Genomic DNA, 72,089 nt, shown 5'->3' with positions numbered 1-72,089 from the left:
GCACTCACATCACACAGAAAAAGTGAAATGTTAGTGAACACGCATGCCTCAGTAGAGGAACATAAGGCATTTATTACAAACGAATTCCAAATAATTAGTGGAGGAGATCATGAAATGTGCAGAGGGGAAAAAGGGGGCTGAATTTCAAACAGGAGGGGGTCTGAGCCATTAATGGGTAATCTGCACGACTTTTGTTGATCCCCTGGGGCTCCTGTTACAGGTGGTTCATATTTCTAAGCAGTGAAGTATGTGAGATGAATGGAAAATTTCTCCTTAACATTTTCCACTTCCCAACCTTAGCATGAAAAGCCCTATACCAGATCAGGCAGCTGGTTTATTATAACTTCTAATTCAGAAACATATCACCATTCAGTATTCTCACTCTTTGCTACTCACCAGAGATTTTCCTTTCTGCATTTTTCTGGTATAGAATTTCTTTTGGAGAAAGTTTGCAGTTAACTTTTAATATGGACTAGAAGTATTATTTAGTTTCGAAAAGACTGGAGCACTTGAGTCAATGTTCATATATTTATTAGGTCTGAGAAGGGGATTTCATGTTTTAAAAAAATTACATATATTGTACATATGAAATGGCTCTAACCTCCAACAATAGTTGCAGAAAGACAAATTAGAAAAATATGGATTACTTTTCCTATAAATATCATATAAGTTTAAAAAGGAGGTAGACTGACAAATGTGCAAATACACGGAGAAAAAAACTAAAAACAAAGCAAAACACAAGTGCTGTATTGCCTGACCCTGAACTAAGGAAAGAAAATACTACACTGGCACTTTTATCTTTCATATTTAAAGTATTCTTATATTTATTCCCGTGAGCCCCTGCCACAGTCTCTATTTCTAGTGAAGCTGGTCTTACTTCATTAAAGTACTTCCAGCTCTCTTTCTCTCCCTGTGCCTTCTTCTTACTTCTCCTTTCTAAAGGCATTCCACTCACACTTTGCAACTTGCCCTATACAGCATTCTTGATGTTAATTAATCAAAAGCTATTTCTGTCAGTTTCTAACTATATTTAAATCTACAGCCTTGCCCAGTTCTCTGGAGTTTTTAATGAGGTACAGCCCTGGCTCTAGGCTTGGAATCATCAGAGACCTCAAGGAGGTGAGATGCAAATAGGACTTTAAAGATATGTGGGATATTTTATAAGAAAGGAGAAGGCATTGATACGTCTGTTTCTTATGTTGTTTGTCCTCTCCTCCCCTCTTGTATTGGTAACATCCATTTTGAAACTTTTAAGCTTTTCATTAAAAACCTGGAAAATGCAGTCAGGGCTTTCTTAGTGCTGTTAATACGTGATTGCTGTAGCAATTTGTTTGTAAACTATTACCCCCTCCTCCAATCCCCTTTCCTTCTAATGATTCATACTCCGTTGTTACCAAAAGTCTTTTGCTGATATTCAGATTATATTACATCACTTGTCTACCTTGAAGATTTTATTGGTTCTTGTTTGTCTATAGTATAAAGTCCAAACTCCTTATCATAGGATGTAATTAAGGTTGTTCATGATTTGACCCCACTCTCTCTACAGCCACATTTTCTGCAACTTCTCAGCTCTTTCTCTGCACTCAAGGACCCAAATACTTGGCAGTTCCTCAAATACATCCAGACACAACATGCCTCAGATGTATTGCAGGTTCAGTTCCAGACCACTGCAATAAAGCAAATATCACACTAAAGCTAGTCAAATGAATTTTTTGGTTTCTCAGTGCACATAAAAGTTTCTATACTGTAGTCTATTAAGTTTGCAATAGCATTATGTCTAAAAAGATAGTGTATATACCTTGATTTAAAAAATTACTTTGTTGCTAAAAAATTCTAACCATCATCTGAGCTTTTAGGGAGTTGCAATCAGTGGTTGCAGATCACCATAACAAATATAATAACAATGAAAAAGTTTGAAATATTGCGAGAATTACCAAAATGTGACACAGAGACATAATGTGAGCAATGGTGTTGGAAAAATGGTACCAATGGATTTGCTCCATGCAGGGCCACCACAAACCTTGAATTCATAAAAAACACAATAATATCCGCAAAGCGAAATAAAGCGAAGCACAACAACAGAATGAGGTATGTCTGTATTTCCTATATCTTTATAATAGTAGTTAATGCTGTTCTAAGTACTGTATGTAGATTAAGTCATCCCCGGATCCACATAAGAATGAAAACATATGGTATCTGTCTTTCTCTGTATGACTTATTTCACTTAGCATAACACTCTCCAGTTCCGTCCACGTTGCTACAAAAGGCCATATTTCATTCTTTCTCATTGAAGACCATGGGGGAGGGAAAGGAAAAAAAAAAAGGTTAGAGAGGGAGGGAGCCAAAACATAAGAGACTCTTAAAAACAGAACAAACTGAGGGTTGATGGGGGGTTGGGGGGTGGGGTGGGTGGGTGATGGGTATTGAGGAGGGCACCTGTTGGGATGAGCACTGGGTGTTGTATGGAAACCAGTTTGACAATAAATTTCATATTAAAAAAAAAGATAGCTATTATGAGAGTTCCTAAAAAGTTACAAAAGTTTTCAAAAAACTTTTGAAAAGTTATAAAAGTTACAAAAGTCAATCTTAAATTGATTCAATCTTCAGTATTTTCATATTAAAAAAAAAAGTCATCCCCATATGAGAGAACTGAGGAAGAGTATTGAGTAACTCATAGAAGGTATGTGTTGACACTCAGTATGTGTCAAGGCAGAGTCAGTATTTGAACCCAGGCAGTCTAGTTCCAGAGTTAGTGATTTTCCTCGTCTTTCCATCTATGTTTTCCTGACACAGTTCAATTCATTTCTCAAGGTCTAGCTTTAGTTTCATTGTTTTCTTAGTTCTACTCTGATCCCCAGAGTGGGTTAATTATTATCCTTTGGCCACTACTGCTCTTTAAATATTCCCCAAAAATATAATTATAAGACTATAATGTATATACTTCAATTAATTATTTACATGATTCATCTTAATTTATATCAGATTCCAAATCTTATGTGTTTTTTAACTCAGTGTGCAGCACTATGTTTTACTTGATGAATAAATGAATGAGTAAATGAAAAATTTTTAAAGTTTATTTATATAAGCTATCTCTGCCCCCAACATGGGGTTCAAACTCATGACCCTAAGATCAAGAGCTATATACTCTACTGACTGAGACAGCCAGGTGCCCTGAATATCTTTTAATTTAGTTGATGGTAGGCACATTGCCCTTTGTTTAATTCAGTGCCATTTTACACCTTCTAGAATATCTGGGTGGTGGAATGATGGGTGATTTTAATTATTATTATTGTTGTTGTTGTTGCTTATCTGCAAGTAATCACACCTTTTCTAAATAAAAAGAAAACATGGATTACTTAGATCAATTTTAAAAATTGGGAAATCTAAGATAGTGATAATAAAACCTTGTGCATATAAAACAATATCTCAAATTTAAAAAGATGTTCTATTTCCTTTTTTTTTTAGTTTTTAAAAAAATTTTAATGTTTATTTTTTGAGAAAGAGAGAGAGAGAGAGAGAGAGAGAATGAGAAGGGGAGGGGCAGAGGAAGAGGGAGACACAGAAACTGAAGCATGCTCCGGGCTCCCAGCTGTCAGCACAGAGCCTGATGCGGGACTCAAACCCACAAACTGTGAGATCATGACCTGAGTCGAAGTCAGACACTTAACTGATTGAGCCACCCAAGCGCCCCTCCTTTTTTTTTCCTGAATGATATACCTCAATCAAGGTGTATAAGATACTTAAATTAAGTGCACAATAAAAATACCAAAATATTTCACTCTATTTTTAAAATACGTTGAATATTATGTTATGAAAGAGTTATACCTTTATCTTCTACATTAGGCCATCCATCTAGTCAAGAGCGGACTAGGAGTTCAGCTGAATTTCCCAGGTAATGGCAAGTTGGTGGACTTGACTGAGAAAGGTACTGGCTTTGAATTATGATGCAGTTTCAACAATGGTTCCCTGTTTCATCTTGCCCACTACGGGTGATTGTAGGATAAATAGTTTCTGGCTTAAAATGTATACAGCTTCATAGATCAAAGGCAACCCCTTTGAACTGCATCCAGAAACACCCTGGTAGCCAGTGCAAGCCACAGTGCACAGACGTTAATATGATCCATCTGGCAGAGACCCTTAAGCAGGGAAGCTGCTGCTGCATTTTGTAGTAGCTAAAATGATCCAGCGGCTTTCACAATAGCCCCTGCTCTATCACACTCTTATAATACGCTGGAAATCACAAAAATTATGGGTGAGACATTCTGAATAAAAAGGGAAATTGTAATGTCTATGTAAATTGGTGAAGAAAGTTATTCTGGGTTTTTGTTGTATTGATTTGCAGGTATCACAGGATTTAACATTAAGCAGTGTGATGCATGCTAGACATGTGTTAATGCACCAAAGAATGGCTTACAGTCTAAGAAAGAAACTGCATTTCTTTCTTGAGATTCATTTTTGGCATTTGGTATTAAAGGCAAAAAATATGTACCAAAGGTAGTTGATATCCACCACAGAAATTTAATTGCACAGTTTAAGTATTATGGCATTTCTAAGCTAATACAAAATAAATTATTACTCTTTTAGTAGATACCACCAGCACGCAACGTGGGTGTTCAGAAAGCAATTAAAAATAAAATGTGTCCTATTTTAGGAGGATTCCAGCTCCTCACTACAAAACACACACACACATACACACACACACACGCGCGCACACACACATGCACACACGTGTATACACATTTTGGATTACATAATATATTGTTTTCCTCAAAACCAGTTCCTCACTACAAAATACACACACACACACACACACACACACACACACATATGCGCACACGTGTATACACATTTTGGGTTGTATAATATATTGTTTTCCTCAAAACCGAAGTGTCAAGCTTTTCTAAGTTAAAGCAGGATATTTCTAAATGGGAAAGGCAATATATAAGCAAATACTTTAACAATACATTATTTATTTTTTGTAGAATTTTCTCAGGTAAGATTTTCCCAACTTCTTTCCCCTTCTTTTTACCATGCTGCTAAAGAGGATTAGTAAATTTATCTGGTGGAGAAGAATTTTATACTGTACTATGAATTTTTAAATAAGTGGATATACAAGTCGATGCTCAAAATCAGAGAAGCAAGAAAAACAAAACAAAAAATATTAATGTATTTTTACTAGTTTGCAAAAAGCAGAAAAGAAAATAATGTCTTTAAAGATGTTGTGTGTTTTCTAACTTACCATACTTTAAAATAACCATTAAAGAAGAATGAAGAACTTTAGCACAAAGGCAGTTCTCAGTTGAAGGAGTGAGTGGAACCCATCAGAACTGTCAAACTGCCTCAGAATTTTCCCCAACTGTCCATGCCTTCCCTTTGCTCACCGCCCATTCCTTATTACCTGAAAGGATGTGGACAACAGAGGTGTTCTGGAAACTAGACAAAGGACAGGGGATTCATCATCCAAGAGCAAGAAGAGGAGAGTTGAAGAGTTTCTCACATTGGGTGTGCCCTGGGCACTGAGTACTATACTAGTATCTTCTCTGGTTTTCATCCCAATGCTTCTTTATGTTGTATCTTTTTCTTTACCCCAACCCCAACTTCAGGCCTACGGTAGAATGAGAGAAACTCTTAAGACGTTAACACTGATGCAGCTAAGTTTCCTAGAAGGAAATTGTTCAGTTAAGATCATGTTTACTGGAACAGGAACCTTTCTCTTTTTCTGTTGCTTCTGTCTAGAATGTTATTCCCTTTCCCTTTCTTCTAGTAAATTGCTGTTTATTCTTTAAAGGCTCACCTAAATGCACCTCCTTACTGAAACCTTCCCTTATTTTTTAAAGCTAGTTAACCATTTCCTCCATTGAGTTTGTATTCACAATGTGGAAACTTAACATTCTGATACAGCCGTATAGATGTATACCTGTTCTCCTAAAGTGTGAGTACCTTGAAAGGAGGGTTTCTTATTATTTGTGCGTCTTCAGTACCTGTCTGGGTCAGAGTAGAAACTCATTTGATAACTTGTTGTATTTACCTGTATGGAACAAATGTGCTGACCTTCCCTGCTCATTTGTGTTTATATACAAATTCTCATGGATATTTTACTGTTGTTCACAGTTGAGTAATCTGGAGGAAGAATGAACAAATGCATCATTAACAGTATGGTTCCACTGTGGCGTTCAGTCGATAAACTTGATCTTAGCACTAAGGTCACACTTGTGCCATTTTTTTAACCACATTCATTTCATACATACATATATGGTTCATATGGAGTGTACTTGGCATTGCGCTAAATATTAAGAACATTTCTGATAAGAAGGTTCCAAGGCAGTACCTTAACATTATAGCACAAGTATGATCGAATGACATTCATCCCAGTAAAACTCAGAAACTATTTAATAGAATTTTGCTTTTCAGCCAGCCCTTCATCCAAGAACTCTAGCAACTTTGGCCAAAGTATCAGATACCTCCTCAGCTCTACCTCTGGTTCTCTTGGTCTCACTGTTTTTGGGGTCCTAGGCTACCTGTTTCTCCTCAGCTGATGTTATGGTGACTAGTTCTGTGAGGGCTCCAGTCAACTTGCTTTTTATCTGTGGCTGTCAGGTATGAGGTGCTGTAGACATACTCAGAGCCTGGGCACATGCAGCTTAGAAGTGCGGGGAAATTAATGGCATTGGGGCAATGCACCTTTGGCCAATGAGAGACAAGAAATATTGAAAAAGTCCTGTGAGGTGCTAGTTCATATGCAGACAAGTCTCTCCAAAGACAGTTCTGTAAGGTCAAACAGTAGTGTTAGCACATAATATTTTGTAACTGGCTATTTTTTTCTCTTAGGGAATCCAGGATAAGATACTCAATGAATGTCTCTTAAACATTTATTAGGAACTAGGTAGTATTATAAGTGTTTTAAAGGGTGTAATGTGAATAAGGCACACTCATCTTAAGGACCAGATAATCAATTGGGTAGGAAAGTAGCATAGCTTGACATAGGTACATTCAAAATCATAATAGAAGGCAGTTATAATAGCCTATAGGGTTCCAAGGAGGAAGAAGATTATCAAGGGATTCAACCAGCTACTCCCATATATGTCTCCTAATATGGGAGTCCTACACTTTCATTTCTTTTTTTCCTCTCCTTAGAGCTGTGTATTGCAAGCCAGCTATCTGAAGGTAAAAGGACTTTTTCTTTTCCAAATAACAAAGAAGTTTCCAGAGAGATAGGAAGCCATATTGTCATCTGGAGGAAAACAAAACAAAACAAAACAAAAAAACAGTAAAGTAACAAACACAAATATTGCATATTCTTCATAGATAAGGAGCTGTATAAGCACAGAAGGCGAGTAAAAGAAGATAAGACTTGGTCCTACCCTTGGTTTACTTACAGCCCAACACTCTTACATAGAAATTCATTCGGTAATAGTGTTGTTTTGCTGCAGACTACTTTCCCACCAGGAGTCTGAAGTGTTCTTTTTGAGAAATGTGTTTTATGACATGCTTTCTCCTCCCCTTGTCAGTGAAAATGACAATGCAGGCAAGTTTTTTTCCCCCAGAAAAGCTCTGCGTCAGGTTAACATCACCTTCTCTAAACAGTAAAATGATCATACAGGCTTAGAGATTGAGGAGAAGATTGTAGGGAGGGGGCGATATTGTGATTTTATTCAACCTATCCTGGATTCCACATGAGTGAACTTTAAAGGGAACAGTGAAATCAGAAAGAATTTAAAGCTAAGGCTTTTATTTATCAAATGTGAAAGAGACAAAATGTTCTGTTTAGACCAATGGCTCTTGCTGATAGGTAATCAAAATATCCAATCTAAAACATGAAAAAAACCACCCTCTGGTTCATTGCAGCTGTCTTAATGTAGTAGTTCTCCACCCCTCTGTTCCCTGCCTGGCTGCCAATGTACTCCACTGACTGTGGCACCCCTGGGATCGGAGGGGGTCAAGGATACAGGTGGAAGAGAGAACTCATCTTTCTCGACCATCATATGATTAATTATATGAAATGTTGCTATGGCAGCTCATAACACATCTATTTTGGGGGTTAGACTTGTTCTTAAATATTTAAACATTTTTATTTAGAGCACTGGGAGTTTTATGAATGGGAATGATTAACCACATCTAAGCCCCTGCGTCTGTACCTAGAGGAACCAGAACCAGCTTTTCTGACTGTCACTGATAAAACACTCGTTCTGTGTCTCTTCAGTGGGAACTTGCAAACACTCTGACCCAGGTGGGACACATTGCTCAGAAAGACTTCCCATACCTGGTCCTGCCTGAAGGAGGAATTCACATGACAATGAGTTGGGTGAATGAGAGGATCCATCACCTCCATAATATCCTTGTAGCACTGTACCCTAAGGAATTTATTCTTAACTAGCAGCTAAGGTGTTCAATTTAGACTTGGTCTAGAAAAAGAGGATGATGAAGGTGAGGACGAGAGGAGAAAGAGGAAGTGGGGAGAGAGAGGGAAGCAGGAAAAGGAGGACGATTCTAGAAATCAATGCTATGCAAAGGCCAGCTCAGTACTTCTCAGGGTGACTTTCCCATCTTCTGTATTCTGGTGACTGTCGAGATAAGCATCTTAGAATTATGCTCTGTTAGAAGTCAAGCAAAGGTGCAACCTTGGAGCCTGAAGTGCCTCCAAAATCCTCTGCCATTACCCCCTCATTAGTTGTATAAGGAAAGTCCATTCATTTTCCTGAACCTCAGTTTTCTCAACCCACAAAGTGGGATAACTACAGAATTATTGAGAGGATCAAATGCTATATTACTTATAAAAATGATTCACAATCCAAAAACCATTGACTGCATGTAATTATAATAATAACATATTGGGAAGGATTCACATTGATGACTTTCATGCATTTGGTAAAAGCACTTTGAGGATATATTTCAACTTCCTAGAAAAATGCAATGACATGACATTGTCTTCCTGTGGTGTGTGACCTAAGAGACTTGGAGGCATTGCTCAAAATAAAGAATAATTCTTGCCACGAGATTGGGCCTCCAGGGTAGAAATCTAAAGGTACTTCCAAATTGAAGTTGATAGGTACTGGAAAGAGAAATTAATCCCATTTTAGATTTATAGCCCCATAATAACAATATTATGACTGAAGTACCAAAGTTTTGAAGGTGAAATGTTTATGCTCTTGAAATGCTTAATGATCTTTCCTGAATAAAATGGAAAGGGGAGCAGCTTAGAGAAAAATAACAAAATGTCCAAAAAGGGATGTGTTAAATATCTCTTGCAGGTGCAATGTTCATGATGTTTCCTGTCATTCATTCAAATATTTCTTATGGAGAAATAATCAGAGAATAAGAGATGACAGTGAAGAATAATAAATGACAATGGGATTCCCAGTCACAGCTTCTTTACTTTACCCTGGATCGGGAAGAAGTTGAATCTTTATTAAAGTTTACAGAGAAAGAAAATAGTATAGGAAATTTTTAAAAGGTATAACTGACACTTCTTTCTTTTAAGACTTCTTGAACAAGCCCAAGACTCAGAGATATTCATGCAGTCCCAAAGTGTTACATGTTTTTTTTTTATTCAAATGGTTTTAAAGTGTTATGAATACTCTCATTTCCTATTGATTATACTTTTCTGAAGAGGTCTTGAGAGCATCAGCTAACCTCTTTTCTTGAGAGTTTTCTCTTACCCTCAAAAAAATCAGTCTGACCCACTGAAAGCCACAGCAGTCACCCCCGCTATGGTCAGGAGATCAGGGAGCAGCGGGAACATGGAAGTTGTCTTCTGTCAGTGTGGACTCAGAATAAGGCAAGCTAGTCTTACGTGTCTTTGTATCTTCCCTCGAGTCTTTTCAGAAGCAGCTTTGGTTGATAGTCAATTCAGATATCCAAACTAAAGTATGAAAAAGTCACCCACCTGGTTAATTGCGGCTGTCTTGATGTAGCTAGCATCACCACCCCTCTGTTCCCTACCTTTCTGCCAACACACCCCATTGGCTATTGCACCCTGGGATCTTAAGGATGCAGTTGGAAGAGATAACTCATCTTTTGGGCCCATCTTACTCCACACCTCCCAGAACTAGTAGCCATATCACTCTGGCTGCCCATTCCCTCATGCCCATCCTGTCTTTATCTACCCTGGGCTCTGGACTTACATTGTTCCCCCATCAGCTGTGACCTGGACTGCCTCCCACCCACTCCTGTATTCTCCCCTGTTCAGTAAACTGAAAAGTCAATCATTGCTTTTCAGCAATTTTTGAAAAAAAATTATTGAAAAATTACTGGATAATTTTTTGCACTTGGACAAAGGAAATGTTAAGAGAAAGCTCCTTACTATGTAGGAATAAATCTTGCTTAGAAGAATTGCAGGAAGTTTGAGAGTTAGGAGAGATACTGAGTCCTTGAAGTGACACTTTTGGGTGACCATGGAGGCAGGAAGGGCTACCAGAGCCCGGAATTGGAGACAGATTGTGCATGTTCTGGCCTGTGCCACTTCGTCCAGTTTTAAAGGAGAGCTCTCCCTGGTGTGGGAAGGACTAAAAATGAGGAAGGAAAAAATATCAAATTTAACTTCCTATTTGTAGTCCCAGATCATATATGATGTGAACAGTGGTGGCTGATAAACAGACCTCCTACACAGAAGTCTCAGGCTCAGAAAACAACCCTCCGGTGCATGGGCTCTAGTGGCCATTCTCAAAGATGGTCCCAGACCAGCAACATCAGCATCACCTGCAAAGCTGCGAGATGCAGATTCTTGGGCCTTAGCTCAGACCTCTTGTAGCAGAGACTTTGGGGATGGAGCCCAGCAATCTTGTGTTTTGATAAGGCTTCCAGGTTAGCCTGGGAACCACTGACAAAGAGGTAAAGCCCTGTACTTTGCATAGGAAGATATGGTGAAAATCACAGCTGCACCACAATTTATACCCTGAGTTGTTTTAGAAAGATTTTAAGGTGGCTGTCCTGATTTTGAATTACCTTAGGTTACATTTTGAATCTCTTTATTTAGTTATAAAATAGGCTCATGATATCAGATGCAGAGCTGTGAGGGAATGTGAGGTAATATAGGCAGAAAGACTGACATTGAAAAGCAATATTGAAATGATAAATGTTTCCTTCCTAGCTTCCTTCCTTCCTTTCCCCTCTCTTTTCTTACACTTCTCTCTACCTTCCTTTCTCCATTCTTTGATTCATTCCATCTTCTCTTTTCCCCTTTCTTCCTTACTTCTGTGATTTTGCTATACATGTCTGTTACCTGTAGTTCCTTGGTTTTAAATTAACCCTAAACCCTCCAAGTATTGAATTTATATTCCATTAATGTATTCATGAAAAAAAAATTTAATGTATTCAGTCTTCAAAATATGTTTATTCACAATAACCCTTAGCAAAGAATATTTTTAATTTTTAAAAATATTTTATTTATTCTTGGGGGGGAAGGCGCATGAGTGGGGGTGGGGGAGGGGCAGAGAGAGAGGGAGACACAGAATAGGAAACAGGCTCCAGGCTCTGAGCTGTCATCACAGAGCCCAACACGGGGCTCGAACTCACAAGCCATGAGATTATAACCTGAGCCAAAGTTGGATGCTCAACCGACTGAACTACCCAGGCGTCCCACCAAAGAATTTTAATAAGCTTGAGTGTAAGTGAGTCAGAAATATTTGGATTAAATTGCCCTATTATCTTTTAAACAAAACATGGTTTTTAAATTATGGGGAAAATTCCTTGGAAAAATAAATTTTAGGTTTGGGGGAAAATGTTGGATGTTCCAATTCCAAACACTGCGGAGTTTATATCACTGTGCTTTTTTGATTTCAGAATACAAATAATATAAGAGAATATCCATAAACTGCTTTTTTTGGTTTATGAAATAGGTAATGCCTGTTTGATACCTTAAAATTTAATGTTATGCCTAACCAAAAAAGAAGAGACGGAGCACCAATGATAAATGAATCCCATAAATAACTTATACATATATATGTGTATGTGTGTGTTTATATATAAAACACTACAATTTGACAATTAGTGTCTCACTTCACAAGCCTTTCTTTTCTTTCAGAAAGACACTGTAATATAAGGGAAAGAATATGTAGTTTGGAATTTAATAGGCTCTCATTTGAGTAGCAGCCATGCTTGTGGGCAACTAGCTTGTGGGGAAATTAATTTACCTTAATGATCATCAGTTTTCTCATAAATAATAAGGCTGGTAATATGACTCTATAAAACTATAGTAAAAATTAAATTAAAAGTATGTGAATTCTTGTGGCAGCCACATATTAATTTATAGCTTCCTTTTATAGTGATGCAAGTCACTTCTCCCCCCATGAGTAAATGGAATAAATGTAGGTTCAGATACAATCCCAATATATTTCAGAGCAGTGGAGTCACACATATGAAATACAATTCCTGTATTAATAAATATTTATAGATTAGTTATGATTCCTAGTTAATAACAAAAATGTTCATAGAAAAAGGATAATACTGCTGAGAAAATTGGGACTTCCAATTCTATAAAATGCCAAGAAATTTACCTCTCTGAATAAACAAATTATTTAGTAGAGTACAGACATCACTCATATACATTTCATGAATGAAGCAGTAATGACCCATTGGGATATTGCTTGCTCAGTTAGGTTACATTTTAAATTATTACATATACAGAAAAGAAAGTATTCAGTTTCAAAAATACGTAAAGCAATAAAATCAGTTCTAAGTAATGCCATTAACTTATATTGATGTTGAATGCTTCACTGAACTGAGTTAAGGAGCTGCATCCAGTCATGTGAAAGAGATTTTCATTTTTAATTGTTAATGAGCAGTTGTAATCATGGCAAAGCAAGCTTGCTCCTCGTTTAATTGGCTCAAGTCTTGTTTGAGAAATGAAAGTACGACGTCTCTATTTCTTATCCTTAGCTTGCCATTAAATTCTCAGCCCCTGAGACCTCTTCATCCTGAGTTTCCCGCCTCAACTTCTATACTCTCACCACCAGTTGAAATCCCCTATAGTCTTGAGAGACTCCTTCAAGAAATCCTTTTATCTCCTCACCCCCTTAAGTTGGGCAGAATGTCTCTGATCTTTGAATCCCCATGAATTTCATAAATGATGCTTTACTCTATTTTGTTTTGTAACTCCTTATGCCTGCTGCCCCGCGAGCCCTCTGAGGAATCTTTCTTTGGCGTCACCCGCAGTGTCTAGAACAGAGCCTTGCATAGTACCAGCTACGTGGAAGTGTGCAGGGTTAAACTGCTCCAGCGAAGTTGGGAGGTGTTGTGAGCAATATGACATGGTTGGGATAATTTCTAGAGCAAGAGCCAGATTCAGCTCACATGTTTGACTGAGTAAGCCATTTTGGCTATAAAGATAAAGCCACACATGCAAACAATTTGCTTCATCACAGATCTGTTTCATTTGTTCCATGTATATTTATGCAAAACCTACGCACTTCCTCCTCTATTTTATTTTTTTAATGTTAGGGCCAAATATACATTGGCCTGGGAAGTATATCTTTCATGTGATTTTTTTTTCTGGTATGGACACACTGCTACTGATACGTTACAAAAAAGGCAATTGGTAAGATACAAACCATGAAATATAGCATTTTTAAAATGCTGAAATAGAACAATACCACTGTTAATGTGCACCCTTATTATTTTATTTTTTTTTTCAACGTTTTTTTTTTTTTAATTTTTTTTATTTTTGGGACAGAGAGAGACAGAGCATGAACGGGGGAGGGGCAGAGAGAGAGGGAGACACAGAATCGGAAACAGGCTCCAGGCTCCGAGCCATCAGCCCAGAGCCTGACGCGGGACTCGAACTCACAGACCGCGAGATCGTGACCTGGCTGAAGTCGGACGCTTAACCGACTGCGCCACCCAGGCGCCCCACCCTTATTATTTTAGTTTTTTCATTTCTATACTTATGAGACAGTTCTAGAATGAAATACTTAATATGATAATCTAATATTTCTCACAATACACACATATATGTTACTTCATTATAACACAAAGTTGAAATAGTTTGATGAGTAATGGTCTTCACAGAACAAATGTTGATTTGAATTGATCCCAGTTTATTATCTGAATAACTAAGTTTTCATTGCTTTCAACCAAGAAAGTCTGAATAAAATTCTTATCTAATGGCTATAAATTCCTCAAAAACATCATCAGAGAAATTCTCAAATTTGATGCAAGTATGTAGTTGAGTGATATTACTTAACCACTCATGAATGCAACCAAACAGTAAAGAAAAAAAAAAAAACCTTTCCAGTCAGTGTTTTCATTTTCCTTGGGGGCACCTGGGTGGCTCAGTCGGTTAAGTGTCCGATTTTGGATCAGGTCATGATCTCCCTGTGAGTGGGAGCCCCGCCCATCAGGCTCTATGCTGACAGCTCATGGAGCCTGCTTCGGATTCTGTCTCCCTTGCTCTCTGGCCCTCCAGCACCTGCTCTGTCTCCATCTCTCTCTCTCTCTCTCTGTCTCTCTCTCTCCAAAATAGATAAATATTTAAAAAATGTTTTTAAATTATAGAAGGTGAATAAAAATTATTTTTAAGTATGAATTGCATTTAATAAAATTACCAGACACTCTTTTAAAATATCTTTTTTCTTTCTTTCTTTTCTTTTCTTTTTTTTTTAGTTTTTCTTTTAATATTCCAGTCTCGGTTATCCTGATACTAAAGCATTATGATAATTAATTCCAGGAAGATACTGTGGGGTTTTAGATGAGATGCTCTTTTAAAAAGGTCTAACATAGAGAAAATTCTGAGTAGTAAAGGGGAGGGCTGTGACCTGATTTTTTATGCTACTAAAATATGGTTTGCTGCTGAGAGATTTACGAGAGTGAACAAGAGATCAAAGATTCCTTCTGAATGTTTGAGGTTCAGTAAACACCAAATTATTACTTTCCAAACAAATTTCTATTTTTAAAAAAGCCCTTAAGATTAGAAAGTGAAATTTAATCTATGTTTGAATTATTGTCATTTGTGTCAGCAAAACATTATTTTACAAAGCTAGTTCATGTTCTTGAAGCAATTTGGGTTGCAGTTTGGGGAAAGGAAAAAGGATGAAAGGAGAGACAACACTGAAATTTTTAAAATAATGTTTAATCTCAGTTTAACAAATGAAAACCAAAAAAAAAAAACCCCATAATAAGTTGGTATTATTCTTAATGTCATTCCTTTATTAAAAATGCAAATAATATTAACTACATTTTATACTACCTTATTTCACCAAGTGTAAATTTATCAACTAGGTGAAAACTTTAAACATATGTTCTCCCTTTCTGTAAATTGATGATAAAATGCTAAGTATTTAGAATTATATAAAGGAATTAGTCTTTATGTATTTCTTGAATACTTTGGAATCAGTGATAAAGGCATATTGACTTGGGATAATAAACTTTAATTTTTGGTGTATTTGAGATATATTGATGAATATTTTTTCTTTTCTTAAAAAAAATGTTTATTTATTTTGAGAGAGGGAGAGAGAGAGTGAGCAGGAAAAAGGCAGAGAAATAGGGAGAGAGGATCCCAAGCCAATTCCACACTGTCAGCACAGAGCCCCGTGCGGGTCTCCATCCCACAAACCATGAGATCATGACCTGAGCTGTAAGAGTTAGACACTTAACCCACTAAGCCACCCGGGGTGCCCCTTGATGAATATTTTTTTCATTCCTCATCTTTATTTACCAGGTGAACAGCTATGTCTATGCATTTAACAACTGCAGAGATGTGATATTGGCATATCAACATAGTTATGTTTTTATACTGCCTGCAAAATCAAGAACGTCATTTCACCATCTAATATTTTAAAAACAACTTTACTGAAACTAAACAGTGAATCACTCAGTGAATCAGTAACTTCAGTTAAATTAAGACTACTGGATATCTTGATGTACCTTGCTCTGCTTTATAACTGTTCTTGTTAGATAATGTCAGCCACATATATTATGCCTATTTTAATACACATCTGGATGAGTATTCTTTTTAAAAAAAATTTTTTTTAACGTTTATTTATTTTGGGGACAGAGAGAGACAGAGCATGAACAGGGGAGGGGCAGAGAGAGAGGGAGACACAGAATCGGAAGCAGGCTCCAGGCTCTGAGCCATCAGCCCAGAGCCAGACACAGGGCTCGAACTCAACGGACCGCGAGATCGTGACCTGAGCTGAGGTCGGACACTTAACCCACTGAGCCACCCAGGCGCCCCTGGATGAGTATTTTTCTTACTAAGCAAAGGTTTTGTCTTTTCTTTTCTTTTCTTTTCTTTTCTTTTCTTTTCTTTTCTTTTCTTTTCTTTTCTTTTCTTTTCTTTTCTTTTCCTTTCCTCTCTTCTCTTCTCTTTTCTTTTTTTGGCAGGAAAACTGGACAGTTCTTTTGAAATAGCTGTTCTTCTGAGTTGGCACTACCATTTTGGATTTATGGCACTCAAAGTAAACACATGTGATCTTCATATTTTTACATTTCACTTCTCGAAATGTTACTGGGACTGCTGTCAAATTTGACTCACTCTGTAGGTGCAAATCTTAGAATTATTGATTTTCAAGAACCACAGTGAGAGTCAACTATAGAGCTGGGATTAGAACGATGGAATATCTTGGCTCCAGTCTGGCCCTCAGACCACATTATCTTCCTTGTAAGTTAATGAATTTACAAGAGTTTCATGAAAGTTCAGACTGAAACCAATAAAAGCAAGGAAATGCCAATTATATCAGTGGGTAATGTAGTACATGTGTCATATAACACATACTGTTTCCAGAAGACATTTTGTACATGATGAGCTGCAGGTTTCATCTCAGCCTTTGTTTTAAAACCATGTTCTGAATATAATAATGCATTTGATTTCATACTTAAATATTAGGAATTTAAGAAGTATTTAAAGTTTCCAGATTAGGGTAAGTAGCATGTGAATGATAGTAAAATTATATTTTGCTAATGAAATATTTATATGCAGAATCAGTGGAGAGCCTTTAAACAAAAATGATGCTTTGGCCCATCCTTTTATTAATTCAAAGAGAATCTCTTGTTAAGAAGCTTCCAAGGTGATTTTAAGGTTTGGAAAGCATTTGGTACACCTGATATGTCTTACTAGCTTGTTAAAGACTATTAAATAAGATACATTATTCACACACTTGGGTGACTCCGTTGGTTAAGTGCTTGACTTTTGATTTCAGCTCAGGTCATGGTCTCATGGTCATGAGAGAGAGCCCTGTGTTGGGCTCTGAAGTGAGTGTGGAGCCTCCTTGGAATTCTCTCTCTCTCTCTCTCTCTCTCTCTCTCCCTCTCTCTCTCTCTCTCTCTGTGCCCTTCCCCCACTTGTGCTCTCTTTCTCTCTCTCTCAAAATAAATAAATAAACATTGAAAAAAGATTTATTATTTATATTCAAAGCACTTATTGTAGTGTCCAGCACATAGTAGTTGTTCAGTAAAAGTCCTTTATTGATTTTTATGGTATGTTGTTGAGAATACCTATGTTCTCTCAATGAGAACTGTAACCAAGTTTCTGGCATACAAGACACAATTCCTGTACAAATAAGTAGAATTCAAACAAGCATTGATCCTTAGAGTACTAACCCGACTTCAACCATGCCAGTATACTCAATGCTAGAGGGTCCAAACATTGAAATTACAGATTCGACCTTTGACCTTTAAAAATTCATTATCAGTTGGGCAGACAGTGCATTTTGATTAGAATGAGCTTGAATTAACTCAGAATTTGTGGTAATGAAGGTAACTATTCATGCTGTTTTCACTAGTTTTTTATTTTATTTTATTATATTATTTACTTACTTATTTATTTATTTATTTATTTAGAGAGAGAGCACAAGCAGGGGAGAGGGAGAGGGAGAGAGAGAATATTAAGCAGGCTCCATGCCAAGCACAGACCCTGACACTGGGCTTGATCTCACAAAATGACCTGAGCCAAAGTCAAAAGAGTTGCATGCTTAACTGACTGATCCACCAAGGCATCCCTCACTAGTTTTTTTTAAAACTCTTTAGATAATGATTCTTTTAAGATTTTTAAATTTATTTTAAATTGTTCTAATAATACATTCCCATTACAAGTCAAATAATACTAAAAACAATTATATCCTTTTCCCTATGACCAATCTATTTCCCTCCCCAGATGTGTACCCTTTCAGGCTCTTTCAGACCCTCTTCAATGCATATACATACACATGGGTATAATTTTGCTTTTGCTTAATTTATACATAAATTATAAAATATATGGTATGCTCTGTAACTTGCTTTCTTCATTGTGTCATTGATAGTTCAGATGGAGCTACCTTATTCTTCTTAACTTCTGCATAGTATTCCATATATGCATAAGCTATAGTTTGTTTATTTAATTGCTGTCTGATTGATGACCATTTGTGTTGTTACCATGGATTATAATTCTTAGGAAAAGGTAGCAAGAAGGCTGGTCAAAGTGTTAACATATTTTGCATGTAAAAATAGGAAAAATGGAAAAGTTAAATGAGAACATCAAATTAGGTTAATATTTTTTCTTAAAATAATATAAAGTAACTCTTCTAGTAAGGTTGTATGAGTCCATTATTTTAACTCACATGAAGCTAATAAAAACAGAACTTTGAAAAGTTCTGGGTCAGGGTGGAGTGACTGATGGCACTTGATTTCCCTAGTGGCTTTCAATGAGGAGTTTGCAAATGCATCCCATGTGTTATTTGCCTTTGAGGAAAACTGAAGATGGTCCTCTTTTAATGAACTCTGTAGTGATGAAGAAAAATCTTCACTAAATGACCTACTGTTTATTGTTGCCATTAACCCACTGTAAGTATTAAGTTTGGGGTTGTAAAACATGTAAAAGGGGAAAAATAGATACAGACTACACAATGAAAGAGTGTTACCAAAAGTAAGTTTCAAGAGTATTTTCCATGACACAAAGTCATACTTCAATGTTTTCTTTCAAAAAACAATAGATATATGATTTTTATTTTCTTTGTTTCAAATAGTTGTGTGCCAGGAATTTGTAGCAGTGCCTTGAGCTACAAACTAAACATATTTTGAATTTCTTGACATTTCAAATTATTCATTTTCTCTCTCTCGTCTTCCCTCCCCCTGCTTCACAACCTCCTTTTCTCTGTTGCACTTCGTTTGTTATCATGATAGAAAACATAAGCAGTTTTGGAAGTGTCAGCTCCCAAATTATAATGTGTTCATCTGTTTTTGATCTTCTTGATATCCGTTCTTTGGGTGTATGTCTGACCCTCTCCAGCACCACCTGAATTTGCTGGGATGGTAATTGTAGGAATCCCTCCCCCTTCATTCCCATCCCTCAGCCCACCCTACAGAAGTTGATGTGTTATTCAGGCTACACCATTCACACTTTCAATGTAGAGATCAGTGTCCTTAGGGGAGAGGAATGAAGGAAAGTAATTGGATTGGGGTCTCCCATCATGCGATCGTAGCACTCTAAAGAGATGGTCTCTGAGATCTTGAAACTAGATCCAAAGATTTGGGTTCCTAGGTTTCCCAAAGTTTGTTTATCTTCTGTTAATGTCCTCAGTATCTTTCTGATAAATTTCGTTCTTTACTTAATAGAACCATGTCAGTTTTTTTTTTTTTTTGCACAGAACTCTTAATGATACATGAATTTTGCATTTTATAGACCAGGAACTGAAAGAAGGGTCTTGTTTATTTCTCCACTCTCATCCAAAAATTTTAGCATAAGAACTCAGCTCATCTTAGAGCAGGAAGAGATGACTGGATTTATCAACTGGGACCAAGGAGCGGAGTTACACTGCAACCATGTTGAAAAGAAAAAAATATACAAAATACTTGTCATCCACACCAAGTCTCCTTGCCTCTACCCTAGACCACCTAAACCTCCTCCTCTTTCACCATATTCCCAACACCACCACATACACATTGTTTCCCAACAAAAACTATTTAGTGTGTACTTCATCCTCTTGTCTTTTCTTCTGATTGGCATATCTACTTCCTACCCATCTATCAAATTTACATCATCTTTGAGTCCTGTATTCCAATGAAGTTGTTCTTCACTCAACAGGCCATTTCATTGTCTCATTTATTTACCCTAACCTGTTAGCATCTTAGCTAACATAGAAGACCAGAGACAAATAAAGATTTAGGAGTAGGATGCAAGTACAAAGTCAAATAAGAAAGGAACACATGGAAAGCAAGAGAAATAGAAATTTAGGATTTCTGACATCCAGTTATACTGTTGTCTTGGTTACATGCTCTGAACTTTTAATTCCATTTGAGTCCATGCAAAGCTCTTTTGGCCCCAGTCATTCATTTCTTGGCTGTGGATGGATGGAGTGTCATTCTAAGTCCTATATTCTTCTTCTCCTTGCAGGGCAGCTGCTGAAGACTACTGCCTTTACATGAACCCCAACTATTCTCCAGCTCATCTCAGGGCCCTTGAGTGTATATCAAAGGGGCCTTACTCTGCCCTCAAAGAAAGATAAGTTTTCTATTCTTCTCTTTATGGAAGAGAGATGGGGAGAGAACAGTGTTACAGTGCATACTTTACCAACTTTCAGGGAGACGAATATATTGGTTGGTAAGAAATTATGTCCGGTTTTTAATTCATTTCAACCTCATGTAATATTCCCCTCATTTTCTACTGCTTTCCTTATCTCTAGTTAAATGAGAGTGAGTCTAAGTTTCCATTAGCCTTGGTGTAGATTCTGAAAGCAAAACATGAGAAGGAGTCACCATCTTTCTGGGGGCTATCAGGAAAATTGAATACTCAGTTGTGTACTCAGATGCTGAAGAAGCTGTTCCAGCTGAGGTTGGCTCATGTTTGCTCTTGTTGTGCTGCTATAGGTATTGGGGGCTGGGTGTTGGACTCTGCAATTCAGTGGGTTAGTTTTCTCTGGGCCCTGAGGCTACCTGATCTCACCCCATCCTCAGTCCTTGCTTCTCTTGACTAATCCAAGTTGAAGATTACAAAGTTGATCTTGTTTGCCTATCTCTTTTGTGATGCATAATGGCTTACATATGTTAAAGTAGAATATTTATGAATATAAAGCCACCTGGTTTCTCTAAAAATACTAGGAAGAATGCCTCATTTCCACCCCTGATTAGAATGCATAGCATGGCCTTTTTTTGTTTGGGTTTTGTTTAGCCATAGTTCTGCTATAGTGACAAATTTTATGGGGTATTGTGTACCAGGCTAATGTTACATCTATCTCAAATAACCAATACTAAGAATATAAAGAAAAAGCAAGTAAAACTAAAACTTCTTAAAAGAGGAGAAATCCTCCAAGGAAAGGAAAATGAGATGTAAAATATTAATTCAGCACACAGATGCATCTAAAACCTCTCTCAGGAAAGTGGAAAACAGCAAACATCTGGGAGATTTCAGCTGTTGAAATAAAATTACAACCATTGGTTACAGAGACTTTTCTTGCCCCTTGCTTGTAAACAGCCAAATAAGTCCATGGAACAACATATAAATAGGAGAAATCATCAAATCCCAAACTAAATATCCCATGTCAGGATAAAAGACTAACTTTTGGGCAGAAAGTCAGAAAAGTACTGAAAAAACTCGTAAGTTTCCAAAGTTTGAGCTTTAGAATACAACTCATAAATCAGCCCCCACCTACTTCACTGATCTCATACCCTACCCCCCTCCCACGTGGGCCCCCCTGCTGCTGCATGAATTCACTAGCACTTCCCATTTGATGCTCCTTCTCCTGGTGGACTCTTTGTCCAAATACATACGTGACTTTCTCCCTGACTTTCTTCAGATGTCAGCTAAAATACCACTTCCTCACCTTAACCTGAAGTATTTCTCCTTATGACATTTACAATTTCCTAAGTTACTATACGTGTTTAGCTTCCCTTTCTAGAATGTTGGCCCCTGGAGGTTAAGGGCTCTGTTTTGTTCATTGTTAAATTCCCAGAACTTGCGACGGTGCCTGGCACATAGAAAACACACAGAAAGGTTTTTGAATGATAGAGTGAAAAGTCTAAAAGAAAGAATGAGAAAGACAGAGTGAGAGGTGCAAGATGCAACACCCAGATTTCTCTTTCAGCCTTGAGCCTGTCCAGGATCCCCTCAGCTGCAGACAGCCCCCTTGCCAAGGTCATGCCCTTTTGTGTGTGATCCACAGACAATGGCTGACTGAGGCAGATGTATAAAGTCATGGCTGTTTCAATACAACACGGGAAAACTGATGAGCCATTTCAGTTCCAAAGCTCACATGAGGAGTTGGCTGGGGCTCCCGGGGCCCACATCACAGCTGCGTTTCTCTCTTGGGCAATCCTATGTCTCCCCTCCATCTCCACAGGTATCAATTCCAAAGACACTCCCTGAAAAAAAACCCAAACACAAAGTCTACTTCCTGGAAAACCCAAAGTCCTACAAGATGGAAAAATGGGGAATATCTCTTCTTTACAAGCAACTGCTGTATTTCACAAAACTTCATTTCTACCCAAAAATAAATTTCTTGATTTGGCAGATATTTGTGGAGAAACTAGCATGTGCTTAGCACTGTTTTGTGATGATATAGCAAAGAAAACATGGACAAGTTTTATGAGTTCCATGATCCTTGTATTTTAGTATTATAGTAAGTAAACAAAGGAAAAGATAATTTGCTGTATTGATAAGAGATGTGAGGAAAGTAAAGTAGATTCTGGGCTAAGAGTGGTAAGTGAGGAGCTGCTTGTAACTGGTTCCAGGAGGAGCTCTGGGGCAAACGCTTGAGGCTGAGATTGGATGGTGAGAGGAGTTAGGCATGCCTAAGGCTTGGGGAGGATCACTCATACGTATTCATCATGTGAGGACAATATGCCAGGCACTAATAAAGGTACCAGGGTGACAAAGATTGATCTGGCACAGTCCTGCCTCTGAGAAAGTCATGCTCTAATTCATAGTCATAAATAATTCTAATGTTTTCAGGTAAGGGAATCTGGGTATTTATTGCTCTCTTGATTCGACTAATTATTAAGTCATCATTACCTGATAACAGCTTTATTGAGTACTTACGCGCCAAGTCTTCTTGTAAACAGTTTTCACATGCAGAAGCCTTATTAGGCCGTTATGTTGTTGTTTCTATTATTATTATTATTATTATTATTATTAGATGATTAAAACCAAGGCATAGAGTAAATAATTTCCCCAAATCATAGTTATCAGGCAGGAGAGGCAGAAACAAAACCCCAATAATCTGATGTCAAATCTAACACTCTTGACTTTTTGTGTTGTATTGAAATTGTCCCTTAGTGTGTTAGTAGATATTCCTTCCTATATGGAGTTCAGAATAGGTATATGTAAAAAAATAATAATAATAAAGTAGATGTTTTCATTCTGAGCAACAAGTATTTTTCTATGCCAATATTCAGTTCAACTGTTTTGCAAATGGAAAGTAGTATAGTCCTCATTAAAATAATGTATAACTCAATGATACCATGTGTTTTTTACATTGTTTCTATTAACAATCTCAGAAATTTGAAACCATCATAATCAGTTATTTCTGAAGGCACGAAAGAGATTTTCCTAGATTTTATTCCATCTCTAAAACTTGAGGATGGAGCAAAAAATTGAGCAGTATTTGCCAAGATAAAAACCAAAGTACAAGAAAACATAAAATGCACCATTTTTAAATTTAAAAGTAGAGTACACAACACATAGTGAAATATATGTACAAATGTTCACTTAATCCACAGGGAAGTGAAATGTTCTCATGGTCATGGTTCATGGTTCTCCAGTGTCAGAGTGACTGGTATAATTTTCCATTGGATGAGATACTGTATCATTTGCAATTTAAAGAGCGGTTTTTACATTTTCATCCTCACTCATCACTGATTGAATCACATGGCAACTGGACACTAAAGTTTCAGTCTCATTAACAAACATTTGTTTGCTTCCCTATGCCTGCCTGAAATCTATTGCTAGAGGAAAGACGCATCAAGCTATGGCAGCCTGCATCTGATGTTTTTAAAAGTAGGGGTAATAAAAACAGCAAATTTGGTGATTATATGCCAAGAGCATTTCTGTTATACAACAACAACTTACAAAGTGCATATTATTTTAGAGATGATGAGACTGGGGCTTGGAGAGGTGAAGTACATTGCCTTGGGTCGCACAGCTATTAAATTACAGAGGATTCAAACCCAAACTGCTTTAAATCTTGCACTCATAAATACTATCTTAAATTGAGGTAACACTAAGTGCATATGTGAATACTCATTAGCAGCTATTATATTTTTAAACTATTATTTCTGCCTTTTGGCTTAATGGACAATCTCTGTCAAGAATAAATCTAGTAGGGTTTGCCCAGTTATAATAATACATCAGAGTTCTAGCAATTTATCTTCCTATCACCACTCAAGTGGGATTTTATTTTTTATTATTTTTTTTTATTTTTCAATATATGAAATTTATTGTCAAATTGGTTTCCATACAACACCCAGTGCTCATCCCAAAAGGTGCCCTCCTCAATACCCATCCCCCACCCTCCCCTCCCTCCCACCCCCCATCAACCCTCAGTTTGTTCTCAGTTTTTAAGAGTCTCTTATGCTTTGGCTCTCTCCCACTCTAACCTCTTTTTTTTTTTTTCCTTCCCCTCCCCCATGGGTTTCTGTTAAGTTTCTCAGGATCCACATAAGAGTGAAACCATATGGTATCTGTCTTTCTCTGTATGGCTTATTTCATTTAGCATCACACTCTCCAGTTCCATCCACGTTGCTACAAAGGGCCATATTTCGTTCTTTCTCATTGCCATGTAGTACTCCATTGTGTATATAAACCACAATTTCTTTATCCATTCATCAGGCTCTTTCCATAATTTGGCTATTGTTGAGAGTGCTGCTATAAACATTGGGGTACAAGTGCCCCTATGCATCAGTACTCCTGTATCCCTTGGGTAAATTCCTAGCAGTGCTATTGCTGGGTCATAGGGTAGGTCTATTTTTAATTTTCTGAGGAATCTCCACACTGCTTTCCAGAGTGGCTGCACCAATTTGCATTCCCACCAACAGTGCAAGAGGGTTCCCGTTTCTCCACATCCTCTCCAGCATCTATAGTCTCCTGATTTGTTCATTTTGGCCACTCTGACTGGCGTGAGGTGATATCTGAGTGTGGTTTTGATTTGTATTTCCCTGATAAGGAGCGCCGTTGAGCATCTTTTCATGTGCCTGTTGGCCATCCGGATGTCTTCTTTAGAGAAGGGTCTGTTCATGTTTTCTGCCCATTTCTTCTCTGGATTATTTGTTTTTCAGGTGTGGAGTTTGGTGAGCTCTTTATAGATTTTGGATACTAGCCCTTTGTCCGATATGTCATTTGCAAATATCTTTTCCCATTCCGTTGGGTGCCTTTTAGTTTTGTTGGTTGTTTCCTATGCTGTGCAGAAGCGTTTTATCTTCATAAGGTCCCACTAATTCACTTTTGCTTTTAATTCCCTTGCCTTTGGGGATGTGTCGAGTAAGAAATTGCTACGGCTGAGGTTAGAGAGGTCTTTTCCTGCTTTCTCCTCTAGGGTTTTGATGGTTTCCTGTCTCCCATTCAGGTCCTTTATCCATTTTGAGTTTATTTTTGTGAATGGTGTGAGAAAGTGGTCTAGTTTCAGCCTTCTGCATGTTGCTGTCCAGTTCTCCCAGCACCATTTGTTAAAGAGACTGTCTTTTTTCCATTGGATGTTCTTTCCTGCTTTGTCAAAGATTAGTTGGCCATAGGTTTTGGGTCTAGTTCTGGGGTTTCTATTCTATTCCATTGGTCTATGTGTCTGTCAAGTGGGATTTTAAATTCTAAGAACTGGGCCATTCTTTCTATCTGGGTCTTTTAGAAATCACCCCATACTGGGTTTATGTTTCATGATTTAATTAGTAATTGGCTTAACTGCCTATGCACTTCTATTTTAATTTTATGTCATTTTTGGTACACATCTTTTAATCATGATTATATCCTTGACATATTATTCTGCAAGTCCAAATATTTTAGCTACCTTATTCTAAAACAACTTTATTTAGATATAATTCATATATCATATAAACCACTGGCTTTTAGTATATAATTTACTGGCTTTCAAAGTACACAAGTCACTGGCTCTTAGTATATTCAGAGTCATGCATCCATTACCACAATCAACTTTAGAACGTTTTCTTTACCCCAAAAAGTAATCTGTACTCCTTAATAGTCATTCCCTAACCTCCCCACACCCTCAGTCCAAGGCAACCATGAATCTGCTTTTTGTTTGCATGTATTTGCTTGTCTGCACATTTCATATAAATGTGTTTTTTGGTGACTGCCTTCTTTCATTTAGCACTGTGCTTTCAAGGTTCATATGTGTTGTAGCCTATATCAATACTTTATTTTCTTTTATTGCCAAATATTATTCCACCTTATGTATGTATGCGTGTGTGTGTGTGTGTGTGTGTGTGTGTATAGCTAGATCAAATGGTAACTCTATGTATAACTTTTTGAGTAACTACCAGACCATGTTCCAAACTAGATGCACAATTTTACTTTCCCACAAGCAGTATATGAGGTTTTTAATTACTCCACATTCTTGTCAACACTGGTTATTATCTGTCTTTTTGATTATAGCCATCTTCATAGGTGTGAAGTGGTATCTCATTGTGGTTTTGATTTTCATTTCTTTGTTAAAACATAACCTCCTAAGATGATAAAAGTACTTATTAAAAGAAGTTCAAAATGTCGTTGTAAGTGGCAACTAACCATTACAAACTAAAGAAAAAATTGCACAGTGGAAAATGTAGCCATATTTCTACATTTTATTTATTTTTATTTTTAAAATATTGTTTGTTTGTTTAGTTTGAGACAGAGAAAGCATGTGCACACATGCACAATAGGGAAAAGGCAGACAGAGAGAGAAAAAGAGAGAGAGAATCTCAAGCGGGCTCCACACTGTCAGCACAGAGCCCCTTGCAGGGATCAATCCCACAAACCAGGAGATCATGATCTGGGCTGAAATTGGATGTTTAACTGACTGAACCACCCAGGCACCCCCAAAATCGACCGTTTAAAAATTAGAATGGAAAATATTAGAGTAGAAGATTTATATTTGAAATACAGTCAAGCCCAAAGAAATAAATACCACATGGTAAACTGGAGTGATAATGATGATAATTCTCTGAATGAACCACATGCTAATCATTCATTAGTTTGTATAAGACACTTTGCCAGAAAGATTACAAGGGACACTGTCAAATAAATTGTGATAATAATTCCAAGCAAACTTGACCTTGGTCAATGTTTTGAATTTATATTACTCTGGCAAATCAGCAGTATCACTCTATTGTTCATTTATTCCTGTTATGTCTTCCCACTCTGTATAAGATAGTATATGTATAATGTACATGTGGTAAATGTAAGATAAATGTATTGCAAAGCTGAGAACTGGCAAGAACTTTGCCAGGGAGCATTTGAAATAAAAGGTAAGGAACAATCATAAAGGAATGAGCTTTAAGTATTGGTAAAGTGTCCACCAAACAGCACTGGACCCAACAGTAAACTTCCTTTCTTTTTTTTCCCTAAAACCCTAGAGGCTTATAATAGGACACTCATACGCATTAATTGGCTCATCCAGTCTTTGTTTATGCCTGGTATCCTGGTGTTGTCATTAGTATCTTTCATTTTCACTCTCAAAAGGCTCAGAAGAAAGATGCTAAAATATATTTTCACCCTACTTATAAAGGACCTCCTATTGCAATGAGAGATATATGAAGGAGATACAGCCCCTTTCAAGAATTAAGCAGCTCTTCAAACCAGGGCTCTGTTTCAGATGGAACGACTAAAGAACTAAGGAGAGAAAAACTGCTGATGCCCTCTCCTGAATGCTGTCAGATTTTTCCCAGAATGGGCTTCCCTTGCGTGTCTCTGACTCTATTCGAGGTGTGCTTGGAAACACAGGTGCAGCCACCTGATGGGTAGCATGGAGGTGGTACATGGGAGCATAGCCATCCTAACTGGATCACTGACTCCTGTATGTTGAAACTTATTTCCAAGCTCTGCCTATCATAATTGAAAACATTGTTAATATCTACCTACCTCTATCAAGATCTGCTCAAAACTGTGGCTGGACCCGGATATATGGGTAAGTCAGTGGATTGGGCTCTAAAGAACTAGAATGGCTGACGTAGCAGCTGACCTTGTTCTTTCCTCCTCATGACACTAGAAAAGCACTTACTTAGAAGGGGTTTGCTGGTGGGCAGAACACTGATTTTTCTTTTCCCTAATCAGTGGGGATTAGAACTAATGGGTCCAGGGGCACCTGGGTGGCTCAGTCAGTTGAGCTTCTGACTTCGGGTCAGGTCAGGATCTCGCAGTTCACGAGTTCAAGCCTCGCGTCAGACTCTGTGCTGACATCTCAGAGCCTGGAGCCTGTTTTGGATTCTGAGTCTCCCTCTCTCTCTGCCCCTCCCCCACTTGCACTCTGTCTCTTTCTCAAAAAATAAATAAACATAAAAAAAAAAAACCTAATGGATCCATAGGACTGCTTCTTGATCATATTTAGTGGCAAGTTCTTAGTTGTAATTTTGAACACCTTTCAACATTTCGTCTAAAAAGTGAGTCTTCTAAAAGTTGAGGCACAGGAATCAAATGGAGAATTTACATTTTAGAGCTTTGCTGTCTGCTGCTTAGATAATTGGCTAGAGCCCATTATATGTCACAAATTTAGTCACCTGGTATACAAACAGAAAATAATTGTACATATTTTAACTTCACTTTGAGTTTCCTTCATGGGTTGCATTTGCTAATTTCAGGCATGACCCTGAACAATTACAGAGAATTTGTCTAATAAAGAAGTTATTCCATAAGGAAAAACAAGCATATTAAGAATCCCATCTCTCTCAAAATTTTCACCTGTGTGAAGTTAAACAGAGTCCTCCATATATTTGACTTTGGATTTAGTAAAAGTCATCTTTTAGGAGTAATATCAAATAGGAAAAATAGGACTTCTCTTTCTCAGTCAACGTGATTTTAAAACCATGAGTGATTGTGTACCACATGAAATGGATCGTTGGTATTGCTACTCTTTCTGGAATGACATAGGCACACTCTTTGGTGACATTTTTTCACTAATGGGGCAAGATTTTCCAAATATATACTAAGTTTTCACCTGTTATTTTAAGAAAAAGTCGGAGCTTTAATGGTGGAAAAACGCTTCTGCCTGTATATTAGAGAGCTACTGTCTGAATGTGAAAATGGATTTCTTCAGCCCTGGTGTCAAGTCCCAGAAAACGGCAAATGCTCTGCTTTTATGGAAAATTGTATCTTGTATTCTAAATTTTAAATTTTCCTGGCAAACCATTTGTGCTTAAAAACAAAACAACAAGCTAATCAGTGAAATGTCTTACTTTCTCAGAGTGAATATTCTGCATTGGTTGTCGCTGTTGTTTCTATAAATGCATGTATGATCCAATCTCTCTTTGTTTTTCTCTTTTACTCTCCTTTACCCTTTCTCTCTCTCTTTCCCTAAAATTTAGAACCGATCAAATCTAAAGTCAATTTATTAACTCCCAGACTTATAGGAAGCAGTTTATAAATAGCCCACAGATATTGGTTAATCACATAGTAAATGTCTCAGTTTGGGATGCCTGAGGATTGGAAAAGTTCATTGTAGTAGAGAGAATGCAGGAAGAACTGGGAGCATTTTCATACTGGATTATTCTGATTTCACCAGTCACCTGCAAGTGGATAGCATCTAAATGGGTCTAAAACTTCTCACAGTATGTGGTTAAAAAAAAAAAGGCCACAGAGCATAAATGCAACCACATAGATGGCAAATAGAGCATTAAACTTAATTCTGAGGTGAAGAGAAAAATGAAGCAGAAAGAGTCATGCTTTCCAAGTCTTCTGATCAAATAATGGAAAGAGAAGGGGTCATCAAATAAGGTCCTGGAAACAGAAGATGCTGAGTGTGAACTATTTTGAAATCCGATCCAAACCCCAATATACATGTACAGAGAACAAGTATCTGTGTGTTCTGTTGAATGGTAGTGTGGTTTCGGGATTTGCTCCAGTTGCTGCAGTCAGCTTCTCTGGGATCTATCCTGACTTTGTGCCAAGAGGACATCTCTGTGGAGGCTAGCACTATGCCCTCAGCACGGGTTTCTGTCTTCAGTCCCCAAATCACTTTCAGTGCCATGTACATCCTGAGCACAGCACAACACTTATGAAAGCTCTTTTCTCTGGTGTTTTTGTTATGTTATTACCATTGACATCTTAGCGCTGGTGGATTCTGCTTCCTTAGAACACTAGTTTGACTCATGGAAAAGTGTTGGGGGTATGAGTAGCAGAGAAAACAAGCCATGTTCTGAAACCCTATATGCTCTCATGGTCTCAAGTTAAAGTCAAAGTTGGGTTTTCAGTGCTTTTAGTTTTTTTCCAATTTTAGAAGATGGGAGATATCAGGACAAAATTTGAGTATGATGATTGGAAATATTTTCCAAAGTGATTTATTTTACTACTGGTTAACACTAAGGTTCTTATTTTGATGTATATTTTTAATATTCTCATATATTTTGTATGAGCTTGTATTGTCCTAAAATCAACAACAGTAAAATACCTGGGTCCATTGTAATAATCAAAAGTATCAACCTGACAACTTCCTGCCTTAAATAAGAAGATAGAATGCTCGGGATTCCATCCCATAAATATTTGAATCCTTTGCTTGCGTAGGACATAGTGCACTAAAATGCTACAAAGAGTGCAACTATAAACCCATTTGAAAGTAGTATTTAGATGTGATCTAATAGTTGTAGATACACCTTATGTCTTGGGCACAGATACAAACCAACCATGCCTCAGTTCTTAATAATGAAAAAATGAAATAATGAAAAATAATGAAAAAATGAAACAATTAAAAAACTCATTTTCATTGAGTTGACTCTGTTTCATCCTAATTGCCATAAAGCTAAAGATTACATATAAGGGGCGCCTGGGTGGCGCAGTCGGTTAAGCGTCCGACTTCAGCCAGGTCACGATCTCGCGGTCTGTGAGTTCGAGCCCCGCGTCAGGCTCTGGGCTGATGGCTCGGAGCCTGGAGCCTGTTTCCGATTCTGTGTCTCCCTCTCTCTCTGCCCCTCCCCCGTTCATGCTCTGTCTCTCTCTGTCCCAAAAATCAATAAAAAACGTTGAAAAAAAAAAGATTACATATAATATGGATATATTTCTTTTAGTTCTTGATCCAAAGGTTGGCATTGATGGGAGACATCTTAAAGCAAAATGAGTTGATTTTATATATCATACATTTTTGAGAACAAATCAAGCTTCTGTAACAATCCACAAATAGTTTCAACCTTCTGTTAAAAAGAGAAGAACAAAATAACCTTAATTTAGTATTTCTTCTTTCATTTTTTTAACTTAAAACTATATGTTAGCATTTCCTTCTCCTAAAACTTTACATCAGCTATTTCTCAACTTGCCTTGCTATATGGATTTCATACTTTTGTCATTAATCATATTTGTCACATATTTTCCCCAATGGATGGACAACTTTACAGATTGATTTCCACCTCCAAAGTGTTAAATTTCTTTCTATTCCCAGGGTTTAGTTCATGGTGGTGCTCACTGAAAAACACCTGTCAAAATTTTGGGCAAATTGATTGATCTTTTTGGATCTCAACCTTCTCATCTGTAAAACAAAAACAAAAAACAGGAAGATCAAGATAGATGATATATACATTCCTGGTAGCTTTAAATAAGTATAATATAACACGTGACTCATGTAAACACAGATAACAAACATGAGTATTTACTATTCTGAGAAGTAGTCAATTATAGAATTTAGTCAGTAGATGGCACTGTTTATTGTAGTATTAGCATTAAGAAAGCAATCACAGAATGCCAATTACCTTGCCTGATCAGGATGGAGGTAAGAGAGAAGGAGGCTCTGTTCTTACTGAAGAGAAGACATAGATTCCTTAGAGGTTAGAGTGACCTTGAGAAGGAATCCAGCCCATTTTCCTGGCTATTAGACCTATAAAAGGAAAATTCTATTTCAAGTATTTTTCAGAGTGGTGGATATTTTTAACACACTTCGTCTATCCCTTTCAAATTTGAAGCATTTAAGAAATCTTCTATCCAAATAGCGTCTTTTCTTTCATGTCTCTGTATTCAGTCCTGAGTGGAATTAGAAACAATTCTTCCCATTATTTTCCTGTAAAATCCCTCCAGGTCTATAGAGAGTACTTTATGCATGTACTTTTTTTTTTTTTTTTCTTGGAGTCTTCAGTTCTGGGAAACACTATCAAATTTATGAGAAATGACCATTCATATTCTCATACATGAATTCTAATATTAGGATACTATGTCACATTTTAATGTGTGACTATATTAGCTCACACGTACAGTCTGGAATTTATACAGTATTTAATTATTAAATAATGGAAATATGTAAATATTTATAGTATACAACAGATATACATAGCATTTCCATTAACCAGAACCAAATCAAACCTTTTGGATTAATTAATAGAGCGAAAATAAATAATACAATTCATAACTATTAGGTACAGAATGTTGCTATAAACTCTCATCTTTTCATCTCCCATTTTTCTATGTAATTTTCATGAATTTGAAATTTCTAAGTGAAAATAAATTAGAAATTAAAGTGCTATGTAAGTAAATTCTATCAAATAAGTATTCAGAATAGTTTTATTGTAAGTTCAGAGAGTTAACTATCTTGGACCATAAGATCTCATTCCTTTTTCTTTTAGCATTTCAAGGAAATATTAGTGCACTTAAGCTTTTTGTAATTCTGTTTCTCCCTACTATATTTTAAGCCTCTTAAAATCAGAGAATATTTATTTCCCATGAATTCCAAGAGCCTTACACAGTACTTGCTTAATAAAGGTATACAGTTGGTGCTTAATAAATGTTGGTAGAATGAATATTTTCACCCAAGTAAATTCAATGATTCAGGAGAATTATCAACTGCATTCAAAATATAGCTTCAATAACTATCATGTCGACATTTATTTCCCCTGTGATAAGTCTACTTATCATATAATACCAAGACTTTTTGGTAGCTTTCCTTGTGTTGTTAAGAAGTAAAAACAAGTGTAAAGAAAGCTACTTAAAAAATAATCCTATTTAGAAATATATATTAAATAATTATCCTTTCTCACCTTCTGATTATTATGAATATGTACATTATATCATATCATTCTGTACAAATGCTTTTTTTTCAGACAAAGCATCATTATAAGCCTTTCCTTTGTTCTCTTACAATTATAAGCTTATGTACTGTTTTTAAATTATTTTGAAAACATTGAGTATTTGATTATTTTCTTTGATTCATTTTGTTTGGGGATTTTATATTTTTGTACTTTTTTACTGCTTTGAAAGTATTTTTAGACATTAATTAATGTTTATTAATTATAGGATGGTATATGCACTGTAATTTTATTCTATACAATACCTTGGATTATGTCACAAAGGAGCCTTAGTCAGAAAATTAGCTTTTTTGATTAATAACGACATTTACTATTTGAAGAAATTACTTGGTATCGTGTAATATCGTTTGGTGTCCTATGAATACATTAAAATAAATAGACTTAGGCCTTTTGATGAAATATACAGATGGAAATAAATGCATGAAAAGGTGTTAAAAATCATTAGCATTAGGGAAATGCAGTTTAAGACCCTGATGAGATATAACCACACATCTATTTGTACAGTTACAGTAAAAATAGTGACAATACCAAAAGCAGGAGGGGATACAGAGAAACTGGATCTTGCACAATTACTAGTGAGAATGTATAGCCAGTCCGGAGAGCAGCTTAGTTTTCTTAAAAACTAAACATACTCTTATCATACAACCAGCACTGGCAGTTCTGCATATTTGTTCTAATAAAAAGGAATGAACTATTCATAATGCAACAATTTGGATGAATCTTGAGGGCATCATGCTGAGTGAAAAGAAGAAGAAGGAGGAGAAGAAGAAGAAGAAGAAGAAGAAGAAGAAGAAGAAGAAGAAGAAGAAAAAGAAAAAGAAGAAGAAGAAGAAACCCCAATCTCTAAGTATCACATACTGTATGATTCCATTTATATAACATTCTTGAGATGACAAAATTATAGAGGTGGAGAACAAATTAGTGGTTGTCAGAGATTATGGATGGTGGCAGAAGGGTGCTATAAAAGGATAGCAAGAGAAAGAGATCTTTGTGGTGATGGCATAGTTCTGTGTCTTGATGATGGTGGTCATTACACAAATCTACACATGTGATTAAATGTTATAGAACTACACACACATTGTGCTCATGTCAATTTTTCTTGTTTTCATATTATACTACAGTTATGTCAGTTATAACCATTGGGGGAACTGAGTGAAGGGTACATGATACTTCTCTATTCTATCTTTGCAACTTCCTGTTTATAACTTTTCAAAATCAAAAGCTTTAAAAATTCATTTCCCATCTTGTCTTAAATTTCAGAACAGACAATATTTTTCCTTTCTTTACTCAATGTAATTTTTAATTATCTTACACTTTACACTTATTCTCGTGGATCTGTTTCAAACTTGCTAGATTAAGCTATTATCACAATTTCTTCTTCTCTTTAGGTTTTTTTAATTTTTTTTGTTTGTTTTTTTGTTTTTTGAGGGAGAGAGAGAGAGAGAGAGAATGTGAGCAGGGAAGGGGTAGAGAAAAAGGGAGACACAGATTCCGAAGCAGGCTCCAGGCTCTGAGCTGTTAACACAGAGCCCTACATGAGGCCTGAACTGACAATCCATGAGATCATGATCTGAACTGAAGTCAGATGCTTAACTGCCTGAGCCACCAAGGAGCCCCTCTTCTTCTCTTTAAATGGTGGTAAAGATTAAGGTATGTAGGAGAAATTTTGCAAGTTTTCTACTCAACAGCAAGGATGGTTAGTATACAGAATAAGACAAAGTTCACTGGGAAAGACATATACTCACGTAAGAGTGTTCATTTTTAAGATAAAAATTTTAATTTCTTTTTAAAAAATGTTTATTCTTGAGAGAAAGAGAGAAAGAGAGAGCAAGTGGGGGAGGGGCAGAGAGAGGGAGAGAATCTGAAGCAGGCTCCAGGCTCTGAACTGTCAGCACAGAGCCTGATGCAGGGCTCAAACCCATCAACTGTGAGATCATGACCTGAGCCAAAGTTGGATGCTTAAGCGACTGAGCCACCCAGGTGCCCCTAAGATAAACATTTTAAATGTTTATCTACTATTAGCTGAACGAGTGATGACTTCTTCTTCTTCTTCTTCTTCTTCTTCTTCTTCTTCTTCTTCTTCTTTTGGGGGGAGAACTATAGATCACTGCTTTTGGTGATTGTAATGAAAGAAAGCAGTACCAAACCAGAACTTCCTTTCCATTTTATCTTATGTATTTAAATGTGAACAGCAAAAGAAACTATTAGGAATAAATCTTCCATTTATTCTCCAATCAAATGATGTACTATGCAATGAAATGCTTTGCATTTTCATTTGGTGCACAGATGTGTCTGGAAAGAACCTGACTTGAAATTTGGGATGTCTAGCCATGAATTATTTTCTGCCTCGTAAGTGTGACACAGACAGTATGAATTTTAACTACTGAGTCTACTGCTATAAGATCTTTTAAAGCACTACTATGAAGGACTTTGAAATAAAGTGAGAGACTTATCTGGCACTCATAGATACATGGCTTAGGCTTTAAGTTTGGAAAACACTATCAATTATGTCATAAAACCTGTAATAATTTGTAGTTATTCCTTACTATCATCCTTAACTTGTCAAAGTGGTCCTGGAAATCACTCACAAAAACTAAAATAACATTAATACTTCCAGCCCAAATTCTAATACCTGGTTTATTAAACGTTTTTGTTCATGAACATTTGGCCTAAAAATAAGTTTTATATTTTTCTTCAAACATGTATAAAATAACTTCATAAGCTTAGATGTAAAAAAAACAACTATGTCTTACAAGCCTTTTGCAAAACCCATTGATGCTCTTTTCTATATGTCGATGTAATTTTTTTATATTTTCACTCTTATCTTCTAATTGTCAATACATAATTTCAGAAGTACCTTTATATATGAAGAAATATTTCTTCTTCTTGCTTCAGGTCTATTATACACTTTGCATCAGGCCAAAGATGTTTAATTGCATTTGTACATGTCTAGACTTTAGTCTTCATTTCCATCATATTCTGTGTTGTTTTTTTTTAATTTCTTGAATATTTATTTTTGAGAAAGAGACAGAATATGAGTGGGGGAGGGGCAGAGAGAGAGGGAGACACAGAATTTGAAGCAGACTCCAGGCTCTGAGCTGCCCACTCAGAGCCCAATGTGGGGCTCAAAGTCACAAACTGTGAGATCATGACCTGAGCTGAAGTCGGACGATCCACCGACTGAGCCACCCAGGTGCCCCTCATATTCTGTGTTTTTTAATAAGCTTCATGAGGACAAAGCTCAGGAGCACTGTCCTCAGCCCTGAATGTGAAGTGAACTGTGTAGTAGGTGCTGAAGATAATTTTGGTAGTTATAATTTTCTACTTAAGATTTTAATTTATTTCAACTGAATACTTGCAAAGGAATTGAATTTACTTTAATGAACTTCTTTTAAGGGTGCTTTGCTGGCTAAGTTGGTGGATCATGCGACTCTTGATCTCGGGGTTGTGAGTTGGAACCCCACATTGGGGGTAGAGTTAACTTAAAAATATTCTTCCAGAAGTATTAGTCCCATACATTAAAGGAGCAGTATGATAGTGTGCAACAATATTCTACTAGTGACCAAGATGACCTAAGAAGCACAGCCAGGAGACCAGTGTGGCTTAGCTTAACTCACTGTGGTTCAGTCTTCCTCACTGTAACTCCCGGTCACCAGCTCTGTGCACTGCAACAATCTGTGCTCCACTTCCACTCCGCCTTGTAGACTGGGAAAAAAACTGCACTTGGTACTATGGTTCTATAAAATGGGAAGTGTGTTCCTCAACTTTTCAGCACATGTCCCTTTCAGTAGGTATAAAAAATCTCATTCCCTTTTTTGAAGTTAATCAAAATAGCCAGATAAATTAAGTATGATCACACACACACACATACACACAAACTCAAATGTCATTAACTACTGAACATGTTTCAACCTTATCCATCGCCATTACTCATTGATTCTCATATAGATAGATATAGATATAGATATAGATATAGATATAGATATAGAAAAGTTAGAGTCACAGGAAGTTGCAAAGATAGAATAGAGAAGTATCATGTACCCTTCACTCAGTTCCCCCAATGGTTATACCTTACATAACTGTATAATACTGTAGTATAATACAGTTAGGTGTCTGACTTCAGCTCAGGTCATGATCTTGAGGTTTGTGAGTTCAAGCCCCACATCAGGCTCTGTGCTGACAGCTGGTAACCTGTAGCCTGCTTCAGATTCTGTGTCTCCCTCTCTCTGCCCCTTCCCTGCTCATGATCTTTCTCTCTCTCTCTCTCTCTCTCTCTCTCTTTCTCTCTCTCTCAAGAATAAATAATTTTTTTAAAATCTGTTAGAGCTAATAAATTCAGTAAAGCTACAGGATACAAAATCAATACGCAAAAACCTATTGCATTTCTTTACACTGATACCAAACCATAAGAAAAAGAAATTAAGAAAACAATTCATTTATAATTGCTTTAACAAGAATAAAATACCTAGGAATAAGCTTATCTAACAAAGGAGAAGACCTGTGTATTGAAAATTATAAGACATTATTGAAAGAAATTGAGGAATACACAAATAATGGGAAAGATATTGCATGCTCATGGAATAGAAGAATTAATATTGTTAAAATATCTATACTACCAAAGAAATCTACAGATTTAATGCACTCCCTATCAGTATTTCAATGCTATGTTTCACAGAAATAGAACAAATAATCTTAAATTTTTTGTGAAACCACAAAGGATTTGAATAGCCAAAGAAGTCTTACGAAAAAAGAGCAATGCAGGAGGCATCATACTCCCTGATTTCGAACTATATTACAACCCATAATAATAATTTTAAAAAACCCAATAGTAGCATAAAAACAGGCACACAGATCAGTGGAAAAGAATAGAAAGCCCAGGTGTAAACTCATGTATATATGGTCAGTTAATTTATGACAACAGATGCAATAATGTATAATGATGAAAAGACAGTCTTCTCAGTAAATGATGTTGGAAAAATTGGACAGCCACATGTGAAAGAATGAAATTGGACTGTTACCCATTTCAAAAGTTAACTCATGTATTAAAAACATGAATGTAAGACCTGAAACTATAAAAATCCTGGAAGAAAACATAGGTGAAAAGCCCCTTTGACATAGGTCTTGGCAGTGATATTTTTGGATCTGCTGAAAACAAAAGCAATAAAAGTAAAAATAAACAAGTGGGCCTACTTCAAACTAAAAGGCTTCTGGGCAGCAAAGAAAGCCATCAACAAAAATAAAAAGGCAACCTAGTGAATGATAGAAAATAATTGCACATCATAAATCTGATAATGGTTAATATCCAAAATATACAAAGAACTCAGAATAGCAAAAAAGTCAATAATCTGACTTAAAAATGGATAGAAAATCTAAATAGACAGTGTTCCTAAGAAGACATACAGATGGCCAATGGATACATGAAAAGATGCTCAACCTCAGGAATCATCAAGGACGGCCAAATCAAAATCACAATGAAATATCGCATCATACCTATTAGAATGGCTAGTATCAAAAGACAAAAAATGCCAAGTATTGGTGAAGATATGGAGAAAAGAGAAACCTTGTGCACTGTTGGTGGGAATGTAAATTGGTGCAACCACTATGGAAAAAAGTATGGAGTTTTCTCAAAAAATTAAAAATAGAGCTACCATTTATCCAGCAATCCCCCTTCTGGATAATTATGCAAAGAAAACAAAATGTTAATTTGAAAAGATACATGCACCCCATGTTCAATGCAGCATTATTTGCATTAGCCAAGAAATAAAAACAATCTAAGTATCTATCAATGGATGAATGGATAAAGAAGATGTGGTATATATATACGTGTATAATATACGTATATAATGTAATATTATTCAGTCATAAAAAAGAAAGAAATCTTGCCATTTGTGACAACACAGATGGACCTTAAGGGCATTATGCTAAGTGAAATAAGTCTGATAAAGACAAATACTGTAAAAAAAAAAAAGACAAATACTGTATATCTCCTATATGTGGAATCTGGGGGGGGGGAGGGGGGACCAGACTTATAGATAGAGAAAACAGATTGGTGTATGTAAAAGGTGGGGTGGGGGTGGGGAAAATGGGTGAACGATTTTTTTTAGATTAAATAAATTTAAAATAAAAATTTTCAAAAATCCATATAATTTTCTAAGTGTATAACAAGTTCTTTCAAGAATTCAGCGAGATTGCTGTTTCTAAAAGCTCTTAAACTCTGAAATATAAGAAGACTACTTCTCAGCATTGAAACTCTCAGCATGGAAACTCAAAGGCCACCTAGGTACAACATGATGAGTAGATGTGTGATAATCTCTTATGTCAAATCTGAAATACGCTTTTCCCAGCCATATTAAGTCTGTTAGAAAAAAACTTTCAAGTGATCTGGCAACTTAAAGTGAAACATATGCTTTGATATTATGTTATTTTTCTTAGGAGTAAGTAATGCCATGTTGCAAGAAGGTGGGTTTTCATACTGCATTTCTAATTACACTCCTGAAAAAGTTATTCCATACATATTATGCAAGAATCTAACCTCAAAAGAAAAAAAATCCAATTTAAGAAAGCTGGATAACATTTACATGGTTATGCATTTCACCACACCCCATACCTTCTTATTTCCTCCTTCCTCTAATTTAGAGCATGTGCTTTCTTTATTCATTTTTGGCTTAAAATTTTATGACTTAATAATAATTTGATAAATTTACTTAGAAGAAGAAATTTATCTAATGACTCATGTAACGAATGCTTACAAAATAAAAGTGTGCATTTTATACCGTCTAAGTGTTTCCAGAGTTACTTAGTCTTGTCCCAAATGATGCTATAAGCTTTGAAATAAAGCAGAAGGCAGAACTTCTGTGGTTTGTGACCCTTTCCGAACTATAGTTTATAGTCATTGCATGTGAATAAATAACTATACATTATTATAATTTTTTCTTGTAACAAAGTTATGAATGAGCCCAAACACAGAATTGTGAGTCCATTTCTCTATAATACAAGAAAAATAAGAATTTTTAGAGAATAAAGTTGTGTATAATCTGTTCCTCCATTCTATAATCTGTTCCTCCTCTCTCCTCCTCTCCCTTCCTCTCTCTTTCTGTTTCTCTCACTTTGTTTCTTTCTTTCCTGATTCAGCTGTGGCAGGACCAAATCCTGGAGGGGGGTTGGCCATGTATAAAATTTCTCATTGTGTATCTTAGTGTTCCAAGGATTCTTAACTTTTAAAAGTAGGTTAGAAATGCCGCTCGCTATCGTAGGATTTTTGGGAGCTTTGCTTTTGGAGCTCATCAATTCTAAGACACATATATTTTTAACACTAACAAATCTCGAATTGGGATGTATCCTACAATGACGCTACTTAGTATTTTGTCATAGTTTAATTGGTAGGTTTTCTTCCCCCATGCTTTACAACTGACAGCATCCTGAGTTTTGGTGAAATATTGTAGTTGAGATGGAAAATTGATTTGACTCATTAATTCATTTACATTTATGTTTCTAGTAATCTTTTGTAGTCTGCTCTGTATCTTTCCCTGGTCTCAGCCCATTGTACCTCACCCCCGGGGCCACAGTTTTCCTGCCTATAGATTAAAGAAGGTACATCAAATGGTTTACAAGGCCTCTCTCATCTTGAATGTGTTCTGATTTACTTCTTACTGCCTAGTTAATACCTTTGCCTTCCTGAAGCAGAAAATCACTCAAGACTACAGTGGATCTCTCCATTTCCTTAACTGAATAAAAACAAAAGATAGCAATACAGATTGCAGTGGGGGTTGGTGGTAATAATTAAAGAGTAAGCTCTCACTTAAGTGAAAGAAAGTTTTTATCAGGAGGCACCTTATAATTGCTTAAAGTTAGGTCTGATAGGTTTTTTTTTTAATTTGTTTTTAATGTTTATTTATTTTTGAGAGAGAGAGAGAGAAACAACACGAGCAGAGGAAGGGCAGAGAGAGAGGGAGACAGAGTCTGAAGCAGGCTCCAGGCTCTGAGCTGTCAGGCCCCAGGCTCTGAACTCATGAACTGTGAGATCATGACCTGAGCAGAAGTTGGACGCTTAACCAACAGAACCACCCAGGCGCCCTTAGGTCTCATAGTTTTAAAGTCTTTACCTGATCCAGAATTCTGGAAAGACCTGTGGGACTTTGTGAAGAAGGTAAAAGTTATTCCATTCTTTTTCTGATCAGTGAAGAAAATGTCAAAGAGCTGACAGTCTTCTTGTGTTCCTTAGTGTCTTTGAGAGAACCAGACACTTGAGGATGAAGAGGGTAAGGACTAGTGACAATGTAGTTCTACCCCATATTCAGGTAACAGACTGCTCTTTATAGGGACTGTTGCCAATTTGTAGTACTCAAGCCAGAAACCTTGATTTCCCCCCCTCCTTCTTCATGACTCCTCCCATCAAATCAATACAAAATTCTATTGATTCTAATTAATAAATATCTCCCAAAGCTTCCTGCTTTTCTCTATCACCATGGTCACTATCTTTATTCAGACTACATCATCTCTCTCCTGGCTTATTGCAACAACTTTCCAAATAGTTTCCATTTGTCTAGTCTTGCTTTTTTTTGTTCATTGCAAGGAGGCAATCGTATCTGAAACCTTTTAAAGTCTGAAGAGTATCTAAAGTACTTCCTGCTACAGAATGCAAAGCCACGTAGATGCAATTTGATGAGCAGAATCTCTAATGCCCTTTGGTTTTATAAAGTTTAATGATTATTGCCATTAGAAAAAAATCCAGTTCTATTTTTTCTTTTCAAGAGTGCTTCCAACTTTTTTCATATTATGACACATCACAAATCATAATATTTATGTGACTTACAGGGATAAATTGGGGGAGGGGGTTGGGGAGTCTACATTGATCTTGATTTTTTAAAAAAAATACATTTTTAGGTCATATAATTACAGTAAAAAGTAAAATACAGAGTGTTAGGAAAGAAACTAAATAGTTTTGTGTTATACTTTCAAATAAAACACTTTTCAATTTTTTCCAGCTAAGGAATTTGAATTTGCAAACGTGGATATAACTTTTATTTTAGAACTTGTGTTTGAAGTGTCTTCACCAAATTTCTAATCAAAAACTTAAATGACCACCTCTCTGAAATCTTGATAGTGACCAATCTGTAAAGAACTTTGATCTCATAAAAAGTAGCAAATGATAGAAGTGTATTAATCACTCTTTTTATATTTGATGGAAACTCCTTTGTCACCATTAACCAGAATTTGAATAACTTGAACTACTTAAATGGTCCTTAAAAATGCAATCTTTTCTGCATCTAACAGCTCTCATTTTGTCTCTTTCTTTCTTTCTGTTCTTTTTTTTTTTTTTCCAACTTTTGTTTTTTTTTTTTTTTTTTGGGCGGGGGACAGAGAGAGACAGAGCATGAACGGGGAAGGGGCAGAGAGAGAGGGAGACACAGAATCGGAAACAGGCTCCAGGCTCCGAGCCATCAGCCCAGAGCCTGACGCGGGGCTCGAACTCACAGACCGCGAGATCGTGACCTGGCTGAAGTCGGACGCTTAACCGACTGCGCCACCCAGGCGCCCCTCTTTCTGTTCTTTCAATAACCAGTATCATCTCAACATTTTGATGGTAATGCAGAGATTTCAAAATTTCAAAATAGTGATGAAACTTTTCCTCAAGTATAAATGGTATTGCTCTAACAGAATATACTGAGAACAGTTCCCCAGAGAGACAGAACCAACAGGAGAGAGAGAAATAGAGACAGAAACAGAGATAGAGAGAGAGAGATTTTTATTATGACTGGAGGTTTGGTGAGTCTAAAATCTGATAGGGAAGGACAGCAGGCTGGAAACTCAGGAAATAGTTGCAATTCAAGTCCTGTAGAACCAGGAGGACAATCTGATAGATAATTCTTTCTTGCTAGAGAAGATTGACATTTTCTATTCAAGCCTTCAACTGATTGGATGAGGCCCACCCACCTAATGGTGGACAATCTGAATGTAATTCCATCCGAAGATACCCTCACAGAGACATTCAGAATGATATTTGACCAGATATCTTGGCACATAGGCCAAGAAAAGTCAACATTAACTATCACATACACAGTTTTAATAATTCTTAGGATTCAAATTATGATAACTAACTAAATATCTCTAATTAACCATTTACCTTTCCCAAAGGAAAATTTTTCTTTGTGAGTACACATTACTATAATATTTATATGGTCTTTGCAAGTTTTGATTAAAATTAAGTACTCCAAATTTTTTACTTAAGTAACCTTTTTAGAGGAGCCAATAACTTGCATTTCATTTTACTTTTGTTATTGCTCATGAGTATCAAATACAATCCAGGTCTAATCAGTACAGAGTGAAGTAAATAATTCTCTAATGGAGTAAAATATGCACAAAACTGAGGATTACAGTAAGACTTATGGCTAGACCCTGCTTACCAATGTGATTGAAGTTCATAGAGGTTAATTAAGGTACAGCAGTGTAGAGCCAGAGGGACAAACCACGGGGATGAGGAACACAGGCTCTGCAGTCACAATATTGGAACCAAAGCTTTTCTGAAGCTTAAGTTTCTTGCCTCACAAGCCTGATTGTTATAAAGAGTAAAGGAGAAAAAAAAAATAAAACACAGTTCTCACATAGTGGCTGTTGCAGAGTAAGTGTTCAACAAATAGAAGCTACTGTAATTTTTGTTTGTATTTATTTTTTACTTTGTTTATAGTTATGTTATCCTAAAGAAGGAGCTGGGGATTTGAGTTTAGGACTTTTTTTTTTTTTTTTTTTTTTTGCTAAAACTCCTATTCAATAAACTATTTCTCAAACTGTTATTTTGGTAGAACTGGTCAGGGACTAAATACCCAAGGAGAGTAAAAAGGGAAGAAAATGGAAAAAATAAATCCTAAAAAAATGAATTGTCAATCACCTCATAAAAGCTTCTTATCACCAAGATAAGAGCGAGTGGAGACATTTCCCTAGATTGCTATCAAAACACAGCGACAGCATTTGTATTCAGTGTGCCAGAAAATAGAAATCTTCTTTCCCGTTTACTTACTTGTATTCATCTCTAAGATTATGGGGGGGAAATATTAGTGGATCCCTTCTTGAAAGGCTGACATGAATATTTAAGCCCCTATCAGCACCAGCTGCAGTTCAGAATCCCCCACATTCCATCCGCTGATGAAGAAGTCATCAGCAGCACTAAGTGACTCTTTTCTCCTCTCCAACCATTTCTCTTATTGGCCTATTTAGATTTTTTTTTTAATCACAAGTGCTGAGTTTTTTTGAGGGCAAGACCTATCATATTTTGCTCCAATCTGGTTGTGGTTACAGTGGTTCCTGCTCCTGTTGCTGAAATTGCATTTCTGATCATTCAAATTAGGCCTCTGGAAATGGCTCATTCTGACCGCGCTAGTGGTTATTTCATATTTCAATCTGAGAGATATAACTATCTGCTCTCTTCAAAACCAACAACCAAAATAAAATCACATTTATTTCCCTTCTTTTAGGTGTTTCTGGAATATTCTGGGAACCGTAGAGAAATGAAACATGAAATATAAGACAAAGCCCCTTCTCTCGAAGCGCTTTATTCTAAAACACAGTGATAGCATACATATATGCTTAAGGACAAATATGTCCCTACACTCATCAGATATATTTTACTTACAAGATGCGGAGCATTACGGTAGAGACTTTAAACAACAAAAAGCTGTGTTATATATGTTTCCTGTTGTTGAAGCCTTAGAATTGAATAGGGTCACTCATTTAAGAAAATGATACATACTCTGAGTCTTACATTATAGGTTCAATGCCAATCAACAATGACTGTGGGGGAAAAAAATCTCATATGGAAGGAGACAGGGTAAGAAAGGACAAGGCAGAAGCAGGGAGCTCTTAGTCATGTAGCTTTGCTATAACACAGAGTAAGAATTAAAATCATTAGAGATAAGTCTACAAACATAAACTGATAACTACTACAAAAGGTATTGAGTTTGAATATGGGAGAATGTTTAAAGTGTTTTTTTAAAAGAATGATCATAATCAAAGAAATACTCCAGGCACGTTTATAGAAAGATTAATGTATCATTAGTGACAACAAAATATTGGGAGTAGAGATTTGGACTGAGATGCTCTTCAGTCTGTTAAATTGCCTGAGTGTGAATGCTTACAGTCAAACTAGTAAGGTGATATTGAGAATTTAGAAAAGGACATGAGTGTGTTAGATATTTTGAATATAGATCCTCTAAGACCCAGTGACTTTTAAAAGTGAGAACAAAGAAAGTTATCTCTGATATTTTGAGAATGATCAAAATAAATGACCCGGACTATAAAAAGTTGGAGGATTTGCGCAGAAGTTGGGGGTAGTGATATGTGGACAAGAGCAGGGAAAGGAAGAATTGAGATTAATAGCCGGTCATTCAGCAGGTAGGTAGGAACAGAAAAGTAGATCTGAGGAGAGAAGTCAGTAGAAAACAGAAGTTTAAGCCTCATCTATATGGAAGTGATTACTGAAGTCAGGAACACTGATGACATCACTGGGAAAAGAAGTGTCAGAGAACAAAGGGAACTTACATTTGTTGACCACTTTTCATATATCAGATACTGGGGTTGGTGTTTCACAGTATCGCATTTATCTAGTGTAAAAAAACCTTGGAAAATGTCCAAGAAGCGGTGGGGAAGAAAGAAAAAAAATACCATGCAAGGAGAAAGAAGAGTGGGAGGAGAAATGAATAAAGGAAAAAAATCCATAAGCTGTCATACTCTCTAAGCAAAAGGAATGGAGAGAGGTGGAGGTCAAACTATTTTGTCAAATACTGAATGGGAAACAAGGAGAGGGGGACATTGAAGATGAAACCAGAGAAAGGGTTGATTTGTAATGATCACTGAGTTTCATGAGATAAGTGTGGGGGGAAAAAACAAGATATCAAGGCATGAAGATCAAGTTTGTAAAATGTTCAGGGCAGCACATCACAAAGATTAGTGTTTTTTTTTTTTTTTTTTTTTTTGCCCTTAGCACTACAGAAAAAAATACAATTTCCTGTTCTTTATTCCTTGCATCTTCTTCCTTGTGGTCTTTTGCTTAAATTCCTTCCATTCTTGTCTCTGTGAAAGAGATGGCTCTACGTACACTGGAACTTTCAGTATATATTTATAAAGCCCAATTTACAAAACTATTACTAGAAATACACCAGTGAATTATTTTCCTTCCTGATGGCTTTGTGCATTTTCTCACTGTCAGGTACTATTGCTTTGTGTATACTACCTAATTTAATTTCTAAATGACCTTATTGTATTATTGTTATATCGTTATTTTTATTTGTCAGTGAGGCACACAGAGGCACAGATAGATTAGCTAACTTTTCTGATAGAAAGAAACTCTCCAAATAGAAATTAGAGGCATCTTTTATGCATGGATTATATGTCTTTTGCATGTGTGATTTAAATAGATAAATATTTAGCTGCAGACCCATGATCTTAATTGCCATTTTATGCTTGTTTCTATTTGTTTCCAACAAACCTAATGAATACTATTCATATGTGCCCCACATACGGAAGATACAGTGGTCTTCTTTATACTGGGAATGAATACCTTCAAAAGTGAATAAAATTCAAACAGATGAATGAAATAAATTTACAAAAGCAGTATTTTAGGAAACAAAATATAAGTTATTTTAATTCAATATGAGGAAAATTAAGTTAAGACAATTGCTAATTCTTATATCGTAAGCTTTTTGGTATATTTTATTGTAATAATTGAGGTGTTGGGTTTTACATGAGACACTCAAAGGTATTTCAGTTTCTCCTTTTATGTGTTTATTTCAAAGGTTTTGTCATCTCATATTTTTCTTAGTGGGTATATTTTATATTGATATTTTAAACATTACTGAGGTTTTTCTTTCTGAAATTTTGTAATTTATTAGGTTCTAGATTTTTATACCTTTTCTTTATTGCTTCTATTGCAAAACTATTAGAAAACTTGCTAAGTAAAAATAATGCTGTAATAAGGGTGGAGTGAATCTATTTTTTTTCATAAAAATCTTTCCAAGTTGTTCTCTTCATTTTTGTTTTAAAATTCAGCTGCAGAAACTAAATAAACAAATCCCCTCTAGGAATGATAAGAATGTAAACACACTCTTTCTCTCTGTCTCTGTCTCTGTCTCTGTCTCTGTCTCACACACGCACACACACACACACACACACACACACACACACACATCATGTTCATCTCCTTATGAGGCACATTTAGGATATTAGGCAGGTGCATAAAGGTCTTAAAGACAACTATTTATTTTCTCACTCTAGTCTTAGTGAGTAAGGCAAAGCTATCTCTTATTTTGTTTCTAGAATACTCAAGTGTTCCATCAGTTCAATTACAGATGTCACCAATCATCCAGATATTTGATCTAATTATTCAGATGTTTATCAGCTTTATGTGACAAAACTGGCCCAAATTGACTTGAGCTGTTATTTTAATGCATGGCAGTTTAGACTGAGGAAAGTATTAAATGTAGCCCATCCACATGGCCTTAATGGAGAAATAAAAACTGGCACTTATCTGTTCCCATTAAATCCTGTGGTCATGTCTATTCACTTTGGTAAATTGACTCAATAAAATTTGTTAGAGAGGTTCTGCCCCAAGAGTCTAAAGACCTAGTCTGCAGGGATATCTTTGAGTGTTTATTTAGCTATTTAAATTTTTTTGAGTCTAAATTGATAATCACATTTTATATTTGGCTTACTTATCTAAGTTTAAAGCTGAAAATATCACTTTATTTCCTTAAAATAAATTGCTTTCAAAATAAAATTAATACTATTTCTTAGACTACCAAATGTTACCTAATGGTGCATAGAATGATAACGTAAAGAAAGGACAAGTTTTAGAAAGAAACACATATGGTTTTGAATCCTAGCTCTGCTATTATGGATAACTCAATCTTGAATAAGTTAGTTAATTTCCCAAATCTTCAATTTACTCCCCTGTACATGTAAGTGTTATTATAAAGATTAGCTATAATGAATATAAAATGCCTGGCACTTTATAACTTGTAGCTTTCATGATTTTCTTAAGTTCTCAGAGTAAGTACATCTCTTTAAGATGGAATGCATCCTATGTGGAATTTTAACCTTATTAGTGCTTGTGATCCTTCCTCAATCTTAAATGTGCTACTATTTGAGGGCAATATGCACCCATTCATTCAACAAACATTCTTCTGAGACTTACTATATTGCTGGTCCTGTCTCTGCATAGGAATATAGTGAGGAACAAATGGATATAGTCTCTGTACAATTAGGGTTTGAAACTAATTGGGAAGAAGAAATAAACAAGTAAACAATCAGATTTTTTAAAATATATGATTTGGGGGGTGCCTGCATGACTCAGTCGGTTGAGCATCTGACTCTGATTTCAGCTCAGGTCTGACTCTTGATTCGGCTTGGTTGTGGGATAGAGCCCTGTGTTGGTCATTAATGGTGAACATGGAGCCTGCTTAAGATTCTCTCTCTCTTCCCACTCCCCCCTCTAAAAAAGAATAAGATTTTGAAATATACTACTGAAAAAAGTGTAGGTACTGGAAGAAAGTAGAACTGAGTTATATTAGATTATCCAGCAAGTTTCTGAGTAAGTGCCATTGAACCCGATTCCTGAAGGATAGGTATGGTTAATAGGTAAATTATAGAGCAAATGGAAATTCTAGGCAGAGAAAATCAATGTGTAAAATTCTTGTGTCTGGAAAGAGCTTTCTGTGTTGAGAAACCGAAACAAGATTGGTGGCATTGCAAAGTTGGGACAAGGAGTGGCATGATCAGAGGGGAGCCTGGAGTAATGGAAGAGAAAGGCCATCAAAGGCATTTTAGAGTAACTCTTGAACTCTATCTTGAAAGGATTGAAATGAACGGATGCTTTATTTAGCCTCTCCTTCCACATCTTTCACCAAATCCATATGAAAGCTAAAAACCAACTTTATACATGTGTAATGCTCAAAACCAAAAAAAGACTCTCAGGGAACTAGAACATATAAAGAAATCCTGAAAGAAAAAGAATGCAAAATGTGCAAGAGAACTTCTGTCACTGAATATGAGAAGGAGCAAGCCTGCTTCATCACCTCAGTCATAGATATTACGGCCCACAGGCGTGGGCAACCAACAAGTTGGTTAGCTGGAGCACCACAAAGGGGACTATGTAAAGCAAACACCAATAGCCCTACAGAGTAAAGTGGGCAAATTCATAATCACAGTGAGAGACTGAACATCCTTCTCACGGAAACCAACCAAGAAACCACCCACTAATAAGAAGGGGTATGGAGGGGTTGTGTAATGCACTTAACCAGCCTGAGTAGCTGTACAAAGAAGCCTGTACCATGCATGCAAAACTAATATCATTTTCAAGCACACAGACTACAGCCACAAAAATTTATCATGCGTTACACCACAATGAAAATGTCAGCAAATTCCATAAAGGTGATATTATACAGGCTGCATTTACTTATTCATCAACAATTACAAGAAATTCAGCTACTCAAAAAATCTCCATATATGAGGAAATTAAACACATACGTGTGTACAAACACATACACACAACCAAATAACTATGAGGTTAAAGTGCAAATCAATATGGAACTTGCAAACTATTCAGAGCTAAATAAATAAGTGAAGTGTTATATAACAAATCTACTGGAATATGAAGCAAAATTGAGAAGAAAATGTATGAACTTAAGTGTATCTATCTATCTATCTATTTATTTATTTTTATATTTGAGAGATAGAGAAAGAAAGAGACAGACAGACAGAGTGTGAGCAGGGTAGGGGCAGAGAGATGGAGACAGAATCTGAAGCAGGCTATAGGTTACCAGCTGTCAGCACAGAGCCTCAAACTCATGAACTGTGAGATCTGACCTGAGCCGAAGTTGGACGCTTAACTGACTGAGCCACCCATGTGCTCCAAGTGTATCTATTTAAAAAGAGTATTAAAAATAAATAATCTATGCTTTTAAGACAAGTATCCAGGAAAACAGAACAAAATGAACAGAATAGAAAAAAGGATTAATGTAAATGAAAGCATAAACCAACTAACTAGAAAATAAAAAATGAAAAATTGAATAAAAACAAAAAATAGTAGTTTGAAAAGATTAATATGATACTTTAGTAAATATGATCAAGATAAAAAGGTACAGATAATTGTAGACATGAAAAGGGAAACAAGGACAATACATAACAGATTGAAAAATTATAGGAAAAAAATCAACTTCAGAGAAATAAATTTGTAAATCTAGATTAAATAGATAATTAATTTTTAAAAATATGTACACCAAAAACTGTAGAAATTTTTGGAAAGAAATTGAAGAAAACACAAAGAAAAACATTCTATGCTCATGAATTTGAAGAACAAATATTGTTAAAATGTCTATACTACCCAGAGCAATCTACACATTCAATGCACTCCCTGGCAAAACAACTCCAGCATTCTTCACAGAGCTAGAATAAACAATTCCAAAATTTGTATGGAATCAGAAAAAAACCTGAATAGCCAAAGTAATGTTGAAAAAGAAAACCAAAGCTGGAGATATCACAATTCCAGACTTCAAGCTGTAACACAATGCTGTAATTATCAAGACAGTATGGTACTGGCACAAAAACAGACACACTGATCAATGGAACAAAATACAGAACCCAGAAATGGACCCAGAAATGTATGGCCAACCAATCTTTGACAAAGCAGGAAAGAGTATCTAGTGGAAAAAAGACAGTCTCTTCAGCAAATAGTGTTAAGAAACCTGGGCAGAGACATGCAGAAGAATGAAACTGGACCACTTTCTTACACCATACACAAGAATGAATTCAAAATGGAAGAAAGCCATAAATGTGAAATAGGAAGCCATCAAAATCCTAGAGGAGAAAGCAGGCAGGAACCTCTGACCTCAGCTGCAGCAACTTCTTACTTGACATGTCCCCAGAGGCAAGGGAAATAAAAGCAAAAATGAACTATTGGGACCTCATCAAGATAAAAAAACTTCTACACAGCAAAGGAAACAATCAACAAAACTAAAAGGCAACCAACGGAATGGGAGAAGATATTTGCAAATGACATATCAGATAAAGGGTTAGTATCCAAAATCTATAAAGAACTTATCAAACTCAACACCCAAAAAACAAATAATCCAGTGAATAAATGGACAGAAGACACGAATAAACTTTTCCAAGGAAGACATCCAGATGGCTAACAGACACATGAAAAGATGTTCAATGTCACTCAACACCAGAGAAATACAAATCAAAACCACAATGAGATACCACCTCATACCTGTCAGAATGGCTAAAATTAATAACTCAGGAAACAACAGATGTTGGCAAGGATGAGGAGAAAAGGGAATACTTTTGCACTGTTGGTGAGAATGCAAACTGGTGTAGCCACTCTGGAAACAGCATGGAGGTTCCTCAAATAATTGAAAATAGAATTATCCTACGACCCAGCAACTGCACTACTAGGTGTTTATCCAAAGGATACAAAATGCTGATGCAAAGGGGCACATGCACCCCAGTGTTTATAGCAGTGCTATCGACAATAGGCAAATTATGGAAAAAGCCCAAATGTCCACCGTCTGATGAATATATATATGAATATGTATATACACACACATATATACACACATATGTATATCATATACTCGGCAATCAAAAAGAATGATATCTTGCTATTTGCAACAACGTGGATGGAGCTAGAGGATATTATGCTAAGTGACATAAGTCAGGCAGAGAAAGACAGCATCATATGATTTCACTCATATGTGGAATTTAAGAAACAAATGAACCTAGGGGAAGGGAAGGAAAAATAATATAAAAATAGAGAGGGAGGCAAACCATGAGACTCTTAAATACAGAAAACAGACTGAGGGTTGTTGTAGGGGAGGTGGGTGAGGGGATGGGTAAAGGGTGATGGGCATTAAGAAGGACACTTGTTGGGATGAGGACTGGGTGTTATATGTAAGTGATTGATCATTGAGTTCTACTCCTGATTCCAGTACTACATTGTATGTTAACTAACTTGAATGAATAAATAAATTAAAAAATTAAAAAAAAATAAATTTTGAATGTTTGTACTTTTATGGTCTATTATAACTCAAAAAAGTTTATAATTAATAATAATTAAAAACATACTCTCCAGGAAAATTTTTAAAAAGGAGAGGAAAAAAAAATTTTTTTTAATTTAAAAAGGAGAGGAAAGGAGCTAAAATGTTCCAGGCAAGTGAAAGCAACAGAGGCACACATGTACACACACACGTGCACACTCACACACACATGCACAGTGTTTCCTTTCGGGCATGTTTCAGAACTGTACTGTATTCTGTGCCTTGCAAGTAAGTTATCAGGGACAGAGGGTAGGAGTTGAAACCTCTGCCAAGGAAGAGGCAGGAGAAGCAGTAGTTGTTCATAGTGAGCAGGGGGGCTTGACATAGAAAAAATAAGCAGTATAATATTATCTATTAATAATATTTTTCGTCAAAGAAGCCTCTGAATTCTAAGCAGATATATTTTGTACTTTCTGTGCAGGCCCAAATCTCAGAATCTAGGCTATGAGAATGTTTAATTTGAAGACTCTGAGAGTCCAAGGTAAACAAGAATGAACCTTTAATTGCTCCCTCCTGCCCCAGTAGGTGCTCCGAATTAAAAAATAATTCTAATAATAGTTTATGTGATTTTGGGTTCTATACAATCTTTCTTAAAGTATTTATTTTCCTGGTCTGTGCCACTCTAACAACTAATTGTAATGTTTTAGAAAAATGCACACAGTCTTCAAAATCATAGGAACTACCATTAAGAATAGAGTGGAAAAGGACAGGAGACCATCTGGTTTCTTTTCCCAACTCTTAAATAAATGCTCTCTTATGGTGTGTGAATTTTATCTATTTGTTATTTACACTTTTTAAAGGACAAATAAGCTTTTGTTTCTACCATCAGGGCTGGGACGATACATCTAGAGGTGATGTATCACCTGTGACTCTAACTGCCCTTTCCATGGGAGTGGGTTAAGGTCACTTAACGTATTGATGGCCTGGTAATGCCATTATGGGGTCTCGTTTTCGTCCCTTCAATTTTAATTTTTAAATGCTATGTCCTTTTTATAAAGGGTTATTTCAAAAATACAAGACATAGGGGCGCCTGGGTGGCTCAGTAGGTTAGAAGTCCTACTTTGGCTTAGGTCATGATCTCACAGTTTGTGGGTTCGAGCCCCACTCTGGGCTCTGTGCTGATGGCTTGGAGCCTGGAGTCTGCTTTGGATTCTGTGTCTCCCTCTCTCTCTGCTCCTCCCCTGCTTGCTCTCTCTCTCCCTCTCTCAAAATAATAAATAAAAACATTTTAAAATACAAGACATAAATAAAATAGCAGTAAATATGATGAAAAGTCATGTTAGAAACATATACAACTTAGTCTGATCAGCCTGCCTTAACAAGGCATCACAGATTGGGTGGCCTAAACAATACGAATTTATTTTCTCATGGTTCTGGAGGCTACAAAGCAAAGATCAAAGTGTCAGCAAAGCTAGTTTCATCTGAGATCTCTCTTCCTGGCTTGTAGGTAGCAATCTTCTCTGTACCCGTCTGTGACCAAATATTCTCTTCCTATAAGGACACTTGTTAATGTTGGATAAGGGCCCACTTTAATGACCTCAGATTAAGTTAATTACCTCTTTAAAGGCCCTATCTCTAAATAGAATCACTGGGGGTTAGGATTTCCATATGAATATTTTGGACAGGGACTCTATTCAGCCCATAGCAGGAGATTTTAGTGAACTATACATTTAAAGGGGGGGGGGGGGAGAAAAATGTGGCATAAACATAGCTAATAAGACCATTGTGTGAAGGAATGAAAGAAAAATGGTTTGAGAACCCTTTAAAATGCCTACGAACTTGGCCAATTAGTCAAACAGTTGAAATTAATTTCTATCTCCCATACCATAACTTCAGAGTACTTTGTTGTTTCCTGTAGTTGTATTAATTGAGTTAATTGTGTGAGGATCTGTTAGAAAATGCCTTGCACATAATAAGGACTTAGTATTAGTGCTCGATATCCTCATTGTTAGCTCGCATTCATCTGTCTGCCTTTAGTGAAATAAGGTATTCATGTGACCGGCTCCACAATCATGATTTCCTGAAAGGTAGAGATTTGCTTCCTTTTCTGTCAACATATAGTGCTTGACCAATAGAATGTGGTAAACCAATGTTAAACTTCACAGGAAAAATAAAAACAAGAATTTACCATTTCTTAATCTTTTTTTTCCTTAAAAGCCTGGACTATATAAATGTTCTAATACATGCTGAATGACATACAAATAATATTTACTTAAGTAAACAATTTTTTTGAAACAACAGAAGAAAACCCATTTGCTGAGGCATTTTAGAGGCTCATGAGAAAAATAAGAAGGAGCTAATTTTAAACCATAAAGAATTCCAATTTGGTAGTGTTTGTAAAATGCTTTGAAGACACAGAGTAGTGCATGTGCCTTTTTTTTTTTTTTTTTTGAACTTGGCAAAAAGGAAAAGGACATTGAATACATAGAACCAGATGGAGTGTGAAAAACATGAAGAAACAAGTGAAAACTAAATCATGAAAAATACAGTTTTTTGGAAATAATTGACATTTTTGTTGTCATCTGGAATAAACAAAGCTCCAAGTTCACAAAAAGAAGAAAATTATTTTTAAAATGTACAATTTGTAAATGTATTTTTATTTTTTGTTGTCATCTGGAATAAACAAAGCTCTGAGTCCACTAATAGAAAAATATTGTTTTTAAAATGTACAATTGGTAAATGTATTTTTATTTTGAAGATGTTTAATTAGGAAGATATTAATAGTTTTATCATTTTACTTTCTTCCAGAAAATAAAAAGGGGGTGTCTCTGTCTTCACGGGCTAAACAGGAAAGCTCTCCTTGACCTGCATGCCTCATCCTTGCGTGTGAGACTTGTGTTTTGGTGTGGGCTGCAGGTACTGTAGGCACTGTGGGTGGCTTCTTCATCACAGGTTGTTTCTATTGTCTTGTGTTTTGTTTCCTTGCTTCATAGAACTCGATTACAAAACACTTACCTTTATTGGTGCAATTCACTAGTCATTTTTGTGCTGCCATTCCAACAATTCACATTCATATTGCAGTTTTTTAAGTAATTCAAAGTGTGTATTTTGGAAGGAGTCTGGCATGGTTTGAAGAGCTCTGAATTAGGACTTGGCTGGGAATAAGGTTCTGCCTGGCTAGGCATTAGATATAAGACAATGGGCAAATCATTTAATTTCTCTAATCTTCTCTTTTCTTATTTGAAAGGTGAAGGAAATATTTATTCTTGCTAGCCAATGTACTTGTAATGAGGATTGTATGTGAAAATGTATATAAAAATGCTTCTTAAATGAAATGTGGCTTATTTCTATTTGTTTAGCAGGACTCGTAATTGGCTTTTCTCAGATTGCCAACTCCCATCCTATCAAGGGCAAGAGATACCTGTTCTCTGCATATACTGCTCAGAGAAATTTTAGCAAGCAACCTTTATTCTTGATAAGTTTGGCTGCATGATAGGAGTTGGTGTATGATGAGACATAAGCAAAATTCAGAGTTGAAAAAACATTCAAGAATATCTAATTACGTTTCCATTATAATTTTCAAATCAGGAGGCTAAAGCCCAGAGATGGTTAATAATTTCCTTAAGATCGGTGTGCTCTGATATTTAATTTAATGCTTACTATGTCTCATGCATGTTACTGGAAAAAAAAAATCACTAGGTTATGTTTACCTGGAGTGCAGGGCCTTGTCTCAATTTTTTTAGATCAGGGTTCAGCAAATGAAAAATGGACTATGACCTGTTTTTGTAAATAAAGTTTGTTTGGAACATAGCCACACCTATTTCTCTAAGTATTGTCTATGGCTGCTTTCACAAAGCAGACACCATATGGCCTACAAAGCCTAAAATATTTACTGTTTGGACTTACAGAAAAAATTTGTCAAGCTCTGTTTTATGATGACATGATTACTTTTTATAAAAGTTCTTTTAGGGGAGACTGGGTGGCTCAGTCGGTTGAGCGTCCGGCTTCAGCTCAGGTCATGATCTCACGGTCCGTGAGTTCGAGAGTTCGAGCCCCGCGTCGGGTTCTGTGCTGACCGCTCAGAGCCTGGAGCCTGTTTCGGATTCTGTGTCTCCCTCTCTCTCTGACCCTCCCCTGTTCATGCTCTGTCTCTCTCTGTCTCAAAAATAAATAAACATTAAAAACAATTTAAAAAAAAAGTTCTTTTAAGATACCTTAAAGAAAGTGATACTTACTTGTTAGAAGAAACTTAAATTTTAGGAGTGTACAAAGTGAAATATAAGAGAGAAAACTTTTCATTCATTTTGGATTCTTTTTCTCTCACCTTTGGAGCCTAGCACAACCACCTGGCACAGAGTAAGTGGTCATCAATGAATATTTGTCAAGGGAAGGAAGGAAGGAGGGAGATTAGAAGGGAGAGGCAGGAACAGGAAGGCTAGGTGACAGGCAGAAGGTCAAATTGGTTGAATTTAAGGTTAGTTCAGTCATGATGATGAGAAAAAAAAACCTGATTTTTTTCAGACCTTCACCTTGTTCTAAAACTTGATATCCATTTCTGCCACAGTGTATTTTGAAAAAGATAATAGATTTTATCTTCAAGCACTACTTTTTCTTTCATTCTAACATTGGAGACATGCTACGCAAGAAGCAGATTTGGCGAGGGGTGTGGTTCTGGGCTACTACCTATACATAAGAAAATAAATCTCATAAATGCTAATTTGCTTTGGCAAAAGGAAAAGAGTTTGTTTCCCTCTTTTTGAGCAAGAAAATATGAACCTCATGGTTTGCATGTAGAGTGGGGCTTCTGAGACAGAGAAAAAATTTCACATTAAGCAATAGATTTTCCCATAATAAACAAGAGAAAGCAATGGATACTTCTGGAATACTCTCCACCCTTATTTCCTAGAGGATTACAGACCAAGGGTTGCCTTGGCAGGCACTTAACCACACTGTTTTACTGAAAGATTGCTCTCAGGTCACTAAACACAAATTACACATGCTTCTGTCATGCTATTTTAAAAGCAGGTTATTATAAAACAGTGCTGACCTATGAATGCTCAAGAGAAATGTGTCATGAGAAAGTAACCATAGGAAGTTTACCTATTTCCTTCTTATATTCCCATTTCTTCTCGTCACTTTTGCCTGGTGAGGTAATACAATACAGAAACCTTCGGCTTATTGTTTTAAGCAGAGTTCATCTAGTTCGTTTTGGGTTCCTGGGTGGTGAATTGCTCAAAGACCTCCCATGGGTAGCAAACCTTTGCATTGTAATCTCATTACACAACAGTGAAGATCTGTGGAATGAGTTGTTTTTTTGTTTTGTTTTGTTTTGTTTTTTGCCCTCTCACTGCAGTTTGTTTCTACCACATAACAATGTGATACGGAGTGAAGCTGGCACAAGTCTCTGTATGTGATATTAACTTGGAACTGCTTTTTGGTTGTCATCATTGACCATGTCACCACTTTGTCACCTGCCTCCTAGATTTTGTCAGCTCTAGCTGGGTGTCTCAGATCACTTTCATCCCTGTGGAATGTGCCTGCACCATTGGCATGAGGGCCAGTCCACTCAGACCCCCACACAAGGCTATCACCGCTGAATGGGTTGTTTTACTTGTGTTCTCCAGATTTGTGAGATTAATTCAAAGCCCTCCCCTCCGATGGGATTGGGGGGATGGGGAGAACTCCCAAGAACATCAGAGGAGGAAGCACTCTTTCTAGTTATTTGCTTGTGAGATTGATTTTATGAAATAAAATATGTAGTGGCCCCTTTACCCACAGCCTTTTCTCTCTCCAGTATGGTGGCTGAGTTTTCCTCAGCCTGTTTTTTTTTCATTCAACAAAGAAAAAAAATGTTTATTGAGCCCCAGAACTCCAGTTCTCAGCATCTGTTTACACTCATGGAATGACTGAGTATGTGTGAAAAGAAAATGGCAGAAACCAAGAGGATAAGTAAGGAATGGCCCCGTTCCTAAACTCTTTTGAGGATATTTGATTTCTTTTCTCCTTTATTCCCCTCTTCCCTAGTTTCCCCCTGCCTCTTCAACTTTACTCTTTGTGCACAAAAGGTTGCCATTTGGTGTTCAAGTATTAATTTTAATACTTAAATGTTTCAGCCAGTAGTTCTTCAACAGCCCCCATATTGTCTCTGCACTTTAAATATACAATGGACACAGCGTAAACAGTAAGATTCATTTTTATCTACACTCATAATCACAGATTTTTGTATATGCTTTAGAGTAATAACACCCCAAAATGGAAACTTTTAAAATGTTTTATTCATTTCGTTAAAACCATTGGGTCATATCACAAAACATGACTGAACAAAGAAACATGGAGAGGCAATATGGGGAAGAAAGGACTCAGAATTCTGATGGAGGACTGATAAAGAGAATAAAAATGATAATGTTAATATCTTATACATTTCCCTTCTCTATTTAAAAGAATTTTAAATAAGCAGACTAGCCTATAGCATCATTCTTCCAGGCTTCTTGCTCTGTTCCTGTTTAACTGCATTAAAACCTGTCTGTAAGACCCCCACTGGGAGAGGGAAAACATTCCCTTTGCTGGCAGGTGGTCTTTTTGCAAGCACTTTCCAATTGAAAACATATGCTCCTGGGTGTGAGGAGGCTTCTGGTAAGTAGGGGGAGCTCGTGCCAGGGAATGATTGAATTATATAGGCAAATTCAAGATAAACATGTTTAGTCCTCCCTTTTTTTCCAAAATAAAGGTGAAGGCTTTTGATATCATGTAGAAACTCTCTATTGTACTCACCTTCACCTACGAGTTGAAAGTCTTCCTTAACTGTCTTACAACATAATTCAGCACTTAAATCCTCTGTCTTATTAGTCTTAAACTAGTCTTAAACTAAGCAAGACCCCCTTACTTCTCCTTCCTTTTCCAGGTCCTTGCCACAAAAGACCAGTTAGGCTACCAGCAACATGGGATTGGTGTTCTTAGGGATAAGATCCCTTCCTCAGACCTGAGATTTCTTTACAGTTAATTGAAGAGAGGAGAGTTGCCAAAAAAAAAAAAAAATCTTTTGATGAAGAACCAAAAGAAGATCCCTCCTCCATATTCAAAGTGGAAGAAAAAGTCTTTTGGCAAAGATATTTTAAAACGATAAATTTGATTCAGGAAGGGCAATGTGTAAATGACCATTTGATAAGGAGTCAATGAAAAAAGTTCAAGAAAATAACCATAATGAAATATATCTTAATAAAACATCTTTTACTCACTTCAGACATTTATTATGTCCCTTTCCCTGTCTGGCACATTTTGATAAAGGCTCAATATGGCTAAAACTCTGAAAACTTTGTGTTATATTGCCTAGCATGAAGAAAGTAAGCTTGTCTCCTGAAAATTAGAATGTAATTGAATTTTGTAAAGTACGAAGCCCATAACAACGTTTTCCACAATATCTCAAACTTTAAAAATAATTGAGGATTGCACAGAAGCCAGTGAATAACTCCATAATGTGGACAAACATTCCTTACTGCAACCCGAAAGTACTTTATAAATAGTACTGTATTTCAGTGAAAAGAAGAGGTCAAACTAATGCTATTAAGCAACTGGTTATTTAGCTAAGATTTGCTGCATCAATATACAACTGCTTTCCCCATGTCAATGCTTTGTATGAAATTTTTATTACTTCAAAGATCAGAGGTTTCTTTATTGGCTCAGAGAAAGTAGTATCACCCTTTTGTTCTTCCCTGACAAGAGATTTTCAAATATTTGCTACATAAAGTGAATCTAAACATGTTAAAGGAGCAAATCATGCTGCTTAGCTTGAAAATATTGAAAGTGAAGCATATTCCTCTCATTTTCTTTGTAGCAGAAATATCTTGTGCTGTACTTAAAAACCAATGGTTTATGCGTGAACTCGTTTACAATACACGTAGTGTTATGCGTGTACATTAGCATTCCTAGGAGCTGCATGAGTAACCCAGGAAAAGGGGTCAAGAAAATATTGGACTGTCCTTCAGTTATTACAGACTAGTTAGAAACTGGAAAACAAGCTAATTCTGATTTAAAAAAAAAACATAATAATACTTTGTTTTTATATAGCGCTTTTCAGACATGACTTCATTATTTAACAGAACATTCTTCTGAGCGTAGGTAGCAAGAGCTTTCTTCAGTTTATAGAGGCATAAACTTGGGCATAAAAAGATTAATTGATTTCTGCTGGGCAGAGAAAATCCATGCTGAAGGAAAAGAGAGACCAAGTTTCTACAAAGGACTCCAGGGCCTGCTGTTTCTCCAGTAAATAGAAATCACATCATCATTAACCTTTGTAACAAGTTCTTAGAGTCTTTGCCACAACACCAATATGAACCACCTTCATGGCGTTGATTAAAAAGGTTTCCGGGTTTTGTTTATTGTTTTATGCTGACACACTACACTCACATACCATACAGTCATGGATTGAGCAACGGGTTGCTTACATGGTAATAGAGAAAAGATGAAAATCAGTAATGACACTCAAATCTTAATTCAAGAGTGCACAAAGAGTACAACTAAGAATTGTCATTACGTACTCTCAGCAAGTACTACTTAAGGCCAAAAAAATCACATAATTAGAGGAATTTTAGAAGCCCATGATTTTAAGAAAATTCCAAACATAATTATAATACTCTTATTAAAAAATCTCTCTGAAATTGTTTTACTTATGTCATTTTCCCAGTCTGAATGTGCTTTCTCCACTGTCACTAGTCTTTTTTCAGTTCATTCGTTCATTCATTCATTCAAAAAGTATTTACCCAGTGCCTGTATTTTGCCTAGGAACTTTGCTTGCTACTGCAAATCTGAAGGTAACTAAGTTAGGCATGATTCTTAGTCCCGAGGAATTTACAAACTATAATCACAAACATTAATTTCTACAATGACCAGATATCATATAGAAAGAAACTAGTTTTATCAGGGAGAAAAACAGAAGCAGAGATCATAGAAAACATGGGCCCCTGTGAAGAAGAATCTATGACTTTTTCAAGAGCAGCTCAAGTTTTTGGGTTTTGTTGTTGTTGTTTTGCTTTATGAATTGTGAAATTATTTACAATTAAAGCAAAAATTTTTATGAAATGTGTGTGTAAACTGCTGTGTTCTCTCACAGATGTTATAGGAGTTAAGAGCAGGGTTTCTGGCCTCAAATACCTATTCTACCGCTTCTGAGATTTGTAATTATTTTACTTCTCTGTGCTTTACTTTTTTCCACTATGAACCAAGATGAAAGTAGTACGTACCTCATTAGGTTTTGTGAGCATCGAATGAGTTAATTTGTGTATCAAGCTTAGAGCAGAGCGTGGTCCATAGTAATCACTCATTTAATGTTTACTATTATGACAGTCTTGTGGGAAAGATGTGCTGAAACAACTACAGGAAAAGTGTTGTAATTACCCTCATAGAGGAGTTACAGAGGGCTGTGGAAATGCTAAGCAAGAGTATCTGACTTCAGTGTGTGGAGTAGGGTGTGTGTTTGGCAGGAGGCTGTAATATGGAAGTCGGGGTTATCTTCTCTGAGGAAATTATACTGGAACGCAATAGAATTCAGCCTGTCACACTGTAGGTTCTAAAAGCAGTTCAGTCTGGTATACCCCAACTTGCAAGGGAGAGAATAGGGAGAGTAGAGACTGAGAGCATAGGCAGGTGCCAGGTCACAGATGGCCTTTTAAATGTAAAGAGGCTTGAACTTTATGTTGGCAATAATGAGAAATCACTGAAGTACAAGGGCAACACAATCAATTCACACTTTTGTAAGTTCATCTTGGCTGAAACGTGGAGAATATGGAGGTCAATGATTGAGACATGGGTGATCAGTTAGGAGGCTTTTGTGAGAATCCAGGTGAAAACGTTGGCATTAATTAGAGCGGTGTTAGTGGTGATGGAAAGGAGTAGGTGGATATAAAAAATGTTTACCGGGTAAACCTGATGTTTGATCGGTTTCTGGAGCTGAGGGAAAGAATGTCTCCCAGGATTTGGGGTTTGTTTTGTTTCAGTTAGTGATGCTGGTGGCATTATTTGTGATTGGGATTAGCACAAGGTAATAGATTGGGTCTGGGGGAGAAGAAGTGTCAGCTTTTGACATGATGACTTTGAGGTGCATGGGAGATAGAAACATGGGCAGTTGGATGTGTGGCTACGGAGTTCAGCCTTGGTGTATATCCTCTATAAAATCTTTCATTATCACTTCAGTGGGAAGTCATATTTAGATTCCGGATGCCTCTTCAGGTCTAGAAATTTGAGCAGTGATCTTGATTTATCTCACAATGTCTTGATTTATAATTAAAAACAACAATGACCAAAAAAAAAAAAAAACTACCTAGTTTTTCAGTGGCTTATAGTCTAAGAGCTCAAATTTATAAAGTAAATTTAAAAGCAATGATCTTTTCTGAATTTGTAAGATATTTTCCTTAATTCTGCTCCAGGAAGATATTACACTCATTTGCATATACCCGTCATACTTCTTAGCATTCAGCACTTCCTTGGTATTATGAAATCCAACTTCTGTTTTTATAAACAGCAGGTGTTTGACTGGGGAGATGATTCCTATGCTTTTATGTCCAGAGCTCTAATGAGTGTTCTAGGTTTTCAGATATGATAACCTTTCATTCAACAGGCATTATTCTAGGTGCTAGAGATTGAGCAGTGAACAAAACAGATAAACGTATTTTTGCTTGGAGAGATTACAATCAGTGGAGAAAACAGTAAAGAAAGGATAATAAAACATAATAAAACATCCAACGTATATTGGATGGCTATGAGTTATTTGGAGAAAAATTAAAGCTGAGAAGATGGAAAGGAAATGATTGTAGAGAGGTGTTTTCAATTTTCAGTGAGGTAGTTGGGGGGAAGTTTCACTAGAAACACGACATTTAAGAACGAAGAAAATGAGGGATGAAACCAAGCCACTACATGGAGCAAGAATGTGTCCAGAGAGGGTACAGAAAGTACAAAGGTCCTGGGTAGTCATGTCTCCACTCCACAGAGGCCAATGTGACTAGAGTAGAGTAAGCAAGAGGGAAAGCTGTAATAGATGAAACTGGAAAAGGAAGGAGGTGGAGTTTCCAGATTGTTTGAGTCTTTTAGGCCATCACAGGTGAAACTCATGGAAGATTTTAGGCAGAGGATGAAATGTTCTGATTTGTATTTTTTAAAAAAATTTAACATTTATTTATTTTTTGAGAGACAGAGACAGAACACGAGCGGCGGAGGGGCAGAGAGAGAGAGAGAGGGAGTCACAGATTCCAAATTGCACTCCACGGTCTGAGCTGTCCGCACAGAGCCTGGTGCAGGGCTCAAATCCATGAACTGCAAGATCATGACCTGAGCTGGAGTCGGATGCCTAACCGACTGAGCCACCCGGGTGCCCCATGATTTGTATTTTTAAATGATCACTCTGGTTATGTTAAAAAAAATAGGTGGTCAAGGATTGAAATAGAAGAAAGGAAAATTGGAATAATTCAAGATAAAATCAATGGAAGTTATGATGTGATGGTTAATTGTAGGAGGCTTGAAATAGGACTGAAATGTATTGTTCAAGTAAGAGATGTATCTGGATGGTGCTAACCTCTAGTCAAGGCATGAAATAACAGTTGGCGCTTGAACGACATAGGTTTGAATTGCATGAGTCCAGTTACGTGCTGTCTACTTACAGATTTTTTCAATAAATATACATACAGTACTGTAAAAATATTTTCTTTTCCTAAAATTTTCTTAATAACCCTTTCTTTTCTCTAGATTACTTTATTATAAGAGTATAGTATATAATTCATATAATATTCAAATATATGTTAATCAACTGTTTATGTCATTAGTAAGGCTTCTGGTCAACAGTAAGATCTTCATAATTAAGTTTCGGAGAAGTCAAAAGTTATACATAGGTTTATGAGTACCCAGGGAGTCAGTACCCCCTAACCTCCACATTTTCTAAGAGTCAACTGTATACTGAATAATAGTGTTGTTTTGTAACCATGAGTCCAGGTCAAATTTCAGGATGTTTTTTATCAGCTTGTTGGCATCATTTATTTTGTTTATAGACAGCAGTGAGCTTGATGACTGTATTTGGTATCAGTGAGACCTCAAGTGGGCTCTGACACCTAGCAAAAAATATGCCTGCATGACCAGCAAGATATAAAAAGTACCAGTCAAAAATCCATTTTGGGCTCCCTGGTTTCAGTGTGTTCCATGCAGTGCATGTATCCCTGGTTCCTGATCTTTGAGAGAAAACAATAGGACCCTGAAGAGGGAAAGTTGTTGAAGCCTGGGCTCAGCCTCTCTAGACCCTTGCTATGAGACAGCCTTTGTCTAGAATGCATCCTTACGCTAATGCTGTTGCCTTATTACATTCTTTTCCAACAATAAACCTTACAAATATAGGCACTTTCATTTTGACTTCTGAGAGTCTTCTTTAATGGTTGGACCCTGTCTAACTCTTACCATTAGTGCAGGGACTTAGGCAAGGGCGGTAGCAATGGAAGCAGGGAGTCAGTCAGTTGGATCCTGGATAATATTTAAAAGAAGAATTGACATGATTTTCTGATAGATTGGACATGGCATGTGAGAAGTAGAGCAGAGTCAAAGATTACTCTGATATTTTCATCGGAGGCAAATGGTAGGAATGAAGACTGAGGTGGAGCCAAATTCATGTCCTTTTAATAGAAAAAGGAAAGAAATTAATTGAAGTCATTGAACATAGGCAACTCTTCTGGAAAAAAAACTGATATAAACAAAGCAGAGAAAAGAGGACTTTGTTGAAAAAAGAGCAAAATTACAAATATTTAAGATATCTAAGGATATAGGCATAAAAGGGAAATTATTTTGTTTTTAAATGCTTGAAAAGTTTTTCAGAGAAACACTTTCCTTCCTCCATACTAGCTATTTAAATTTTATTTAACACAAAAATCATGGGAGTAAACACCAATGTAACATTTAATTCTCTTGTGGGACTTGCCTTATAAACCATACCATTCTATCTCTAAGATATTTTCATTCCGTAATGATATTTCACTTAATTAAAACAAAAGCATAATAAAATCAAAAGTTGAAATATAGAGAAAATGTAGAATATTGACTCAGTTTCCTATCTGGAATATTATATTTAAGCAAAATATTATTTCCTGTGATTCTGGACTTAATATTAATCTTAGAAGTATGTGGATTTTATATAAGTCCAAGAAAAGATCATTATTTCTAAGCTAAAATGAATTAAACCTGCCACTAATGTTGCTGTTGGCCTTTAATATTTATTCTGCTCTGTATTTACATTTCATCTGGAAGCCTTTTGCAGAGAATCTGGAATGATTATTACTTGGTTACAAAGTGAGAAACTTTGGAAACACCCTTAACATCTATGTAGTAGATGCTGAATAAATGTTTGTTAAGTGGATGAATATATACATGAATAAATATATAAGTAAATGAAGATTCACATGAATGGTTTATGAATATATGAATTTATAGTTGCATATATAAGGCAAAAAATGTTTTATGTTGTGTCAACAGAGAGGAAGTCATGAATCTTTTGTGATTCTCTTCATTTGTTGATAGGAACCATACTGAGGCCTACTTGCAGAATCAAGGTAGTGGAAGAGAGCATCATTGTTGACCTTTAAAGGATAAACTGAGGTCTGGAATACAAAGGCAGAGTGGGGGGCATGGCTCACAGCTAACATAAGTGGTTTCAGTGTTCGATGACTCTGTGTTCAGGGGGGCATCCTATATCCTGAAATGGAGATTGGGTAGAATTGCCTCATTGGAGAAAAGGGTGGAGCTTATTTCTTTCCTTTTCTGTGTGATGAACTCATGACCTCCCTCTCTTTCCTACACACACACACACACACACACACACACACACTACTGCCCAAGGCATCCATGAATTGAAAGATTTATATGAGCTCTCACAAAGGATGTGACTGTTCCCAAGGGTGTTTTCAGACAAGCAGTTTCTCCACCCACTCATCTCCCAAAGTCATTCCTTAACCAGGTAGTTAATTGATGTGTGGGATTGAGACAAATACTATACAGTCATTTCAGAAAGATTAACTTCAGAATTATTTAGTAAAGGAAAAGCAAATAATTCCAAATTCCTATGTCCTTACATGTACGTATAGATAGATAATAAATAGAAAAACAAGAGATGACAGATAGATGATAGCTAGGTGATAGATAGATGATAGAGCAATTATAGACAAGGCTTCCAACACAATTTCTTTTTTACTTTCAAGCTATTTAAAAAATGTCTTTCTACTTCCTCTTTCCCTACTTAACATGTGCTAATTCTCACAGGATTTTTTTTAAAAAATAAAGTGTATATAGTAGTGCAGTTTGGTAGAAATTAATCAAAGAAATAAGTTCTTCTAAAAGCCAAACTGCCATACTATCAAACAGTACAAATGGGGATTTCCATTCAAATAGTTGCAAAATATTCTTTGATACTTCAGACTGTCTACTGATGATGGTAGGCATGTCCCTTCTTTTCTAATGAAAAGAAAATTAAATTTTAAAAGAAGACAGTTTGTTGTTTGTCTTTAGACAATAGACACTAGACACCAGGAAAGTAATGAAATAAATGCAAAGAGGAAAGATGTGTGTCACAATTTCTCAAGTTTTTCCCACAGATCTCTTAGTCCAACCAGATGCTCTGAGCAGTGTGCTCCATGGCAGAACACATTTCTGCAGCGCTCCATATGCTGTCCTCTCTAGGGGATGCACAATACTTATTAAAATAGTAAAGGCACCAAAATCCTGAAATAAAGAAATCTTTTTAGCTTCCCTTACTCCAGTGTTTCCAAAATTTATGAGTCCACAAAGGCTTTTTAAATGTAACACACATCAAGATCCTGCAGAGCTAGCAGTGTGGAATATGGTTGGTGCCTGCCTATACAATGCAAACATACTCAACTTTACAGAGAGCCAGGCCCCAGGGAAATGGAATCACTTAGAGGTAATCAAAGCCTTCATAGAAAAACATAACATTTTGATACTCAGAGCATGGAAAAAAGAAAATATATAGCCTGGGAACCATGCATTGCACCACTTAGGGATAGTGGGGATTAGAAAGAATTAAGAAGAAGCCAAGAGTCTGAGAACAAAAGCCTAATAATTAAATCCACTAGACTGTATTTTTAATTAATTCTTCTGGTGGTATTGGACAAACTTTCTAAGATGAAGAATACTAAGGGCACTGTATTTTTTATTAAACCAGTGTCTTCTGAATTCTGAGATCCATTTGCTTTTGGAAAACCCCACTTCCCCGGGGTTCTGATGGGTCGTGGAAGTTTTCAAATGCTCATAAAAAGACTCATAGGCTTCTTGGACATCAAATTCTCTTACAAAACAGTAATTTGTCAAATAAGTGCCAATGAAACAGATGGATTACATTTTCCTCACAATGCGCACAAATTAAGAAATTAAAGAGAAAAAGTACTTGGTAAGACCAGCTTTGTATTTTGCTGGACCTAAAACATCTAGAAAAATGGTCTGAGATGTTTGGCTAAAGCCCAGTGCCACCAGGCATGTCTGGCTCCAGACACCAGCCTCATTGACTGAAATATTCTATTAAGCAAACAGATGGGTGAGTGGTTTGTCACTGACTTCTCTGAAAAAATGAAACAAAAAATGCAGTATTCCTGGAAGGATAAAATATGTGTGCTTCATACTTTTACAGAGGTAGGTTGAGATCCATCTCAGAAGAGTTCAAAGATAACATAAACTGAGGGAATTAAGTTTTTAAAAAGATTTATTGTATCAGTATGCGATAATTGAGAAAATACCTAAAGAAACAGGTAAACAAGAAAAATTGGGAGTGTAAGTTTTGCGAATAGCTAGAATTTCTGCCACTATGAATATAGTTACTGGGATGCTTTTCAGAACAATATGTAATTTTGTGAAACATCGTTATGTGTATGCTTTTTTTTTAAATAAATAAACTTTAGTTTTTAGAGCAGTTTTAGGTTTACTGCAAAATTGAGTGGAAAATCAAAAGTTCTCATATACTCTCTGTTCCCCCTACACACACACACACACACACACACACACACACACACTACCCCTCACTATCAACATCCCGCATCAGAGTTACAATCAATTAATCTACAATGGACACATCATTATGACCCAAAGTCCATAGTTTACATTAGGGTTCACTTTTTAAATGTTTATTTATTTTGAGAGAGAGAGCAGGGGTGGGGCAGAGAGAGAGAGAGAGAGAGACAGGGAATCCCAAGCAAGCTCTGTGCTATCAGCTCAAACTCACAAGCTGTAAGATCATGACCTGAGCCGAAACTAAGAGTTGGATGCTTAACCTACTGAGGCACCCAGGCATGGGTTCACTTTTTATGTGCTTTTAGTAAGGAGAGACCTTGGTGTTACAGATTATTCACTTGTCAACAAATAATGCTGCCTAAAACATATTATTGGTGCATGTTTGGAGGTAAAGAACCATAGAACTGGGCTTTTGCTTGTTTTGAAAGAAATAATTTATAATCACATATTTAGTTTATTTGGTTTCAAGAAGTAAATTGTAAGAAAATGTTTTTTATACTTAACTCTAATGTTCATCACAAGAAACAGATTAACAAATGACATTTCTTTCTTTCTTTCTTTTTCTTTCTTTCTTTCTTTCTTTTAGCAAATACAGTTTCTATTTTGCAATGTAGAAATAATATTTTTTCCTTGACCTATTTGTTCTTAACACAACTACCTTTGGAAAGATATTTAACAGAAAGTCAGCTTTGCTTATAAAATCATTATATGGCTATGCTTTGCATATAAAGTCATTATAATAGAAAAATGAAACCCATATTCATTTCTAATAAACCTATTTTTGTAAGTGCTTCCTTTTCAATATCATGTTGAAACCTTGAGTGCACCAACCATGTTTCTTCACTTTTACAGGGACTCTGAGATATACTCATGGAACAAATTTGATGTTGAGGTTCTGACTCCAAAGATTGATTTTCTGTTTCTTGAACTACCAGCACCTCTTGATCCATTCACTGAGCAGACTAAAATCCCCAGGGGGGTGTTAGAAACCCCAAGATCAATTTGGATTCTGAGAATGTTCTTGCCTAAGGCCTGATACACACATTTCTGGTATTAACTTTCATCCAAATATATTTCTTTCTTTCAGACATATTCCTGAGGAAGGTGACCAGAGCATGGCCTTACTTTCAACCCAAAGAAACATTATTATATTCAACAATGCCCAGAAATTCTGGATGTAATGACTTTTAAAGAGTTGATTGAGCTAGGAATTCATCTTATCTGGAACCCAAGTTTTCCGTACATGATAGTACTTTGGGTTTTAGTACTAATTTAATTCTCTATATGAGCTTCCCAGTAAGAATAAAGCAAATATTTTAGTATTTTTCACATCAGAGAATATATATTTTAAAAAAAGAACAAAATTAAATTGAATTGCAATCCCCAGCTATCCACTGAAAACTGCTCTGCTGTTTTCTTTTTTATTTTTTTTCCTCTTTTTTCTCTCTCTATTTTTGTTCATACTTTCCCAAATTTTTTTCCCTTATCCTGAAGCAAACTTCATTCTCCAGTTTTGGCTCAGATATCCACATCCTTCTTCCTTTAGTCTGGGGTTCCAGGGATAGAGCACTTAGTCCAGATTTGGCCAGTTAAGTACCTTAATGTCTCCTTCTACCTGTTTATCCACCCACACCCACCCATACCCATCCATCTATAGTGATGAGCTGGGAATTAGTCTGTGACCAAACCTCATTCAAATTGGATTTTCAGTTGCACAAACCAATACATTCTTTTCTGTTTAAGTTGATTTGATTTCTCATTTGAAACAAGAAAAAATAGTCTTGGTACACCCTTTCAGATATTTTATTGATGATACTCATACACACATTTTTTATTCAATGAGTTTTGTGAATTAAATTTTCCAACAGATTAGTAAGAAAGCTTTTGTTTGGTGATTTTAATTCTATAATAAAATTCAGAGACTCAGAATGAACTTTAATTAGCATGGCGTTAAGAAGTCAGGAATAACTTTATAGCTTTCTTAGATTAATTGATTTTTCTAGATTAGTTTTTATAATTAGATTAATTGATTTATCTGCTGTAAAATCCTGTACTTTCAATAGATTTTCTGTTTTGATGTACAACATTGCAATACAAAGAAGATACTTAGCTTTTTATTTTTTAATTATAGTCCTTCTGTGTCCTCTTAATTGCTTCTCATATTTGAGTAGCATTTATTTAGAATATAACTCACCAATCTTAGCCTCAACTTCTTCTTAAAATGATCTCAGATTAATTAGTAGGACAAATGCACATGGATTACAAAAAAATTACACATCCTGTTTTAAATAGCTTTGTCCTGTAAATTCATAATTTCTTCTTGATTTTGTATGAGAGTCATAGCCCCCTACTTTCTGCTTCAACTAGAATGGTGAGCAATAATTTCTAAGCAAGCTACTGTAGGTGTGAAATATGATAATATGCAGAGAGTAGCTTTCTAGAGATTAAGGTTTAAATAAACATGAACTTGAAGAATTTCCAAAATTTCCCCTTATTTCTCTCCTGTAACCCACCTCACCCATGCTGGAGTGAGGGTTAGTTACAGAACCTGGGGGAAAGAGTGAGATAGCATTTTCTGGGCTTTCTTTTAATTTCATGTTACTTCACTGAATATTTATTGTTTGACAACTTTTAATCTTTAATGGGAAAAAAAGTAGTTCCTCTTCACTCCTAAGAAATAAGAATGATTTGATCAAGAGAATCCACATGGGTGTAATGAAAGTAAGCTTAGCAAAAACTGGAGTCTTCTATAATAAGAATCTTATCTTGACTGAAATGTTTTCAAAAATCGCCATTTTAAAATTTACTTTAATATAGAAACAATGTTGACTACTATGTGAGACCACGTGTACAAATGTTAATTGCATGTAAGTAAAATAAAATCAGTAACACAATACATTCTCAGTTGATATCAGTTTTAATATATTTTCTAGAGAGAAACACAACCTTAACCATTTAACATTCACAAATAGTATTTATAATACTTAAGCTTCTTTTTGGCAGACTTTAGGGTTACACAGGAGGCTGATGGGCTTGCCCAAGCATTCTAGAAAACCGAATGAAATTTCCCCAAATCTCTTAGTGATTGAAAACAAAGTTTTACTAATGGGAAAGGGACTGCCTCAAATGCATCGTCCATTTCCCTCATAAGACTTTTCCCAGAATTTCAAACATGCGTGGAGTGGAAGTCTAAAGAGCTAAGCTCAAACCTCTAATGAAAACAATTCAATCTCCTTCTGTCTTAGAAGGCTGAATAAACAGAGACTGCATAAGGGTCTCAATTAAAATCTGGGAAGGACTGTTCCTAAAGAGCACTGACAAACCCCAAGGTAGATTGAGGCTTAGTAAAACTAAAAATCAGCCTGACCCGTGAATTAAAGTAATCACACTTTTACTTTATCTACCTAATAGAGTAAAGGACCAGATAGAATTGGTAGAAAATAACGTTTGGAACCAAAGTTCTTTTCCACATAATACAACTACAAACATACAAAAAGACAGAAAACGTAACTGATTATAAAGAGAATAATAGAAAAAGTGGACCAACAGACAATCCAGACACTGTAGATGGCAGACAATGGGTTTAAAACAAGTACAAATAGTGTGTTCATATAGAGAAAAACAAATCCCAAAAGGATGAAGACAGGGAGAATTTCAACAGAGAAATGGGATCAATCTATAGAAAAACAATGGGTATCCTAGAACTAAAATTTTCAATATTAGACATTAATATTTCATTGGATGAGCTCAATGGAAGATGGGCCATAGCAGAAGACAGGGTTAGTGAACCTGAAGAGAGGTTAATAGAACATAGTCGGATAGAAACACATAAAAAAAAAAGAATGGAAAAAGTAAGGAGAGTGTAAGAGAATTTGGGGCATAGTTAAACGGTCTAATAAACATGTCTTTTGTATCTGAGAAGCAGAAAGGGATGGGACCAAA

General features: G+C 36.2%; 1 long non-coding RNA gene across 1 annotated transcript; it reads right to left on the bottom strand.

The window, feature by feature from the left end:
• Positions 1–31,112: 31,112 nt before the first annotated feature.
• Positions 31,113–57,325, bottom strand: LOC107179299. The gene is made up of 3 exons (XR_001509888.2): positions 57,213–57,325; positions 31,768–31,892; positions 31,113–31,547 (listed from the first exon to the last, which is right to left on the bottom strand). It is a non-coding gene; the product is annotated as an uncharacterized LOC107179299 (long non-coding RNA).
• Positions 57,326–72,089: the final 14,764 nt, after the last annotated feature.

Source organism: Panthera tigris, chromosome B2, assembly GCF_018350195.1.
Source record: "Panthera tigris isolate Pti1 chromosome B2, P.tigris_Pti1_mat1.1, whole genome shotgun sequence".
NCBI classification, from domain to species: Eukaryota; Metazoa; Chordata; class Mammalia; order Carnivora; family Felidae; genus Panthera; species Panthera tigris.
The sequence above is the reverse complement of the archived record's forward strand: the minus strand, read 5'-3'. Positions and strand labels throughout refer to the sequence as shown.